The sequence below is a fragment of the Salvelinus alpinus genome, chromosome 24 (assembly GCF_045679555.1).
Source record: "Salvelinus alpinus chromosome 24, SLU_Salpinus.1, whole genome shotgun sequence".
Lineage (NCBI taxonomy): Eukaryota > Metazoa > Chordata > Actinopteri > Salmoniformes > Salmonidae > Salvelinus > Salvelinus alpinus.
In genome coordinates, this window is record NC_092109.1 from 27,725,412 (window position 1) to 27,786,359 (window position 60,948).

Sequence of the window (60,948 nt, forward strand, 5' to 3'; positions counted from 1 at the left end):
ATTGTAACATGTGTCTCTGTGTGTGCGGTAGCCTCTTCCGGTAGCTGTAGGACCCCAGTCAGATCCATGTCCTGCAGCTCCACATCAAAGGGCCGGGGGGCGGAGGTAGCTGTAGGAGAACCGCACCCGGTACAAGTCTAAACACAAGCAGAGGGACAAGATATGAATAAACACATCCTTTACAAGTACATTATTTTTTGTATTACTCTCCACTGTCATCTATACTGATTCCTGTGAATCTTTGGGGTCAGAGAGGCAGGGTGTAGCTACTAGCTCCAGTGTGTGTCTGTGTGCTGACTTACAGGGTTGTTGATGGCCTGTGGCAGGCGTCCGGTGCCCATCCAGGGGTGGACCTGGATCAGCTCTCTCTTCTGCTCCTCAGTGAAGTGTGGCTGCTGTTTCTGTACCGCCCTCAGTACCATACGATCTTGCCTTAGAACAGTCTCCCTGTCCCTGTAAAATCATACACATGTCCATAGATAAGCCATAGTCTAAAATGTTGTATTAGCAGCATAATGGTGTGTGGAGAGCTTCTATTTTTCAGTCTGCATTAATAAATAATATACAAATATACTACTTGCATTCCATGCACATCAATCATAAATACAATTAAATAGCTGTAGCATTTATTATTAATCATGACTGGTTACGGTAACTATGACTACAATTGCCATGACTACAATTGTGCAGTGACCATGACGATTTCTTACCTGGTGGGCATTTGGTAGGTCATCATAACCTTGTCATCTGTGTTGGCCATAAGGAGCCAGATAGGGTCCTGAAGGACATACTTCATGAGCTGGGCCTCTTCAGCCCCGCCTGCTGCCTGCTTATGGTCGTTCTCCGATGAGTCAATGCTGCCAAAGTACTTGCTGGTGTTGCTGCTTCCTGTGGTTGAAAAATAAACATGTTCAGTTATGTTCTGAAACTATCAGTCATTATATACAAATATCCATGACCATCACAGTGCTAAAAAAAAAAAAAAATCTGTCCGGTGTTAAACCCTCTTTAAGGATAAATTTTCGCCAAAAATTACATACAGGCAGTTAGATTTGGGTATCTCAGGCCCTTAAGTAAGGATATGCATATTCTTGATACCATTTGAAAGGAAACACTTAAAAGTTTGTGGAAATGTTCAAATAATGTAGGAGAATATAACGCATTAGATCTGGTAAAAGATAAAACATGTTTTTTTTATTCGTACCATCACCTTTAAAATGCAAGAGAAAGGCCATGATGTATTATGCCAGCCCAGGCGCAATTTAAATTTTGGCCACTAGATAGCAGCAGTGTATGTGCAAAGTGTTAGACTGATCCAATGAACCTTTGCATTTCTGTTAAAAATGTTGTATCAAGACTGCCCAAATGTGCCTAATTGGTTTATAAGTACATTTTCAAATTCATAACTGTGCACTCTCCTCAAACAATAGCATGGTATTCTTTCACTGTAATAGCTACTGTAAATTGGACAGTGCAGTTAGATTAACAAGAATTTAAGCTTTCTAACAATATCAGATGTCTATGTCCTGGGAAATGTTCTTGTTACTTACAACCTCATGCTAATCACATTAGCCTACGTTAGCTCAACCGTCCCGCGGTGGACCGACCGATCCTGTAGAGGCTAAACTCACTTGTGTCACTCCCTGAGGTGCTGCATCCATTAGAGCCAGAGGACCCGGAGCCAGAGGCAGCCGAGCCGGTGCCTGAGCAGGCGTCCTCTTGCAGCAGCAGGTCCAGCAGGTCACTGGAGGTGGACATGGCGTCCTGGTTATCAACATCAGCCTGGAGGAACGGAACACAGGAGATACAGTGGTTAATGACAAGAACTCACTAGACTCAAAACCTTTTCGGAATTACATTTTGTTTAAATAGTTTAAAACCCACATTATCGTACTCTTTGGCATCACCCTTCATGTTGCTGTTGCGGTTAACAGAGCCTTGACCTCCGACCTGAGACGACGAGCCAGGTGGGGGTGGGGTCTGCTGCGCCCCTGTTGACATGCCCTCCTGCCTGTTGCCTGGCAACTCCTCCAGCTGCAGCAGGTTGAGGGGGGAGGAGCATCGTGACTGGAAGAGGGGCGAGTTGGTCCCTTCCAGGGGGGATTGGCATGTGGACTGAGGGGTGCTGGAGCGGGAGTTGCCACGTGGGACAAAAGTGGGATCAAGCCTGGGTAAGGCAAAGCAAGGAAGCCCGGGCACCGGAATGGGATTTGGGAAAGGTAATGTTGGGTTGGGATTGTGAAAATGTTGTGGGATCATCGACAAAGCAGGATTGACCTGTAATGCAGGATTGACGTGTGACGGGTTGTGTTGAGCTAGAGGCATGCCATTCATCTGCGTCACAGCAGGGTTGAATTGAGCCAAGACATGATTGAGTTGTGGTAGTGGGATAGCCTGGTTGAACTGCGGTAGTGCCTGGTTAAGTTGTGCCATACCAGGGATACTGGGGTTAAGGTGAGGCATGGCTGTATTGAGCTGGTTGAGCTGTGGTACACCTCCATTGAGTTGAGGGAACATGTAGTTGGGCAGAACAACCATCATCGGGGGAGCCATTGGCATGGGGATCTGATTGGCATGCAGGGGGTACTGGAAGCCTGGCTGGGGGCTGGGGTAACCCAACTGCATGGCGTTGGGGTTCACCCCGGTGTGGGCCAGGAGTTGTTGTTGCACGTTGGGGTAGAGGGGGAAGAAGGGTAGGACTCCTGGAGGGTACTGGGCCACGGCAGGAGGGAGGCTGGCCACAGAGGTGGGCCAGGAAGAGGACGAGGTCAGGGGTCCCTGCATCATTAGGGGTTGACCCATGGGGAACATGGGGCCTTGGTTCCCCTGCCCTTCCTTTCTGGAACTTCTGTTCATCCCTGAGCCTGTCTTGGGGCAGCCCCCGTGCTGGGAGCCCTCCTGCTGGTGCTTCAGCCTCTTGGCCCCCCGGCCCCTCCTCCGTCCGTTACCACCTGCTGGGTAGTCCTTCGAGGTGTGCACTCCTGACACACACACACACACATACACACACCCACACACACACACACACACACACACACACACACACACACACACACACACACACACACACACACACACACACACACACACACACACACACACACACACACACAACGGTTGAGCTGCATGGAAAAACAATGGATTCTCATCCACAATCTTTCACAGACATAATAGAAACTAAATCTCCATTTGAAGTGTCCATCTTACCTTTGTGTGTGGTGGTGTGTCCTCTCAGAGGAGGACCGGGGTCCAGCATGCGGAGCTGTCCCAGGTCCCTGAACCGGCTCAGGAACACCTGTTCCTCCTGCAGGGTGTGGGCAGACAGCACCTCCTTGGTCAGACCCAGGCTGCCTGAGCATCCAGCCGACCTGCGGCTATCCCTCTCAGGCTGGGCAGGGCTGGGTGTTGCTGGGCTGGGAAAGGTCGAGGGACGGGGGGTCACTGCCGTGGTGATGGCGTTGTTAATGGCTGGGGCGGTGGTGGTGGGAGGTGTCTCCTCCATCATGATAATATCTGCAGGGAATAAGGTTGACAATATATTTGAGACTAGAGAGAAGAGACAGAGGGAGGTAAAGAACAGCCAGTCAGATAACAGAGGGATGTGTCCTACCTGACTCTGGGGGTTTCTTGTCCCCTACATGGACGATGGTGCTGCTGAAGCTGCATTGGGACGTGAGAGAGACCACACTCTCAGCCTTGCAGTGCAGCGCCAGAGGGCTCATCTGTGGCCCCCCTTTAGACCCTTCCTTACCCTGTGACCCTTCGAGATCTGTAGGGAAACAGACATTTGGTCCAAAATACCTGCAGACCTTAAGAGGCATAAAAAATACATAACAGGATTTCAATAGGATCTGTATTGTATACCTTTAGCTGTTCCAGACAACTCCCTCTGCTTGTCATCGTCTGACGTTGATGATGTGGTGCAGGAAGAGGAGCCACATTTCCTCTTCACTGTGTTGGGGACGTTACAGCTCTCCAAGTAGCGTACGATGCTGTCCAGACAGTTGATCTGCTGGTAGGAGTAGTTGGCTGACGGATCTTTCCTTGACTGCACGGAGGCCAGGGTTTTAGTTGGCCCCAGAGCTCCAACAGGTCCCAAGTCTTTGTTTAAATTCTCTGGCATCACCAGGTCTCCTGAGAAGAGGAAAAGGAAATACTGTTAGAATTTCATTTTCATCTCGACCCTTGTGGTTATACTTTTGTAATGAAAACGTTCCAGACATTTTAGAGCACACCATAAGACATTTTACTACAAATATGACTACAAAGTCAAGTGTTTACCAGCGCTGGCGTGTTTGCGGAGCGGTGGGCGGTTGCGGGACTCGATGAAGACCTGCTGACCATTGGTCTTCACCATGTGGACGTCCTTACACATCTGCTGGAATGTCATCTGCTGCTGTAGGACAGATAAGAGGGTAAAGAGTTAGACGATGACACCTCAACTTTCTTCTGATTAATTAAAATAATGTGGTTACAAAATAGTAACAAACTACAAGTTATAAAGTACCTTGTTAAAATCTGCATAAAACATCTGTGATTGTATTAGTACTCACTGGTCTCTGGATGGTCATCTGGATGATCCCCTTGGTGGAGGGGCTGCTGCTGCCTGAGGAGCCCGGGCTGGGCCTGTGTGACTGGGATCCGTGGGAGCTGCAGTAGCCCTGGGAGGCACCACTGTGGACGGGCTGCACCAGCACACGGTGGATCTGCTCACTGAGCCTGGGGATCTCTGGAGACATAGCCCGCACCTCCACCTCCATACTAGGGGTGAACACATCTTCGTTCAGGGGACTCCTGCAGATGAGGCGAGAAGGACAAGGGAATGGGGTTTAGAACAATGCAATATGTACTGCTTGATAGCTACACAAATAGGTTACAGTTCAGTTAAAATGTGGCTATTGCAAGCTTGTGAAGGTCATTGACGTAGCAGAGGGTGACTACTCACGTTCTGACTTTGTGTCGACCCACGATGAAGGCAACTTTGCGGCTCCAGGGGTTGACGAAGGAGGACCAGCTGGTATCTATGGTGAGATACTCCCCATTCCGAGCACACATACGCAGGGGCGAGTGTTCAAAGGGCTGCCCTGCTGACTGGAGAACTGAGGGGAGAACCAAATATGTTAAAACTATGATAGAGTATAACTACATAACCATTCATCTATTTGCTGGTTTCTAAATCCTTACAGAATGTATAAGGCATGACTGTTGGACAGGGGTACTCACTCTTCTTGTGTATGGCCACCATGACAGGCCTGTCATCAGGGTGGAGGTACATGAGGACAGGAGTCCCAACCAGGTCCTGGGGCAGGTAGCCTAGCAACGGCACAGCTCTTTCATCTACTTCCTGAAAGAGACAGCCGGGGGTGTGGCTAGTGTTAAAAATCCTCTTGTCCGCTGGGATGCGGGGAGCTTCGTATCCTGAGTGCACCTTCTCAGCGATGAGCAGGCAGCAGGGCTGTGGTTGGGACATGTCGGAGTCCCGTAGGGTTAGCTGGTAGGGGGTCATACGGAAGGGGTAGTACCGCACTTCCCCCTCACTGTCCCTCCCACTACTGATACGGCAGAACATGGATTTCTCCTGGGTGCAGTCCACAGGGGAGGTCACTGTGCGAGATCGGGGGGGGGTACATTAACATCACATACACATGCAAAAATGTGATCATCCATTTCCATTTGAATTCAGAGCTAAATTAAAGGACTTCTGTAGGAGACTTACTGGAGCCAGTACAGGAGGCCCAGGGGGGCAGGCGGCAGGGAGCAGTGCTGCTGTAGAAAGTGCTAACGTCCTGGGGGGCCAACAGCTCAGAGAAGAGTGTCCCCTGGAGTCGATTGGGCTTAGTGCGCAGCATGGGAGAGGCCTGGGGGGAGATGTACACCAACTTCCCAGAGAGGAAGGACACTCCCACTGAGAACGTGTCCTGTAAAGGAGAGAGAATAAACAAGGGAGGTTAGAACAATGCTTTGTTGGGTTTAAAAGCTTTTAGTCTGTTTGAGAGCTGTTGGTCTGGTTCTAGTAGATGAAGATTGTTCTCTAGTTCCTACCGTGTTCTGGAGTGTGTATTCAGAGGTGATGTTGTCCAGTTCCTCTGTGGTGAAGGCAGAGAGGTCCAGACTGCAACCGTGGCTCTCCTCCACACTCCACTGGTGATAATACTCCTGATTCGCTAAACACACACGTATAAATAGTATATAGATAGTAAGCTTGCTATTTCATGCTAAAGCCACACAGTATACAGTACATCTAGCAAAAGGCAGTCTCAAAAAGCAGCATCTTACCTCGGACTTGTTTGACACAGTTGAGTGCATACTGCAGGGAGGCCAGGGTGCTGGAGCGGCCTTTCGCCCGGTGGTCTGCAGGCATGCGGATCTTTAGCTCCTTCAGAGCCTTGAGCAGCTCTCTCTGGGTCTGCAGCCAGGCTGGCTGGTCACTGCTGCATCCGCTGGTGGACGGGTGGTCCTGCTCCGAGCTGCCACTCAGCAGGCTGTAGACCATAGAGCTGTTGGGAGGGGAAGGGCTGTGGGAGTTGGCACTGACAGGGGCAAAATAACATGACGTTATTACCACTGCTGAGCAGACACGTTCATAGTTATATAAGCGGTGTCTATCGCCTACCATCTGAAATTGGTTGTGGTGTTTCAGATATGAATTGTTAAATGTGTTACCTTTTGCTCTCTGTTGTCTCCATGGCAGAGTCCTTCCCGTTATGGGAGCTGCTGCAGGTTGATGTCTCACGTCCCATGTGACCTTCCACCTCTCTCTCGGCTGAGTCGTTCCCACTCGAGTGGGCATCTGTGTCATCGGAGTTTGAGGACTTGGGGGAGGACTTGCCCCCAGACCGAGTTCTCTTTCCATTGGAGCTACCAGAGCTGCCAGTCTGACTTAGTCCAGACTCAGGGGACTGGCAGCCCACCTTCAGTCCCACCACATTTTCTTCTACACCTACTCCACTAGTGTCATTTCCAGAAGTGGTGTATGCATTCTCATCACTCATAATAACCAGTATGAGTGATTTACTATTGCTGTTTGACAAAAATGATATGTCAAAACAAAGAACTGTGACACTAATACTGCTACTAGGTGGGTCTACTAGACTTAGATAGAGTCATGGTTTGGTCAAGTAAAAATGAGCCAGAAGATAAACTACCATGTCTCATTGATCTTGAGATTGTATTTTTTTTGTAAATACTAAGCTTATGAATCTGATAAGCCAATTGAAGAGAAGATGGGTGAAACCTTTATCAGTTTGCTCTTCCTCATGGGCACAGTCAGTGTGTGAAATGGTTTTGACAGAATACCTGATGGAAGAAACAATTCCCAATTTATGAGTGGTGAGTAACATGACATCATGAGTCATACATCTGTGTAAAGACAGTGTTACATCTCATCTGCAATTAAACATCAATAAAATGACACTGCTGTAAAAGTTGGTGTTCACCTAAACTACAAATGTACATAACTAATTGGCTTGATTTTAAATAATCTAAGGTCATATGAGCATCCAAGTAAGGACTTTCTAAGTAAGGATTTAACTAATTGCAAAAATATTCATGTTAGGCTCCAAACATACTCAAAAGGTTGTACATAGCCCAATGTCAATCTATTAAGACATTCAAATAATATAGCTAGCTAGGGGAACTATCCTTTTCCCAACAACCTCACATTCATTTCTGGTGGGCTCAAAACTTGCTCTCCATATATTCCATTGACCATAATAAATAATTTCATCACTTCGAAGAACAGTTAACCGATGTCAGGTGACATAGGGTAAATAAACTAACTTTACAGCCCATTTCATTATCTGGCATGTCTTGAGGGTTTACTGTAAGTAGCAGGAAGACACCGTTGGGAGATATTATTGTTGACGACAGAAGACAACGTGGGCAGGATGACCCCGGTGGGGGATGTTTGTGTTGACGACAGCGAAGGCAACGTGCCTCAACTAGACTGTCTATGGCACAACCCGCATGCGCTCATGCATTTATTCTACCTGACACAAGTCTGGCAAAAGATGGGTCTCACTTGTAGGGAACACGAAATGACCAAAACAACATTAAATTGTACCTCGATATCTGACCGTATATTGAAATGTGTATTGATATACAACATACATCCTTTAACGTGTCAATACTCTTGCCAGCATGCCACAACAATGCTAGCTACACTAGCCAATGTCAATGCTGTTGCAGATAGCTTGATCATAAAAAATAAAAAAAATTGCTAGCTAAGTTAGCTATGTAGCAACTATTTATTGTACTAATAATAATCTAGCTAGCAAAGTAGCGTTACTTTTACCATTTAGCTAGCTAGGTAGCAAGGTTTTGATCAAAGTTGACATTCTCACCTTTTTCCATGAAGAAAAAGTACGCTCCGTGGTATTTTTTGTTTTAATGTCTTCAACAATGTATTCTGTAAAGTTAGGCTTAAAATGATTGAAATTGCAGAAACCTAGAATGACATCTTTAGCGAAACAACTCAATGTGAATCGCCTATAACTACACAGAATGTGTAGAGTACTGCACATTCGCTTTATATGACTGGGAGGGAACACGGAAAAGAACACGTGTTTGCTCCCACGTGTTGCAGTGATTGGCCCTCAACTAACACTGACTCCGCCCTAGTGCAGTGTCCCAGGCCTGGCGAATGCATTCATTGGTTGAGTAGGGCGGTGTCCTGACTGCACGGGGCTCTGCTATGCTTTTCTATCACGTTGTCCCAGCGGTGCCCTGTCGGTTCCAAAAGCATGCTCGAACGTTTGTTGGCAACGTGCCTCCGTCAATACTCTGAATTGGCGACATCTCCTCACCCCATCCTTTCCTTGTGTACTTTACTTAACACATGCATGTTAACCATTGTAGGGGTTTCTTTATATCAAATTGTTTCCCCATACTAACCAGGTAATAATAAAGGAAACAATGCATGGAAATTGGTAGGACACATTTTAACTCAATTCCAGACGTTATCCATAGGCCGACTAAATGAGCATACACATTCTACTGCAGCAGTATGACAAGCCTTTGCACAGACATAAATAATTTCCTCACCAAAAGTTTACACTACTGCCAGAGGAGGAACCCCCACCCCACTGATAACACTAGCCTACTATTAAAGTGATGTCCTTAATTGAACCGTTAACACAGAGGTATTAAACCCTGCCTCTGTTTTGGTAAAAAGCTGTGGGATGGGCCTGGAGAAATATAACCCCTCTCAAATTCATAGACAGAGCCATGGAGGCAAGGACTGACCATCCATTAAATCCAAAAAATAGTTTTAACCATGTTTTGAGGTTATACAGTGTTTGTTTACATGTACATTGTTTATAAACATTGGAGTAAAACAAGCTCATATATTTGGTTCTGATGGGGTATGACAGTTGAACTAAGCTCATGACGCATTTATACTTTATATTCTTCAAGAATCAATGGGTATCATTCATTTATAAGTCCAAAAATTGATGTAGCAAATAAAGATTCTAGCTTTAAAAGACATAATTCATTCAGTCCCATCCCCTTTAATTGTTTTCAGATTCTAATTGTTTCTAGATCCTTATGATATTTTAATTATTTATATTGTTTACATTTCCCTTTGGGCATTAAAATGAAATATCATTTAATCTCAGGCAGTAACACCAACAACATGTGTCATGTGGTGCAGCTATGGGGGGGTGACACATGGGGTGACATGCATTCACAATTCAATGAAGTAATTGTTATGGTAAACATCCACTGGGTGGTGCTACTGACTGTTTGGACCTGCCTACCTGGGGTGTATTCATTCAGCCGATTCTGTTGCAAAAATAAATCTTAAAGCTGCAATATGTAACTTTTGGGGCATTGAGTTATAGATCTGTCATTCTCATTGAAACAACATCTAGGAAACAGTTGATCTGTTCTTTTAATTTTTTACCTTCATTTAACTAGTCAGTTACTAACAAATTCTTATTTACAATGACAGCCTACCCCAGCCAAACCCAGATGACACTGGGCCAATTGTGTGCTGCCCTATGGGGCTCCCTATCATGGCTGGATGTGATACAGCCTGGATTTGAACCAGCAACTGTAGTGATGCCTCTTAGCACTGAGATGCAGTGCCTTAGACCGCTGCGACACTTGTGAGCCCACTATGTACTATGTGTGCTATTTCTATGCTTCCCATTCTTAAGTTTAATTTTTGCATCTTTTCCTTTGGGTTTTGTACACCAGCTTCAAACAGCTGAATACAATATTTATGGTTATTGGACATATATTTCAAATCAAAACAAATCAAATCAAACTTTATTTGCCACATGCGCTGAATACGTGTAGACTTTACCGTGAAATGCTTCCTTACAAGCCCTTATTAACCAACAGTGCAGTTCAAGAAGACGAAAATATTTACCAAGTAGGCTCAAATAAAAAGTAACAATAAAAAGTAACACAATAAGAATAACACTAACGAGGCTATATACAGGGGGCACCGGTACCGAGTCAGTGTTCAGGGGTACAGGCTAGTTGAGGTAATCTGTACATGTAGGACAGCAGTCTAATGGCTTGGAGAAGCTGTAGAAGCTGTTGAGGAGCCTTTTGGTCCTAGAATTAGCACTCCGGTACCGCTTGCCGTGTGGTAGCAGGGAAACAGTCTAAGACTTGGGTTACTGGAGTCTCTGACAATTTTATGGGCTTTCCTCTGACTCTGCCTATTATATATGTCCTGGATGGCAGGAAGCTTGGCCCCAGTGATGTACTGAGCCATTCACACTACCCTCTGTAGCGCATTACGATCAGATGCCGAGTAGTTGCCATACCAGGCGGTGATGCAACCGGTCAGGATGCTCTCGATGGTGCAGCTGTAGAACCTTTTGAGGATCTGGAGACCCATGCCAAATCTTTTCAGTCTCCTGAGGGGGAAAAGGTTTTGTTGTGCCCTCTTCACGACTGTCTTGGTATGTATGGACCATGATAGTTCATTGGTGATGTGGATACCAAGGAACTTGAAACTCTCGACCCGTTCCACTACAGCCCAGTCAATGTTAATAGGGGCCTGTTCGGCCCGCCTTTTCCTGTAGTCCACGATCAGCTCCTTTGTCTTGCTCACATTGAGGGAGAGGTTGTTGTCCTGGCACCACACTGCCAGTTCTCCAACCTCCTCCCTATAGGCCATCTCATTGTTGTCGGTGATTAGGCCTACCACTGTTGTGTCGTCAGCAAACTTAATGATGGTGTTGGAGTCGTGTTTGGTCACATAGTCGTGGGTGAACAGGGAATACAGGAGGGGACTAAGTGCACACCCCTGAGGGGCCCCAGTGTTAAGGATCAGCATGGCAGACGTATTGTTGCCGTCTCTTACCACCTGGGGGTGGCCCGTCAGGAAGTCCAGGATCCAGTTGCAGAGAGAGGTGTTTAGTCCCAGAGTCCTTAGCTTAGTGATGAGCTTCGTGGGCACTCTGGTGTTGAACGCTGAGCTGTAGTCAATGAACAGCATTCTCACATAGGTGTTCCTTTTGTCCAGGCGAGAAAGTGCAGTGTGGAGTGCGATTGAGATTGCGTCATCTGTGGATTTGTTGGGGCGGTATGCGAATTGGAGTGGGTCTAGGGTGTCCGGGAGGATGCTGTTGATGTGATCCATGACCATCCATGACCAGCCTTTCAAAGCACTTCATGGCTACCGACGTGAGTGCCACGGGTCGGTAATCATTTCGGCAGGTTACCTTCGCTTCCTTGGGCACAGGGACTATGGTGTTCTGCTTGAAACATGTAGGTATTACAGAGGTTGAAAATGTCAGTGAAGACACTTGACAGTTGGTCTGCACATGCTTTGAGTACACGTCCTGGTAATCCGTCTGGCCCAGCGGGTTTGTGAATGTTGACCTGTTTAAAGGTTTTGTTCACATTGGCTACCGAGAGCGTTATCACACAGTCATCCGGAACAGCTGGTGCTCTCACGCATGCTTCAGTGTTGCTTGCCTCGAAGCGAGCATAAAAGGCATTTAGCTCGTCTGGTAGGCTCGCGTCTGGGTTTCCCTTTGTAGTCCGTAATAGTTTTCAAACCCTGCCACATCCGACGAGCGTCAGAGCCAGTGTAGTAGGATTCAATCTTAATCCTGTATTGACGCTTTGCTTGTTTGATGGTTCGTCTGAGGGCATAGCAGGATTTCTTATAAGATTCCGGATTAGTCTCCCTCTCCTTGAAAGCAGCAGATCTAGCCTTTAGCTCGATGCGGATGTTGCCTGTAATCCATGGCATCTGGTTGGGCTATGTACGTACAGTCACTGTGGGGACGACGTCATCGATGCACTAATTGATGAAACCGATGACTGAGGTGGTGTATTCCTCAATGCCATTGGATGAATCCCAGAACATATTCCAGTCTGTGCTAGCAAAACAGTCCTGTAGTGTAGCATCCTCGTCATCTGACCACTTCCGTATTGAGCGAGTCACTGGTACTTCCTGCTTTAGTTTTTGCTTGTAAGCAGGAATCAGGAGGATTTCAGATTTGCCAAATGGAGGGCGGGGGAGAGCTTTGTACGCATCTCTGTGTGTGGAGTAAAGGTGGTCTAGGATTCCCCCCCGCCTGGTGTTTCCTTGGTTGCACAAAATTTGGTAAAACTGATTTAAGTTTGCCTGCATTAAAGTCCCCTGCCACTAGGAGCACCGCTTCTGCATATTCTTCTTTGCTTATGACCTTATAGAGTTGGTTGAGAATGGTCTTAGTGCCAACTTCGCTCTGTGGTGGTAAATAGACGGCTACGAGTAATGCAGAGGAGAACTCTCTTGGTAGATAGTGTGGTCTACAGCTTATCATTAGGTACTCTACCTCAGGCGAGCAATACCTCGAGACTTCTTTAATATTAGACATTGCACACCAGCTGTTATTGACAAAAAGACACACACACCCACCCCTCGTCTTACCAGAGGTAGTGTCTCTGTTCTGCCAGTGCATGGGACAATCCCGCCAGCTCTATATTGTCCGTTTCTTCGTTCAGCCACGTCTCGGTGAAACATATGATGATGTTACAGATGTTACAGTTTTTAATGTCCCGTTGGTAGGATAATCTTAATAATAGGTCATCAATTTTATTTTCTAAAGATTGCACGTTAGCACGAAGAATGGAAGGCATTGGGAGTTTGCTCGCTTGCCTCCGGATTCTCAGAAGGATCCCCGATTGGCGTCCCCTTTTCTGGCATCTTTTTTACGCAAAAGGCGTGGATCTGGGCCTGTTGCAGTGAAAGCAGGATATCCTTCTCATCGAACTCGTTAAAGGAAAAAGTTTCTTCCAGTTCGCGGTGAGTAATCGCTTTTCTGATGTCCAGAAGTTCTTTCGGTCATAAGAGACAGTAGCAGCAGCATTATGTACACAATAAGTAAAAAAATAAGTTACACAAAATGTAGAAAAATAACGGGTTTAGATGGTACATTGATTCTCTACATTTGCTTGTTTTGTCACATAAACTGAAATTAAGCGAACTTTAAGAATTTTAGCAAACAGGAAATGGTGTACTGATTTCTGCATATTGCACCTTTGAACAGAAGCAAACGGAAATGAAACAGGGATAGACCTACCTGAATTTGTCCAATAGAAACTGTTGTTTGCTCTGCTAGCTTCCATTTGGTTCTTGAACAGTAAACTGTTTCCGTAATGAATACACCCCTGCTGAGGCCTTCTCCTGACAAGACTGCATTTGCAATCTCTATATACCTATATACCTATAAACACTAATGTCAAACCAATGAAATGTTGACTCAAACCTATATTTCCTATGGCAAAAGTGTAGAAATCTGTGTTATAATAATTCTATGAATGTGCTGTGCCCATTTCAATTACAGTTGAAGTCGGAAGTTTACATACTCTTAGGTTGGAGTCATTAAAACTTGTTTTTCAACCACTCCACAAATTTCTTGTTAACAAAATATAGTTTTGGCAAGTCGGCTAAGACATCTACTTTGTGCATGACAATAGTTTACAGACTGTCACGTTCCTGACCTTATTTCCTTTGTTTAGTCTTTGTTTAGTTGGTCAGGACGTGAGCTGGGTGGGTGTAGTCTATGTTATGTGTTTCTTTGTTTAGGTTTGTCTTATTGGCCTGATATGGTTCTCAATCAGATGCAGGTGTTTTACGTTGTCTCTGATTGGGAACCATATTAAGGTAGCCTGTTTTCACTGTTGGTTTGTGGGTGATTGTTCCTGTTCTTGCGTTCATCTGTTTTTGTGGTCTCTAGTTAGGGACTGTAGCTTCGTTGGGTTTTCGTCTGTTATTCTTTTGTTCATTATTGAAAAAGTATTCTAATAAATATGGATACATACCACGCTGCGCTTTGGTCCTCCTCTCCTTCTACCGACGGAAGCCATTACAGAATCACCCACCAAAAAAGGACCAAGCAGCGTGGTAACGGACAGCGGCAGCAGCAGCAGCAGCGATGTCAGGAGGAATGGATTTGGGAAGACGTGTTGGACGGAAAGGGTTGCTACACATGGGAGGAGATCCTGGCTGGAAGGGATCGCCTTCCATGGGAACAGGTGGAGGCAGCTAGGAGAGCGGAGGCAGCTGCAAAAGGGAACCGGTGTTACGAAGGAACACGGCTGGCAAGGAAGCCCGAGAGGAAACCCCAAAAATTTATTGGGGGGGGGGGTGAAAGGGGAGTGTGGCGAAGTCAGGTAGGAGACCTGCGCCAACTTCCCGGGCTTACCGTGGAGAGCTAGAGTACGTGTGCATAGCCCGGTGCGGTACATCCCAGCTCCTCGTATCGGCCGGGCTAGAGTGGGCATCGAGCCAGGTGCCATGAAGCCGGCTCAACGCATCTGGTCTCCAGTGCGTCTCCTCGGGCCGGTGTACATGGCACCAGCCTTACGCATGGTGTCCCCAGTTCGCCAGCACAGCCCAGTGCGGGTTATTCCACCTCCCCGCACTGGCCTGGCTACGGGGAGCATTCAACCAGGTAAGGTTGGGCAGGCTCGGTGCTCAAGAGCTCCAGTACGCCTCACGGTCCGGTATATCCGGTGCCACCTCCTCGCCCCAGTCCAGTACCACCAGTGCCAACACCATGCACCACGCTTCCTGTGCGTCTCCAGAGCCCTGTTCCTCCTCCACGCACTCGCCCTGTGGTGCGTGTCTCCAGCCCGGTACCACCAGTTCCGGCACCACGCACCAAGCCTCCTGTGCGTCTCCAGAGCCCTGTTCCTCCTCCACGCACTCGCCCTGTGGTGCGTGTCTCCAGCCCGGTACCACCAGTTCCGGCACCACGCACCAAGCCTCCTGTGCGTCTCCAGAGCCCTGTACGCCCTGTTGCTGCTCCCCGCACTAGCCTTGAGGTGCGTGTCCTTAGCCCGGTACCACCAGTTCCGGCATCACGCACCAGGCCTACTGTGCGCCTCAGCAGGCCAGAGTCTGCCGTCTGCCCAGCGCCGCCTGCGCTGCCTGTCTGCCCAGCGCCGCCTGCGCTGCCCGTCTGCTCAGCGCCGCCTGCGCTGTCCGTCTGCCCAGCGCCATCTGAGCTGTCCGTCTGCCTAGCGCCGTCTGAGCCGCCCGTCTGTCCTAAGCCTTCAAAGCCGCCCGTCTGTCCTGAGCCTTCAAAGCCGCCCGTCTGTCCTGAGCCTTCAGAGTCGTCCGTCAGTCAGGAGCCGCTAAAGCCGTCCGTCAGTCAGGAGCCGCCAGAGCCGTCCGTCAGTCAGGAGCCGCCAGAGCCGCCCACCAGTCAGGAGCCGCCAGAGCCGCCCGCCAGTCAGGAGCCGCCAGAGCCGCCCGCCAGTCAGGAGCCGCCAGAGCCGCCCGCCAGTCAGGAGCCGCCTGAGCCGCCCGCCAGTCAGGAGCCGCCCGCCAGTCAGGAGCCGCCTGAGCCGCCCGCCAGTCAGGAGCCGCCCGCCAGTCAGGAGCCGCCTGAGCCGCCCGCCAGTCAGGAGCTGCCTGAGCTGCCATTCAGCCATGAGCTACCCCTCAGTCATGAGCTGCCCTTCAATCATGAGCTACCCCTCAGTCATGAGCTACCCCTCAGTCATGAGCTGCCCCTCAGTCATGAGCTGCCCCTCAGTCATGAGCTGCCCCTCAGTCCGGAGCTGCCCCTCAGTCCGGAGCTGCCCCTCAGTCCGGAGCTTCCCCTCTGTCCAGAGGTGCCCATCAGTACAGTGGGGTCCTTTTGGAGGGTCGCCATTCCGAGGAGGCCAGGGAAGCGGGGATTAACTATGGTGGGGTGGGGGCCACGTCCAGCGCCAGAGCCGCCACCTTGGACAGATGCCCACCCAGACCCTCCCCTATAGGTTCAGGTTTTGCGGCCGGAGTCTGCACCTTGGGGGGGGGGGGGGGGGGGGGGTACTGTCACGTTCCTGACCTTATATCCTTTGTTTAGTCTTTGTTTAGTTGGTCAGGACGTGAGCTGGGTGGGTGTAGTCTATGTTATGTGTTTCTTTGTTTAGGTTTGTCTTATTGGCCTGATATGGTTCTCAATCAGAGGCAGGAGTTTTACGTTGTCTCTGATTGGGAACCATATTAAGGTAGCCTGTTTTCACTGTTGGTTTGTGGGTGATTGTATTCTAATAAATATGGATACATACCACGCTGCGCTTTGGTCCTCCTCTCCTTCTACCGACGGAAGCCATTACACAGACAGATTATTTCACTTATCACTGTATCACAATTCCAGTGGGTCAGAAGTTTACATACACAAAGTTGACTGTGCCTTTAAACAGCTTGGAAAATTCCAGAAAATTATGTCATGGCTTTAGAAGCTTCTGATAGGCTCATTGACATCATTTGAGTAAATTGGAGGTGTACCTGTGGATGTATTTCAAGGCTTACATTCAAACTCAGTGCCTCTTTGCTTGACATCATGGGAAAATCAAAAGAAATCAGCCAAGACCTGAGAAAAAATATAGTAGACCTCCACAAGCCTGGTTCATCCTTGGGAGCAATTTCCAAACGCCTGAAGGTACCGCGTTCATCTGTACAAAGAATAGTACGCAAGTATAAACACCATGGGACCACGCAGCCGTCATACCGCTCAGGAAGGAGACGCTTTCTATCTCCTAGAGATGAACGTACTTTGGTGCGAAAAGTGCAAATCAATCCCAGAACAACAGCAAAGGACCTTGTGAAGATACTGGAGGAAACAGGTACAAAAGTATCTATATCCACAGTAAAATGAGTCCTATATCGACATAACCTGAAAGGCCGCTCAGCAAGGAAGAAGCCACTGCTCCAAAACTGCCATAAAAAAGCCAGACTACGGGTTGCAACTGCACATGGGGACAAAGATCGTACTTTTTGGAGAAATGTTCTCTGGTCTTATGAAACAAAAATATAACTGTTTGGCCATAATGACCATCATTATGTTCAGAGGAAAAAGGGGGAGGCTGGCAAGCCGAAGAACACCATTCCATCCATGAAGCACGGGGGTGGCAGCATCATGTTGTGGGGGTGCTTTGCTGCAGGAGGGACTGGTGCCCTTCACAAAATAGATGGCATCATGAGGTAGGAAAATGATGTGGATATATTGAAGCAACATCTCAAGACATCAGTCAGGAAGTTAAAGCTTGGTCGCAAATGGGTCTTCCAAAAGGACAATGACCCCAAGCATACTTCCAAAGTTGTGGCAAAATGGCTTAAGGACAACAAAGTCAAGGTATTGGAGTGGCCATCACAAAGCCCTGACCTCAAGCCTAGTGGGCAGAACTGAAAAAGCATACACCAGCTCTGTCAGGAGGAATGGGCCAAAATTCACCCAACTTATTGTGGGAAGCTTGTGGAAGGCCACCCGAAGCGTTTGACCCAAGTTAAACAATTTAAAGGCAATGCTACCAAATACTAATTGAGATGTGATGAAAGAAATAAAAGCTGAAATAAATCATTCTCTCTACTATTATTCTGACATTTCACATTCTTAAAATAAAGTGGGGATCCTAACTGACCTAAGACAGGGAATTTTTACTAGGATTAAATGTCAGGAATTGTGTAAAGCTGAGTTTAAATGTATTTGGTTAAGGTGTATGTAAACCTCCGACTTCAACTGTACGTACAACTTCATCTGAGTGTACAGTTCACACACAGTGTTCTTCTTTCTGACTTGGCCTTCTCTCCAGGATGAGGAAACCCTAAATAGGTGAGAGATTATGTGTATGATTCATACATTCCATGAAAGCTATGCACGCGATCGCTGTCTGCTAAAATATTTTGTGAAGACAATTTAGTTATTTTAGGTTCATATTTTTGGTGTGTGATTAATCTCTTTCTTCCTCAAATTCAAGTGAGATATGCCATCCTGTCTTGGTCACATATGACAAATATATCTGGTTTGCAACACAGTTGTACATAAATCAATTCTATTTGGACCCATTTTATCATAGATTTAATTTAATTTCATCATTAGTTTCAAACACACGCACACCCACGCTGGGAATTTCTAACTCGGAACAATAAACACACGTCATCAGAATGATTGGTTTTCCAATATATATATATATATATATATATATATATATATATATATATTTCCATGATGTTCATCAATATAATAAGAGATTTACACTACAATTGTTTTTTTATGTACTTCTGGTTTTAAATTGGTTTCCTCTGGTACATTGTAATCCACTTTGTTGAATATCCAATCCCATTCAAAACAAAAACACAATAAATAAAATAAAAAGACTGAACAGAACACATTACCCATGATCCCCCAGTCTATTCCCTCCTGAAAGGCAAGGCAAAAAGAGGCAATGTTGACTGTCACTCCCCCAACCGCAGTCCTCAAAGAACAAAATAATATTCCCTCCCCAAAATGAACAGCTCAAACAAAAATAAACATATTAACAACAGAGGAATCTGTTTCGAATCGTGACACCATTCTAAGAATTCTGGAAATTTGACTAGAGGGTAAAAATAAAATGTATTTTTCCAGTAACATCCCATTTCCTTGACTTGTCTGACATGGTTAACATAGAGAGCAAGTCTTTATTTAATCTTTCCTCCTCTTCCAACGTACACACAACCCAAGCCATTGACATCATACCAAAGTTATTACTAACTTTATGCAAATTACAAAGAAAACATAGGGTCTGACATTTTATTTGATAAATTTCATGTGTTTTAGTTAGAGCATTGTGATTTTATTGTCAACCTGTGAAGGTCCAGTGCCTCAAAAGGTTGCCTCCTATGTTGAATCCACTGAACACCTCTTAGGGTTGGCAATAACACAATATTCTCATCCACATCATATTCTAGCCCCACAAAATGCACCCAGAATACAACAGAAAAAAGTGCCTGGACATTAAAAGTTGCGCAGACCCATCCTCGCAGAGAAAAAAGGCAACAGAAAATGAGCACTCACAGAACATAAAGTTGTCTATTTTTGTATCTCAATTTACTGAGTACTCTTAGGACAACCGTTGGATTTGTGAACAACACAGCAGTCCTACCCCGACCCGTAGTGTCATGTCACTCCAATCCACTGAGACAATAATAACTCGAAGGCAGCCCTCTATTTTTTGTCACCTTCAAAATTGTAATTATTTGCTATTCAAATGTTTATATAGCTTCATGTAGTTTTTTGTTTTCACATTGTAGATTTTGATGAACTGTTATAATCCCTGACCTGAGGAAATAGGAACCCCTTCCCCCAAATATACCCCCACACTACAACACCAGACAATACAGACTTGTTTTTCTACATGTTTTGTTTGTTTTGTTAAACAGCTATAGATAACGTTCATATTTTTTTAATCTTTAAATTGTTGTCAGCACGACAGAGACACACAAAAGATAAATTGTGCTATTATTAGTTATAGGAGCATATGTCTAAAGACTTGGTACAGATTAAAGTAGTTTTATGGTGGGGGAGGGGGATGAAGCACATTTTACTTAGGTTTGGATTCTCTTGCATATCTTCAAATAGCACATAATGTCACCATCTATTTGCCGGTATGACATGTTGACTAAGATCTGAAAGGGTTAAAAGGTCATGTGACTAGGTATTTTGGGTTAAGGGTATGCTTTCAAAAACAGGTTCCAGTACTATTGCTGTTAAAGTGACTCGGGTAAAATATGTTGTGTTCCTCTACTTGTTTTTGATGGCAGTTGGCAGCATAAGCAAGAAAACCTGGTCTTTGGTAATTTCCCTCTGAATTAGTTTGCTCTACTTAAGTGGAATAAAGGGGGAGGGTAGGGGATTTGCTTTACAGGGAGATAATGGTTAAGGCCATTTCCGTTAACATGTGTGTGATAGAGAGAGAGAGAGAGAGAGAGAGAGAGAGAGAGAGAGAGAGAGAGAGAGAGAGAGAGAGAGAGAGAGAGAGAGAGAGAGAGAGAGAGAGAGAGAGAGAGAGAGAGAGAGAGAGAGAGAGAGAGAGAGAGAGAGAGAGAGAGAGAGAGAGAGAGAGAGAGAGAGAAAGAGAGAGAGAGAGAGAGAGAGAGAGAGAGAAAGAGAGAGAGAAAGAGAGAAGGAGAGAGAGAGAGATGCTAAGAGGGTAGAAGGAACTAGAAGGAGTCATGATGGGGGAGACAACGCAAGGGGGAGGGAGAGAGAGTGAGGGGGGAGAGAGGGGGGTGAGAGAAAGAGCAAGGGAATATCTGTGTCGTTTATTCGTAAAGTGATGGGTGGTTGGGGGGGCCTCTGCCAGTGAATATTCCTTGAGCATACCTGGAAAAATGGCAAACTTGACCCGTCTGAAAGAGTCAGTGGGCTAATCTGTTACCTCACCACTCTGCTCATCGAATTCAGTTGTCATGGAAACAGCTTGCCCACATCGGTGAGGTCTAAGTGGCCTAATCTGTCAAGATAAACTAGGGATATTCCCAGGGCGGCAGTGTTTCACCAACACACACTCACACACACATTCACAGTGTAGGATCCTGAATCAGTGAGGGGGGAGCTGGGGACGGAGGTGAAACAGGAGGATGTAGGAAGTATGCAGATCCGGTGGAACATAGGGGAAGAGGTCATGTTGAAGTGACATAACCTCTGGGAACAACTATATATCCCACAGTTCCAGGGGTCTTTCTGTTACTACTCATAACGTAGACTAATAGAGCTGGCAGATCGATAGCACTAGCAACAGGTAGGCCTTTACAGGGGCATGGGACAAGAGGTGACCATGCAAGAGCAATCCATTAAGACCAAATGACTTAAATGTAAATGTAAATGTAAGGGCACCAATGAGAAAATAACAGAAAATAAAAGCCTCTCCCTAGTTTCTTGGCAGTGTTTATCTTACAGAGCTGAACCGCAAAAAGACACGTACACGCAAAAAGGTAGAGAGGAGCACTGCTTTGAGTTCAGTCTCCTCTTTACATGTCTGCTTCACACAAACACAAAAATATGCTATATAAAATATACTCTATTACTATGTTTAAAAAAGAAAAAGGCAGTAACTAGGGAGAAATGAAAGAAAGAGAGAGAACAGCAGCACTAGCTAAACGCTCACTCTATCTTGTGTGCTGGAATGCTAAGACGTTTTTCATGACATTTCTAGGAATGTTCACTTAAGTTTTACAGCAACTCTGAATCTGTCGATGAAGCTGGTACCCATGACCCAAGTTAGTCCCTTTCTCTAGATCATCTTGTTCATCTATGCCAGTTGCTTCATCTATCTTAATACTTGTACCTTCACTTTCAAATAAGGCTGAGTTGTCTGTGTATGTGCTCATGAATAGGTGAGGTTTTGCTGCATGAGGTTCTCTCTCTGCCGGTCATTCTGTTGACCAGTCAGACAGCGGTCATTCTGTTGACCAGTCAGACAGCGGTCATTCTGTTGACCAGTCAGACAGCACCATCAATATCAAAGTTCTTTGTGCATTTCACACCACCTAAACGTTTTCAGTCAGCCATTGCCCCTACACAAAATAAAACGTGGATGGGAACATTTTGACCATTAAGGTGATACGTTTTGATCAGAGACTAAGGCTTTACTGTGTCATTGTGATTATTTAGTTAGTAATGACATCTCTGTAGGATTGGTGCATTGTCACAGCAACTTTATGCAATTTTATGTTGCTGAAATGAACAAATTAATCAGGTTCAAATTATGATCCACCAAACAAAAACTAGTAAGCCCTCCTTTCTATCAATATTGTTATTTTCCCCACTCTGGCTTGTTATATTGATCTCTACAATAATATTTACGGTAACTTTATACAGGCTATCTATTTTCTGTTTTCAAAGATACTTACACATACATGTGCTACAGTGACAGCATTTGTACTAGACTGCCATGAAGGAATGTTCTCGAAATAAGACACTAAGTAAAATAAAGAACATCTACAGACATTGGTCCAATTCTAATGGCAGTTTAAAAAGAGAAGGTATATGACTAGGAAACGACAGACAGGGAAACAGAAACAGAAACAAAGAGAAAGGGTGAAAGGATTCTGAAGAGACAGTATGGCTAAATGGTATAGGAGAGAGAAAGCGAGAGAAGCAAAAGATGGGAGAAGAGGATGGGAATATTGATGAAGTACCTTGGTTAAAGGAGACTATGTCACTGTGCAAAGATGCACATATACTCTATGTGAGACAGAGCAAGAGAGAGAAATCCAGAGACAGGCAGAGACAGTGAGAGAGAATGTGCAAGATATACACACTCTGATTAATAGGCAGTAGTTCAAATCTGAAGCATAAGTAAAATTAATACAAAAATTAAAAAATACAAAACGCACACCCACACACAACCTACAAAAACATTATATCAGAATAAAACTCTACAAAGAACTATATATATGTCTGGTATATAACTATTATCACCAGGGTCATCATTTTCCTTTTCTGTTGTTGTCATCGGTAACAATCACAACAAGTATTGGGGTCTGAGTATGAACGACAGATTAGAAAAGCAGGAAGTATTTACAAAGGAGGCAGGTCCACAGATTTACAGGACAAAGATTGACAGGAGTCCAGAGGTGAGGCGGTGGAAGCAGGGGCTGAGGGGGTCAGGGGGTTCGGGGCAGGGTCATATTGAGAATATTTAGGAGCAATTTAATGAATTCAACGTTAGTGGATCATTTTCTCGTCAATTTAAAGCATGTTCTGTTGCAAGGAAGCGGGCAGTCTTGACTGCAGACTGGGGTAGGAGCCACTCATCTTAGGTGCTGAAGTAGACTGGAGAGAGATAATTAGAGAGAGAGCGAAAGAGAGAGCGAGAGAGAGAGAGAGAGAGAGAGAGAGAGAGAGAGAGAGAGAGAGAGAGAGAGAGAGAGAGAGAGAGAGAGAGAGAGAGAAAATATATATATATATATAATTTTGAAGCAGAGAGTATATCTTCATTCAAACTGCCATGGCAGGAAGAGTGTGGGTGTGAACCTTACCGATGAGGACGATGAGGACAATCGCACATATCAGCCCCAGGATAATCATCATCTAGAGGAAGCAGAGTTGGACATGGAGAGGCAGTAAATCAGGGGGGATGGAACATGAGGTCAATCACAAGGTATACTTTTAATCCATTTAATTATGTTTTAACATGAGTCTTAAAAGCCTCAAAGGAAATGACTATTATCATGAATGAATGTACTATCTATCCCAGTCTATACCCTTACCTTGGCATTCTTCCACCAGTACTTGTTCTTGAGTTTTGCAGCGCTGGTCTCGAACTGTGAGGCTCCAGCCTGCAGGGCATCGGCCCGATCATCCAGCTCTGACAGCTTCTGATCACGCTCCAGAACCTTATCCACGTTTACACGCATGATATCCACCACCTGGGGAGGGCAGAAACAAGGGCCGAAAACGGACGGGGTGAATCACTCAATCATCTCAGACTGAGTGGCTGTGTGTGTTCTCCACAGTGTCACATAGAGTAATGTATTGTTTACATTAGTGTGTTGGACACGCATTCATCCAGTTCATGTCAGCTTGTGACTATTCACAGCATGTGAGCAATGTAAATATATTTCTGTGGGTCAGTATGTGTGTAATACAAGGTGAGTCTGTCTGCATGTTCCTCACCTCATCCACCTGAGCCTGTGTCTGTTGCAGGCGGCGGTTGCTGGTGAGGTTGGGAGGTGGCGCCGCTCCGTCTGCGGGGGCACCGGCAGCAGCTGGGGCAGACCTGTCGATCAAACACAACTCGTCAGTCAGTCTATTCACCTTCAATGATGTAAGAATGAACATTTATTAATGCATTCATCTACTAAATAGGCAAACCAATCCCTTTGGTACATAGAAGTCAAATAAGTTACTATCAAATCATGGCTGCTTGGAATGATCTTCTTTTTAAAGTGTTCTACTCCGCTAGCCAACACCTCGCCTAAACAGGTGTTCTACTCCACTAGCCAGCACCTCGCCTAAACAGGTGTTCTACTCCACTAGCCAGCACCTCGCCTAAACAGGTGTTCTACTCCGCTAGCCAGCACCTCTCCTAAACAGGTGTTCTACTCCGCTAGCCAGCACCTCGCCTAAACAGGTGTTCTACTCCGCTAGCCAGCACCTCGCCTAAACAGGTGTTCTACTCCGCTAGCCAGCACCTCGCCTAAACAGGTGTTCTATTCCGCTAGCCAGCACCTCGCCTAAACAGGTGTTCTACTCCGCTAGCCAGCACCTCGCCTAAACAGGTGTTCTACTCCGCTAGCCAGCACCTCGCCTAAACAGGTGTTCTACTCCGCTAGCCAGCACCTCGCCTAAACAGGTGTTCTACTCCGTTAGCCAGCACCTCGCCTAAACAGGTGTTCTACTCCGCTAGCCAGCACCTCGCCTAAACAGGTTTTCTACTCCGCTAGCCAGCACCTCGCCTAAACAGGTGTTCTACTCCGCTAGCCAGCACCTCGCCTAAACAGGTGTTCTACTCCGCTAGCCAGCACCTCGCCTAAACAGGTGTGCGTTTCTTTCGCCTCCAGATTGCTTGGAATTATCCATCATCACAGTACTCACTGAGGCTGAATCTCAACCTTATAGGTTTGGATCAAGTCAACAGCTTGAATGGATGATGGGAAAAGTAGGCAGATTATCTCTCTTTAATGAGCCTCAACAACAGGCTGAATGGTTTACAAATACTGAACAGTAACATCCAACACCAGGATCCAAGGGCCTAGATAAAAGGATCCACCAAGCATGAAATAGAATGATAAGAATCAGCTGTGCTTACGACCCTTTTCCACAGTATTCATAACTCCCACTACTGAAGCACATTCAGTGAGATTCTGAATGAATCCAAACCATCACATTCTCTGTCCAAAGAAGGCACCTACATCTGAAAGCTGAATAAAAAGCTGAATAAATTGATAAATTATGCTCTCTCTCTCTAATTACAGACAGGAATCAAATGTTTTTACAATCAAGATGATAGAAAAATTGAAAGAAAGCTAATCATAATGTCTGGCTGGCATACTATCTGTCCTAACAGAATCCTCATAAAGGAAACATGAAGATGACCCATAAATTCTGCCTGTCATGTCTGGCAGACATACCATCCTGACCTACATCCTTTATCTAGGCATTTTTAGGGCTGTTCTAAGGGGAAACGAATGGACGACAATCATACATCCTGAAGCAATTACCACATGTCTGGTCCTATCAATGTATTCTGTCCATGTATTCTAACCATCTACAACTGGGTACAATAACTCATTACTTCTCACCAAACTACATGAATGTGGCGTCTTTGTTATCCTTATGAGCTCACTGCAGTTTTTTCAAAACCTTGACTATTTGACCATTTAATTCAAAATAACACTGGCAAGGCCCAAAACATAATGATGCAAGGGAGAATGCCAGGTAGTCCTTCCACTATGTGTTAGTAACTCACTATGTGACCATGTAGTTGAGCTGTGTTGGTAACTCACTATGTGTACCATGGAGCTGAACTGTGTTAGTAACTCACTATGTGACCATGGAGCTGAGCTGTGTTAGTAACTCACTATGTGACCATGGAGCTGAACTGTGTTGGTAACTCACTATGTGACCATGGAGTTGAGCTGTGTTAGTAACTCACTATGTGACCATGGAGCTGAGCTGTGTTAGTAACTCACTATGTGACCATGGAGCTGAGCTGTGTTAGTAACTCACTATGTGACCATGGAGCTGAGCTGTGTTAGTAACTCACTATGTGACCATGGAGCTGAGCTGTGTTGGTAACTCACTATATGACCATGGAGCTGAGCTGTGTTGGTAACTCACTATGTGACCATGGAGTTGAGCTGTGTTAGTAACTCACTATGTGACCATGGAGCTGAGCTGTGTTAGTAACTCACTATGTGACCATGGAGCTGAGCTGTGTTAGTAACTCACTATGTGACCATGGAGCTGAGCTGTGTTGGTAACTCACTATGTGTACCATGGAGCTGAGCTGTGTTAGTAACTCACTATGTGACCAGGGAGCTGAGCTGTGTTGGTAACTCACTATGTGACCATGGAGTTGAGCTGTGTTAGTAACTCACTATGTGACCATGGAGCTGACCTGTGTTGGTAACTCACTATGTGACCATGGAGCTGAGCTGTGTTGGTAACTCACTATGTGACCATGGAGTTGAGCTGTGTTAGTAACTCACTATGTGACCATGGAGCTGACCTGTGTTGGTAACTCACTATGTGACCATGGAGCTGAGCTGTGTTAGTAACTCACTATGTGACCATGGAGTTGAGCTGTGTTAGTAACTCACTATGTGACCATGGAGCTGAACTGTGTTAGTAACTCACTATGTGACCATGGAGCTGAGCTGTGTTGGTAACTCACTATATGACCATGGAGCTGAGCTGTGTTGGTAACTCACTATGTGACCATGGAGCTGAGCTGTGTTAGTAACTCACTATGTGACCATGGAGCTGAGCTGTGTTAGTAACTCACTATGTGACCATGGAGCTGAGCTGTGTTAGTAACTCACTATATGACCATGGAGCTGAGCTGTATTAGTAACTCTCTATGTGACCATGGAGCTGAGCTGTGTTAGTAACTCACTCAGTGACCATGGAGCTGAGCTGTGTTAGTAACTCACTATGTGACCATGGAGCTGACCTGTGTTGGTAACTCACTATGTGACCATGGAGCTGAGCTGTGTTGGTAACTCACTATGTGTACCATGGAGCTGAGCTGTGTTAGTAACTCACTATGTGACCATGGAGCTGAGCTGTGTTAGTAACTCACTATGTGACCATGGAGCTGAGCTGTGTTAGTAACTCACTATGTGACCATGGAGTTGAGCTGTGTTAGTAACTCACTATGTGACCATGGAGCTGAGCTGTGTTGGTAACTCACTATGTGACCATGGAGCTGAGTAATATAAGCATATTACAAAGGAGGAAGTTTACATACACCTTAGCAAAATACATTTAAACTCCGTTTTTCACAATTCCTGACATTTGATCCGAGTAAAAATTCCCTGTCTTAGGTCAGTTAGGATCACCACTTTATTTTAAGAATGTGAAATGTCAGGTATAATACTAGAGAGAATGATTTATTTCAGCTTTTATTTCTTTCATCACATTCCCAGTGGGTCAGAAGTTTACATACTCTCAATTAGTATTTGATAGCATTGCCTTTTAAATTGCTTAACTTGAGTCAAACGTTTCGGGTAGCCTTCCACAAGCTTCCCACAATACGTTGGGTGAATTTTGGCCCATTCCTCCTTACAGAGCTGGTGTAACTGAGTCAGGTTTGTAGGCCTCCTTGCTCGCACATGCTTTTTCTGTTCTGCCCAAAAATGTTCCATAGGATTGAGGTCAGGGATTTGTGATGGCCACTCCAATACCTTGACTTTGTGACCAGGGCTTTGTGATGACCAATCCATTTTGCCACAACTTTGGAAGTATGCTTGGGGTCATTGTCCATTTGGAAGACCCATTTGTGACCAAGCTTTAACTTCCTGACTGATGTCTTGAGATGTTGCTTCAATATATCCACAGAATTTTCCTTCCTCATGAAGCCATCTATTTTGTGAAGTGCACCAGTCCCTCCTGCAGCAAAGCACCCCCACAACATGATGCTGCCACCCCGTGCTTCACGGTTGGGATGGTGTTCTTCGGCTTGCAAGCCTCCCCCTTTTTCCTCCAAACATAACGATGGTCATTATGACAAAACAGTTCTATTTTTGTTTCATCAGACCAGAGGACATTTCTCCAAAAATGCTTTTTTATAGCGGTTTTGGAGCAGTGGCGTCTTCCTTGCGGAGCGGCCTTTCAGGTTATGTCGATATAGGACTCGTTTTTTCTGTGGATATAGATAATTTTGTACCTGTTTCCTCCAGCATCTTCACAAGGTCCTTTGCTGTTGTTCTTGGATTGATTTGCACTTTTAGCACCAAAGTACGTTCATCTCTAGGAGACAGAACACGTCTCCTTCCTGAACGGTATGATGGCTGCGTGGTCCCATGGTGTTTATACTTGCATACTATTCTTTGTACAGATGAATGTGGTACCTTCAGGCGTTTGGAAATTGCTCCCAAGGATGAACCAGACTTGTGGAGGTCTACAATTTTTTTTCTGAGTTCTTGGCTGATTTCTTTTGATTTTCCCATGATGTCAAGCAAAGAGGCACTGAGTTTGAAAATAGGCCCTGAAATAGATCCACAGGTACACCTCCAATTGACTCAAATTATGTCAATTAGCCTATCAGAAGCTTCTAAAGCCATGACATTATTTTCTGGAATTTCCCAAGCTGTTTAAAGGCACAGTCAACTTAGTGTATGTAAACTTCTGGCCAACTGAAATTGTGATACAGTAAATTGTAAGTGAAATAATCTGTCTAAACAATTGTTGTAAAAATTACTTGTGTCATGCACAAAGTAGATGTCCTAATTGACTTGCCAAAACTATATTTTGTTAACAAGAAATTAGTGGAGTGGTTGAAAACCTAGTTTTAATAACTCCAACCTAAGTGTATGTAAACTTCCGTCTTCAACTGTATCTTTTTTTTGTTTCGGTGTGGTGATGGCGTGTATTGTGTCTCGCCAGTATTTCCAGCACCCAAGTAGAGCAATAGTTGTGTAACTGTAACTGCGCCCCCAAGCAGGGGTCATACACTGTACACTAAATGGCTTTAGGGAAGTAGTAATTTTCATAATAGCTCTAACTGTATGTGAGAGTGAGTATCAAACTCAATGTTATTTAATTTGAAGTCTCTGTAGCCTTTTTATTATTGTATAATCATATGGGTATCATAGGGATAAGTGGGAAATAATTAATACACAGCATTGAGTATGAACCGCTTTCAATCTTGTTTCTCAACTACATCTTGAGGCTGCCTCCTGCCTGTAGTGACCCCCTTCTTCCAGCAGAGTGAGACAAAACTCAGTATAAAGGTCACCTTTAAGTCCGTCACACACAGCTAATCTCCATGTGGCTACAAATCCTTCTGTAAACTCCTGATGTTTTCGTTTGCCTGGCTTTATCAGTCCAAAGCAAGCCCGGTCTGGAAACACTCATTTTCTGGCTTGTGTCATTTTGTCAAATGAATCATTATGCTACCCAAATCTTATATATTTTACTGGGAGCCTCCATTATGTTAGTGAGGTCTAGGTTGGTCGTGTTTTTTCTCATCTTGTTTACAGGCCAAATCCTGCCCAGTCTCTTTCACCTTCATTGCAGAAGGGGCCATCATCATTGCGCCGCGAGGAAAAGCGAGATGAACGATGGAGGAGGACGGTTATTGGCAACTCACCCTGTGTGTTTTGTAGATCCTTCCCCACATTGCCTACAACAACCATTGTTTTCTCAGGGACTCGAGATAAAAGCAGAGGGTGGATTGTGTGCACAGTGACGGGGAAAATATTCAAAGTGAACGACAAAATGGATTGTGTAAACTAACCTCGGAAATGAGACTAATGGAGTGTCGACAGCAGCCTTGGGGGAAATCCAGGGCAAGACCACGCTGTAAAGGGGTTACCATGAATTTGACAGTAGCTTACAGGCAGCTTGGTGGCAATTAAAAGTCTGTATATCATATTAAAGTACACCTACTGTAATATACATGTGGTATCAAATCAAGTATTGTGTAATGACACACAGTACAATACCGTACATTTTACTGTATTATGCTGTAGAAAAGTAAATGCTACCGTGATTGGAATGAATTCATTGATTAATTAATTGAGGGGAGGGGTTTGTATTTCACAGAATTTTTCTGTTATTACAACGGATTGGTGCAAGCAGGTTTACTGCTAGGTAAAGTGTTCACACATTACATCATATTAATGAATATTTGGTGTTTTATATCACTTGCACTTCTAAATGCCTTAACAAAGGCTTCTAAATTGGCAGCGACTACAGGGCAAAACAGACCAAAAGGACTTGGCAAAACACTCAACCATTTAAGGTTTAAGACTTGCTGCCACTACAATCTGTCCACTTTAAATTGATGGGGCTCTAAAACCAAATATAAGTTAAATTGGTACAACATTCTCACTCGCAGGTGCAGAAAATATGCCTCAAAATATGTTAATGAGCCAGAAACAACAATACCATGCATCAAACTAGTGGTCAAAGGTTTTTGTCAGTCTAAAGATACAGTATGGTACTGTATTCTGTGGGATGGATTTACAGTAAGAATAGAAATAGAGCCATTTCCCCACAAGACACCCTAATTTACAATATGCTGCAGTAAAAGGTTTCAGAGTTGTTTTACTGATAATACCTAAAATGACTATATTAATTACAGTTGTATTTTACAGTGCAGGCCTAACTCACATTGGCAACGTCCTCAACCAATATGATGGAAAAAAACGTCCCTTGTCAAGCAAATCAGCCTATCAGCCAGTTAACAGTTCATATTCCCTTTGAAAAACAGCTGTCACGCTCAGCTTGATCATTCTACACACACGCACACGACAATTAGCCTTTTGTTATTAATAGGCAACTACATTAACTAGTAGGCCTAACTACACGTCTTTCTTCAATGCTTTATGGGCTGTATATGACCGATTGACATAAACATTCAAATTAAGCATTTACAAATAGTCTTTCATCCATTACGAGACAGCGCTCACACACCATAGTCACAAAGTGGACTAGCCTGTAAATCGGTTTCAGCACTGTGGGAAAACAACGAAAGGCAGCGCTGTCCAGTGTTGAGAAGTAGGATTGGCACGGGCGTTGCATGGTTCCCCAACATTTCTTCCATTTCAGTTAGCATAAAGACAGGGGGTTTCATGTTTGTTGAAAAGGTGAGGGTGGTCCTGAGTTTCGTCTGAAAGCAATGTCACCACCAATTTATCGGGGGCGTTACAGTGAGAAAATAGGATACATGCATAACCAATGGTATGGCTACATGTGTTTATCAACAGCATGTTGAAGATGTAACACTGACATTTGTTGCCTGGCCTCAACGAGATGTACCGGTAGTCTGTTTCAACACCTTGTTTGTATGCACGAATCAGCAGAGAAAAGACCAACACGGCCATCTTCCCTGGCAGTGAAACACCTGCGTCCCGTAACCTAGCAGTCGCAAAAAAAACAAAAAATACAGACGAGTGAACATAGTAGGGCTATAGCTTGTCAAGGAAAGGATCGGAAAACGGTCACATCCCCAGTGTACTCTTGAACCCTCAAATAAAATACTTAAATCGCGCGACAATCGACAGATATGAGCGTCAGTTGCCCCCACCCCCACCCCCACCGTTGGTTAGCAATATCAAGTAGGCTAAATTCATAAAATTGCTAATAATAGTCTACTCTACATCCATTACATCCAAGATAATATGTATGTGTTGCTTCTCTAATAAGATGTTCAACATGTTGAATTAAATAAAATATGTTATTAGGTCGAAGTTGCTCATAATAAGTGTCTTTTGAGCAGTATCCATTCATTTGTCTAGAAAGGAATAGCAGAAACCAATCCAAATAACCAAATTAGAAATGTGTAGGTGTTCTACTTTCAATTCCAATTTCATTTTACAAATGGATATTCAGATAGCCTACAGACAAATAAACGGACGTCAACCCATTCAAATCAAACCAGTTCAACCCGGAGAAAACGCGTGCATGTCCAATTCCAATGAGAAGAAAATACATATTTTAAATGTGAATAAATATACCTAATTATAAATAGCCAACGTGACTGAAATATGTTGTAATGAAATATGGCTGACAACAGGGGCCAATGAGTAACCGTTATTCGACGCCTATGGAATAGCCTATAGGCTAATGTTGGATATATCCTATTTAACCTATGTGTGTTATAATGTGTTGTCAGTAAATGTTGATAAATAAACATCAAATAGTAAATATAGTAAATCAACACAATGATAATGCAATTATAGTGTTCTTTAACCCTGACGCACGATTCAAATGCCATATATGCCTTGGAGACAATTGTTAATTTAATTGGCTTTCTAAAACCATTTATGAACAACAAATAGGCTTGCACCCTGCTACCCTACCGACCATGGAATGATACATTCACATTAGACAACAAGCAAACAAAGAAAATACATGTCACCAGTAGGTTAGGCAACAGGGTGATACTCACATTTCTTATGATGGTTTATTAATGTACGCAAATCCGACTGGAATGTAGGCTATTCGCCTAATAAGTGGCTATTGAGTGGGTTGCCTTCAGCGCTCTTTTTCCTCTCGCTCCCTCTCAATTGATTCCCTCTTCTGGCGTTTTATATAGGAGGGAGTGATAATGTTTACCACCAATATGTGTTTATTTCCCCCTTGTAAATGTTCCCCTTTGCTCCGTTCGTGTGCTTCTTTTATGCCGCACCTCGCCAATATCGTTGTATTATAACTGAGCTACCGCTAGACTCCTCTGTGTCAGTACTGTAATGGACATGTAATAAACAGACACTTGGATTAGGGGAACGAAGATGGTTTGATGACGTCATTCGTCATCCAGGGAGCCGCAGGTTTAAAGGGGTGGTCAGCCAAAGGAATGGTAGACATATGGCAATGTGTCCATATACGGTCAAGGTTTACCAGGGGTTGATCAGTTTTAAAATCCATAAAAATCATAATGGTTAGGAAACTATGTCATTGAAAACCATAATGTATTAGTTGAAAAGGCAGAGTAGGCTATTGTCATTTTGAGGGTGGACCTCATTAAAGGTGGATGGAACGTCAACAAAATGGCGTTCCTTGTAAGGGGGTGGGGTGAAACTCCAGCCTCATTGAAACCAGCAGGTTAATCACGAGAATTGAGATTTAACTACCGTGGTGTATAAAGGTTGGATATTTTTTAAATATTTTTATTTATTTAACCTTTATTTAACTAGGCAAGTCAGATATTAACCTGATATTAATGCCTGGCAACACTTCCATAGCCTACAGTGGTGGAAAAAGTACCCAATTGTCATACTTGAGTAAAGATACCTTAATAGAAAATGACTCAAGTAAAAGTGAAAGTCTCCCAGTAAAATACTACTTGAGTAAAAGTCAAAAAGTAATTTGTTTTAAATATACTTAAGTATCAAAAGGACCGAAGACAGCCTTTTAACAAAGTTACTTAAAACTGTTTTACTTTTGTTAATTAATTTTTACACATTTTAAAGGCTTTTACAGAATTGGATGTTTTTTGCAAGAAAAATTACTTTTATTCATGGTTGTTTCTATTGTTTTTAACAACATGTACTTACATTTTTTTTTAATGTAATACTCGAATGCTGTTTTATGCTTTTATGATGTTTTTATGTGTATAAACGATGTAAACGAAAATGAGCTGTTTTTAAAGGAAATTGATAAATAAAAACTTTCCAAAAGAAAAAAAAAGTATCAAAAGTAAATGTACTTCCTAAAATATACTTAAGTATCAAAGGTAAAAGTACAATTATAAATAATTTCAAATGCCTTATATTTAGCAAACAGCACCATTTTTTATTTATTTTTTATTTGCAGATAGCCAGGTGCACACTCCAACACTCAGACATAATTTACATGAAGCTGATTGAGAGAATGCCAAGAGTGTGCAAAGCTGTCCTCAAGGCAAAGGGGGCTACTTTGAAGAATCTAAAATATATTTTGATTTGTTTAACACTTTTTTGGTAACTACATGATTCCATATGTGTTATTTGATAGTTTTGATGTCTTTACTATTATTCTACAATTTAGAAAATAGCAAAAAATAAAGAAAAACCCTGGAATGAGTTGGTGTGTCCAAACTTTTGACTGATATTGTATATTTAAGCAATAAAGCCCAAGCGGGTGGCAGGGAGCCTAGTGGTTAGAGTGTTGGGTCAGTAACTGAAAGATTGCTAGATCAAATCCCAGAGCTGACAAGTTAAAAATCTGTCATTCTGCCCCTGAACAAGGCAGTTAACCCACTGTTCCTAGGGCCGTCATTGTAAATAAGAATTTGTTCTTAACTGACTTGCCTAGATAAATAAAATATAGGGCCAATATACCACGGCTAAGGGCTGTTCTTACGCACGACGCACGATAGTGGTACACTATATTGAGTACCACATACCCCCGAGGTGCCTTATTGCTATTATAAACTGGTTACCAATATAATTAGAACAGTAAAATAACTGTTTTGTCATACCCGTGCTATACAGTCTGATATCCCACGGCTGTCGGCCAATCAGCATTTTAGGTTCGAAACACCCAGTTTATTAAAATAAAACAATACATTCCACTAGCTAGCTACATCCGTTATGTTACATTGTATTTAGTATCATTAGCCCATTTAATGTAATGTCATGCAACAAATATGTACTCTGGACAACAAGTGACATAAAAAAATGTGAAACCACATTACTTTATACAGCTAACATTATCCTCAATAATTCTAATATTATAGATTAATATATAAGTTTATGATCATATCCTACCTTGGAAATGGTATACATAGAACATTATTTATATTGTCATGTTTATTTACCCATGGTTGTGATTGAAGAGTGGTTGTTGCCTGGACTGGTTGCCTTTGTAAGCATACAGGTATGGGCTACATAGATTCAACCCCAGTTCTGAGTTGGCTGTTGTTTGCAGATGGCTTCATGATGCTCTGAAGAAATTTCTGCTGTACTATTTGTCAGATATTCACAATTTTATGTCAAGTATTTTATTTTTTCATCAAAGAAGTCAGCTTCCAAATGTGGAAGGACATGCGCACCACTCTTTTTTTGTTGTTGTTGTCATTTTAGCAGACCAGAGTTGTAACGCCAGGGTTGTGGGTTCGATTCCCATGGGGGACAAGTATGAAAAATGTATGCACTCACGACTGTCCTCCTTATCCAGAGCCACACTTCCTTTGAGCACAAGGGTGCCCTTGACATTAACGATGAGCTTTTGACTCATTTCTAAAATGTATTTTATTATGTTTAACTAGGCAAGTCAGTTAAGAACAAATACTTATTTACAATGACAGCCTACATACAGCCTCAATTTTAACCAGGGTGTCTTTAGTGACACCTCTAGCACTGAGATACTGTGTCTTAGACCACTGCGCCACTCTGGAGCCCTGAAGTTAACAATAAAAAAAAAATGATGAGCCAAGTTAGCTAGCTGGAAAAAAGTATGGCCAGATCACACAAACATTTATTGTGAGACGCTAATACTAACTACATCGTAATATATTGGCAATACATTTTACATACACTGCTATATTGTGTTTGAGTGACTAATGAAGACTCCAGATTGAAGGATGCAAATGTAGATTGATCCAGGCAGATGAGACCTGCTGCTGACAGTCAAGAATTTTGACAGGTTACCAGTATGGGAGCGAAATAGCTGCCAAAAGGTTGAACATGTGCATCGTTAAGATCGTAATAAAATCCATAAGTAAATTGTTAAGATTGTAAGAAAAGCCATGCATGAAACATGAAACGTAAACGTTAAATTACATCTGTAAACGTACTATGTTACAACTATGAATGAACATTTACACATTAAATTCTTACTTTACGCCTCCCTTTACTTGGTTACAGACCTTTTTTATACGTACAAACTTTTGTCAGTAATGTGGCATCTGCAAAGGACATTAAACAAACGTAGCTAGTCAAAGCTAGCTAGTCATATATGCTTTTTTTGTTGATGAGATGAAACTGCCAAAACTCTGAAAGGTATTATTGTACGTCAGAATTGCAACACAAGATTTGTTCTAGCCTAAAATGTTAGCCCGTAATCGTAACATGGTGTTTGTATGTTCACAGGTGAAATTTTCACAAGTGGATTTTTCTTATGATCCTAACAATTTACGTATGGATTTTCTTACGATCCTAACGATACGTACGTTCAACCTTTTGGCGGCTATCTGGCTCCATATACCAGCCAGTGGCCTTTATAGCACCATATCCTACATTACCATCCTACACTATATATACAAAAGTATGTGGACACCCCTTCAAATTAGTGGATTCGACTATTTCAGCCATACCCGTTGCTGACAGGTGTATAAAATCGAGCAAACAGTCATGTAATCTCCATAGACAAACAATGGCTGTATAATGGCCTTACTGAAGAGCTCAGTGACTTTCAACGTGGCACAGTCATAGGATGCCACCTTTCCAACAAGTCTGTTTGTCAAATTTTTGCCCTGCTGTAGCTGCCATGTCAACTGTAAGTGCTGTTATTGTGAAGTGGAAACCTTTAGAAGCAACAACGGCTCAGCCGCGAGTGCTGAAGCACGTATCACATAATAATCATCTGTCCTCGGTTGCAACACTCACTACCAAACGGCCTCTGGAAGCAATGTCAGCACAAGCACTGTTCGTTGGAAGCTTCATTAAATGAGTTTCCATGGCCGAGCAGCCGCACACAAGCCTCACCATGCACAATGCCAAGTGTCGGCTGGCGTGGTGTAAAGCTTGCAGCTATTGGACTCTGGAGCAGTGGAAATGCGTTCTCTGTTAGTGATGAGTCACGCTTCACCACCACTGGCAGTCCAATGGACATATCTGGGTTTAGCGGATGCCAGGAGAACGCTACCTGGCCGAAAGCATAGTGCCAACCGTATAGTTTGGTGGAGGAGAAATAATGGTCTGTGGCTGTTTTTCATGGTTCGGGCTAGGCCCCTTAGTTCCAGTGAAGGGAAATCTTAACGCTACAGCATACAACGACATTCTAGACAATTCTGTGCTTTCAACTTTGTTGGAACAGTTTGGGGAAGGTCCTTTCCTGTTCCAGTACGACGATGCCCCCGTGCACAAAGCGAGGTCTATACAGAAATGGTTTGACACGATTGGTGTGGAAGAACTTAACTGGCCTGCACACAGAGCCCTGAACTCAACCCCATCAAACACCTTTGTGATTAATTTGAACGCCGCCTGCGAGCCAGGCCTAATTGCCCAACATCAGTGCCCAACCTCACTAATGCTCTTGTGGCTGAATGGAAGCAAGTCTGCGTAGCAATGTTCCAATATCTAGACGAAAGCCTTCTCAGAAGAGTAGAGGCTGTTATAGCAGCAAATTAATGACATGCTCGACGAGCAGGTGTCCACCTACTTTTGGTCATGTAGTGTATCACCACTAGCTTACACAGCTTATCGATATCTTGCCTACTGGAACCTATGAACCTTGTCAGTGAGGTGTTAGTTTGCTAATATAGATGGCACAAACATGGCTAGCGTACTGTTAGGCTAACTAACTAGCTCGCTAGCTAGCTACAATTATTTATATATACATAATTGGTTAGCTATGTCTTGTTAAAAATGGTAACTAGCCGTGCATGTCCAACTGGGTGTCCAGGTGGGTGTCACCATCACTCGACTTCAGCTGTATATAAGGCTGGGTACCATGAGATATTGCTCTAAATCTGGTTTTCATCAGACAGCAACTTAGTTGAAAAGGTAAATGCAATGACTTAACTCTGGCTAGATACAGTACATTAAACACAGTGATGGGGTTGACTGATGACTCACCCTGAACTTATTTCCACTGCTCTATCGATCGCTCCATACATTCATCATTGAGAAGAAACTCTGGAGGGCTAGGAATCTCCTGGTATCTTCTTGCTTTGTAAAGTGTTGTAGCCTGTATGGAAATAGTTTTGCCGACATTGTTGGGGAGTAGTGAACTGCAGTACATATAGTTCAACAAGTAATTGAACTACATTTTGCAGTAGCTTGGTGGTAATAAACTAAATTGAAATCTTGGTAGTATTTTCAGTTGATAATTACTTTTTTGCCATGTAGCAGTGTAGCTAATTACTGGAACTACACAATCCTGTTTTTTACAAAAAGACAAAGAATATGGGTGAAGTAGGCACTGATTTCCTTTCTTTTTTGGGGCATCAGACCAGCCTAATTCGCGTTTGAAACATCGTTTTTGTGTTTAATAGGCAAAATTACACATTCTGTTAACATATAACCCATATGACCCAACATACAAAGTTATATGTTCTTACCATTTGTAGTCTATGACATTTGAGATTTACATATGACCATTTTTCACAAAGCAGTTTGGATGTAGTGAACTACTTTTACAAATTAACTTTAGTTAAGTAAACTATATTTTTCTTAATAGTAGCTTTGGTTTAGTTTTACTTCTTCCAGTGTTAAGTAATTGGTAACTTGGTAAACTATATTTTCAGAGTAGCTTCCCCAACAATGTTTGCCAAACAGTAAATTAATTAACAGTTTCAAAATGTCTACATGCGTGTCACATTACTGAAGTGTGTTATCAAATTATGTGCAGCATGAGTGAGGAGCTAGCAGTTGCAACACAGAAGTTCCTCATGACAGGCTTGTTAGAAATGAGTGGCGCTGTGTCACGTTCCTGACCTGTTTTATGTTATTTTTGTATGTGTTTAGTTGGTCAGGGCGTGAGTTGGGGTGGGCATTCTATGTTTTGTGTTTCTATGTTTAGGTCACTTGTAATTAGCCTTATATGGTTCTCAATCAGAGACAGGTGTTTGACGTTTTCCTCTGATTGAGAACCATATATAGGTTGGCTGTTTCACACTGTTTGTTTGTGGGTGATTGTCTCCTGTGTTTGTGTCTGCGCACCACACGGGATTGTTTCGGTTGTTTTCGTTTTGATGTAGTCTGTTTCCTGCTCGTGTGTTCTTCGTGTTGTTATGTAAGTTCCATGTTCAGGTTTCGTCTACGTTGTCCGTTTGTTATTTTGTAATCATTTCAAGTATAGTTCGTTTTTGTTCTTGTTTAAATAAATTCATTATGTCTACATACCTCGCTGCGTATTGGTCCACCGATCCTTCTCTCCTCTCCTCTTCCGAGGAAGAGGAGGACGACACCCGTGACAGAATCACCCACCAACCGAGGACCAAGCGGCGGGGGAGAGCTCAACAGAGCAACCAGGACTCGTGGACTTGGGACGAAGTATTGGAGGGAAAAGGACACTGGGCGCACATTGGGGAATATCGCCGCGCTCGTGAGGAGATGGAGGCAGCGAGAGCCCAACAGCGGTGGTATGAGGAGGCAGCAAGGAGACGTGGCTGGAAGCCTGAAAAGCCCGTGAGTACTACCCAAAAATTTCTTGGGGGGGGGCTAAGAGGTAGTGGGCCAAGGGCAGGTAGGAGACCTGCGCCCACTTCCCAGGCTAACCGTGGAGAGCGGAAGTACGGGCAGACACCGTGTTACGCAGTAGAGCGCACGGTGTCTCCTGTACGTGTGCATAGCCCGGTGCGGGTTATTCCACCTCCCCGCACTGGTAGGGCTAGATTGGGCATTGAGCCAGGTGTCATGAGGCCGGCTCAACGCGTCTGGTCTCCAGTGCGTCTCCTCGGGCCGGCATACATGGCACCTGCCTTACGCATGGTTTCCCCGGTTCGCCTACATAGCCCGGTGCGGGTTATTCCACCTCCCCGCACTGGTCGGGCGACCGGGAGCATTCAACCAGGTAAGGTTGGGCAGGCTCAATGCTCAAGAGAGCCAGTACGCCTGCACGGTCCGGTATTTCCGGTGCCACCTCCCCGCCCCAGCCTAGTACCAACAGTGCCTACACCACGCACCAGGCTTCCAGTGCGTTTTCAGAGCCCTGTTCCTCCTCCACGCACTCTGCCTATGGTGCGTGTCTCCAGCCCAGTGCCTCCAGTTCCGGCACCACGCACTAAGCCACCTGTGCGTCTCCAGAGCCCTGTACACACTGTTTCTTCTCCCCGTACTAATCCTGATGTGCGTGCCCTCAGCCCGGTGCCACCAGTGCCGGTACCACGCACCAGGCCTAGAGTGCGCCACGAGAGTCCAGTGTGCCCTGTTGTTGTTCCCCGCACTAGCCTGAAGGTGCGTGTCCTTAGCCCGGTACCTCCAGTTCCGGTACCACGCACCAGGCCTATAGTGCGTCTCAGCCGGCCAGAGTCTGCCGTCTGCCCAGCGGCGCCTGAACTGCCCGTCTGCCCAGCGGCGCCTGAACTGCCCGTCTGCCCAGCGGCGCCTGAACTGCCCGTCTGCCCAGCGGCGCCTGAACTGCCCGTCTGCCCAGCGGCGCCTGAACTGCCCGTCTGCCCAGCGGCGCCTGAACTGCCCGTCTGCCCAGCGGCGCCTGAACTGCCCGTCTGCCATACGCCGTCTGAACTGTCCGTCTGCCATGAGCCTGCAAAGCCGCCCGTCTGCCATGAGCCTGCAAAGCCGCCCGTCTGCCATGAGCCTACAGAGCCGTCCGCCAGACAGGAGCCGCTAGAGCCGTCCGCCAGACAGGAGCCGCTAGAGCCGTCCGCCAGACAGGAGCCGCTAGAGCCTTCCGCCAGACCGGATCAGCCAGAGCCTTCAGCGAGCCATGACCGTCCAGAGCCGTCAGCGAGCCATGACCGTCCAGAGCCGTCAGCGAGCCATGACCGTCCAGAGCCGTCAGCGAGCCATGACCGTCCAGAGCCTTCCGCCAGCCAAGAGCGTCCAGAGCCAGCCAGCCAGGATCCGCCAGTCATTCTGGTGTTGCCCCTCATTCTGGTGTTGCCCCTCATTCTGGTGTTGCCCCTCATTCTGGTGTTGCCCCTCATTCCGGTGTTGCCCCTCATTCCGGTGCTGCTCCTTATCCTGATGATGCCCCTTAATTAGGTGGGGTTATTTGGAGGGTGGGCATTGTGAGGGGGATAAAAAAGTGGGGATGTATTATGGTGGGATGGGAACCACGCCCAGAGCCTGAGCCACCACCGTGGACAGATGCCCACCCAGACCCTCCCCTAGACTTTTGGTGGTGCGTCCGGAGTTCGCACCTTGAGGGGGGGGTTCTGTCACGTTCCTGACCTGTTTTATGTTATTTTTGTATGTGTTTAGTTGGTCAGGGCGTGAGTTGGGGTGGGCATTCTATGTTTTGTGTTTCTATGTTTAGGTCACTTGTAATTAGCCTTATATGGTTCTCAATCAGAGACAGGTGTTTGACGTTTTCCTCTGATTGAGAACCATATATAGGTTGGCTGTTTCACACTGTTTGTTTGTGGGTGATTGTCTCCTGTGTTTGTGTCTGCGCACCACACGGGATTGTTTCGGTTGTTTTCGTTTTGATGTAGTCTGTTTCCTGCTCGTGTGTTCTTCGTGTTGTTATGTAAGTTCCATGTTCAGGTTTCGTCTACGTTGTCCGTTTGTTATTTTGTAATCATTTCAAGTATAGTTCGTTTTTGTTCTTGTTTAAATAAATTCATTATGTCTACATACCTCGCTGCGTATTGGTCCACCGATCCTTCTCTCCTCTCCTCTTCCGAGGAAGAGGAGGACGACACCCGTGACAGAATCACCCACCAACCGAGGACCAAGCGGCGGGGGAGAGCTCAACAGAGCAACCAGGACTCGTGGACTTGGGACGAAGTATTGGAGGGAAAAGGACACTGGGCGCACATTGGGGAATATCGCCGCGCTCGTGAGGAGATGGAGGCAGCGAGAGCCCAACAGCGGTGGTATGAGGAGGCAGCAAGGAGACGTGGCTGGAAGCCTGAAAAGCCCGTGAGTACTACCCAAAAATTTCTTGGGGGGGGGCTAAGAGGTAGTGGGCCAAGGGCAGGTAGGAGACCTGCGCCCACTTCCCAGGCTAACCGTGGAGAGCGGAAGTACGGGCAGACACCGTGTTACGCAGTAGAGCGCACGGTGTCTCCTGTACGTGTGCATAGCCCGGTGCGGGTTATTCCACCTCCCCGCACTGGTAGGGCTAGATTGGGCATTGAGCCAGGTGTCATGAGGCCGGCTCAACGCGTCTGGTCTCCAGTGCGTCTCCTCGGGCCGGCATACATGGCACCTGCCTTACGCATGGTTTCCCCGGTTCGCCTACATAGCCCGGTGCGGGTTATTCCACCTCCCCGCACTGGTCGGGCGACCGGGAGCATTCAACCAGGTAAGGTTGGGCAGGCTCAATGCTCAAGAGAGCCAGTACGCCTGCACGGTCCGGTATTTCCGGTGCCACCTCCCCGCCCCAGCCTAGTACCAACAGTGCCTACACCACGCACCAGGCTTCCAGTGCGTTTTCAGAGCCCTGTTCCTCCTCCACGCACTCTGCCTATGGTGCGTGTCTCCAGCCCAGTGCCTCCAGTTCCGGCACCACGCACTAAGCCACCTGTGCGTCTCCAGAGCCCTGTACACACTGTTTCTTCTCCCCGTACTAATCCTGATGTGCGTGCCCTCAGCCCGGTGCCACCAGTGCCGGTACCACGCACCAGGCCTAGAGTGCGCCACGAGAGTCCAGTGTGCCCTGTTGTTGTTCCCCGCACTAGCCTGAAGGTGCGTGTCCTTAGCCCGGTACCTCCAGTTCCGGTACCACGCACCAGGCCTATAGTGCGTCTCAGCCGGCCAGAGTCTGCCGTCTGCCCAGCGGCGCCTGAACTGCCCGTCTGCCCAGCGGCGCCTGAACTGCCCGTCTGCCCAGCGGCGCCTGAACTGCCCGTCTGCCCAGCGGCGCCTGAACTGCCCGTCTGCCCAGCGGCGCCTGAACTGCCCGTCTGCCCAGCGGCGCCTGAACTGCCCGTCTGCCCAGCGGCGCCTGAACTGCCCGTCTGCCATACGCCGTCTGAACTGTCCGTCTGCCATGAGCCTGCAAAGCCGCCCGTCTGCCATGAGCCTGCAAAGCCGCCCGTCTGCCATGAGCCTACAGAGCCGTCCGCCAGACAGGAGCCGCTAGAGCCGTCCGCCAGACAGGAGCCGCTAGAGCCGTCCGCCAGACCGGATCAGCCAGAGCCTTCCGCCAGACCGGATCAGCCAGAGCCTTCCGCCAGACCGGATCAGCCAGAGCCTTCCGCCAGACCGGATCAGCCAGAGCCTTCCGCCAGACCGGATCAGCCAGAGCCTTCCGCCAGACCGGATCAGCCAGAGCCTTCCGCCAGACCGGATCAGCCAGAGCCTTCAGCGAGCCATGACCGTCCAGAGCCGTCAGCGAGCCATGACCGTCCAGAGCCGTCAGCGAGCCATGACCGTCCAGAGCCGTCAGCGAGCCATGACCGTCCAGAGCCTTCCAGCCGAGCCATAGAGCCGTCCAGAGCCGTCAGCCGAGCCAGGACCGTCCAGAGCCAGTCAGCTGAGTCATGGTGTTGCCCCTCATTCTGGTGTTGCCCCTCATTCTGGTGTTGCCCCTCATTCTGGTGTTGCCCCTCATTCCGGTGTTGCCCCTCATTCCGGTGCTGCTCCTTATCCTGATGATGCCCCTTAATTAGGTGGGGTTATTTGGAGGGTGGGCATTGTGAGGGGGATAAAAACGCCAGACCGGATCAGCCAGAGCCTTCCGCCAGACCGGATCAGCCAGAGCCTTCAGCGAGCCATGACCGTCCAGAGCCGTCAGCGAGCCATGACCGTCCAGAGCCGTCAGCGAGCCATGACCGTCCAGAGCCGTCAGCGAGCCATGACCGTCCAGAGCCGTCAGCGAGCCATGACCGTCCAGAGCCGTCAGCGAGCCATGACCGTCCAGAGCCGTCAGCGAGCCATGACCGTCCAGAGCCGTCAGCCAGCCATGACCGTCCAGAGCCTTCCGCCAGCCAAGAGCGTCCAGAGCCAGCCAGCCAGGATCCGCCAGTCATTCTGGTGTTGCCCCTCATTCTGGTGTTGCCCCTCATTCTGGTGTTGCCCCTCATTCCGGTGTTGCCCCTCATTCCGGTGCTGCTCCTTATCCTGATGATGCCCCTTAATTTAGGTGGGGTTATTTGGAGGGTGGGCATTGTGAGGGGGATAAAAAAAGTGGGGATGTATTATGGTGGGATGGGAACCACGCCCAGAGCCTGAGCCACCACCGTGGACAGATGCCCACCCAGACCCTCCCCTAGACTTTTGGTGGTGCGTCCGGAGTTCGCACCTTGAGGGGGGGGTTCTGTCACGTTCCTGACCTGTTTTATGTTATTTTTGTATGTGTTTAGTTGGTCAGGGCGTGAGTTGGGGTGGGCATTCTATGTTTTGTGTTTCTATGTTTAGGTCACTTGTAATTAGCCTTATATGGTTCTCAATCAGAGACAGGTGTTTGACGTTTTCCTCTGATTGAGAACCATATATAGGTTGGCTGTTTCACACTGTTTGTTTGTGGGGGATTGTCTCCTGTGTTTGTGTCTGCGCACCACACGGGATTGTTTCGGTTGTTTTCGTTTTGATGTAGTCTGTTTCCTGCTCGTGTGTTCTTCGTGTTGTTATGTAAGTTCCATGTTCAGGTTTCGTCTACGTTGTCCGTTTGTTATTTTGTAATCATTTCAAGTATAGTTCGTTTTTGTTCTTGTTTAAATAAATTCATTATGTCTACATACCTCGCTGCGTATTGGTCCACCGATCCTTCTCTCCTCTCCTCTTCCGAGGAAGAGGAGGACGACACCCGTGACACGCTGGCTGTACCTTCCAGCAGTTTTACACAAGAGGCACCGTGCTCTCGCGCTGTAAAGGGGACATCGGCTGCACTGATAGTCTAGATAGTTGATAGACTAGCAAAGGGCTACCAAAAAGATCAAACCGACAGATTATCGGTCGTTCTCTAGTTGGCTCCCATTCAAATTAGCCCCAATGTTGTATTTTTAAATCTTGTTCACTCTCTTAAACTAAATACCATGCCTGTTTTCTCATTCGCTGGGAATGTTGTTTGGAAAGTCTGATACAATATGATTTGGTTGATATCGTTATCAACCTGCATAACCCTTAAAAATATAAATGTTAATGTGCAGGGTGTGCTATTAGTGGTTTCTTTTTTTGCAAAAAAGCATTTATTTTGCTAAAATTGTAGTGGGTAGTTCCAGTAGCAGTATTAATTTTGTCAACAATAACTGTGATGAAAGATATTAGTCAACAACCTATTTTTCCTGACGAAAACTAATGACAATAACGAGACCAGATGCCCTGAAAGAAACGAGCTTCTACACCTGCATTACTAGCTGTTTGGGGTTTTAGGCTGGGTGTCTGTACAGCACTTCGAGATATTAGCTGATGTACGAAGGGCTATATAAAATAAAATTGAATTGAATTGAATTGAATTGAATTGATAACTATAACAATTTATTTTCATTTTTGTTTGACGAAAATGTAACAAGATGAGAAATCTACATGAGACTAATGGGCATTCAATTTGACATGAAGCTCCTTTTAATCTGTTTTGTCCAATCATAAATGCATGCCTTTGCAGAATATTTTGTGCAATCTTCTCATTGGTGGGTAATGTCCTTCAGTTGTGCAAGCAGTCACACCAGTCAATCCTCTCTTTCTTTTGAACTGATTCGCTGGCAGGAAACTTCAATTGTAATTTACAAAAATAAGAAACAATAATGTCTTTGATCATCTTTGTTTTCATATAGGCCAATTTTGCTCTAATCACGTCAGAAGCTCTATTTGCCATGTGCGCTGTTATTCATCTATCTGTGTTGCTGCTCTCGTGATCCACAAATGTGAGTTGCGGTTGTTTTTCTTTGTTCAATTGGAAAAACGAATGCTATTTGCTGAATACTAGGAGTGAAAGCACTGTTATTTACCATACTTCGAGGGATATGATGGGGAGAAAATCAGAGTTGTAAATTGTTTAACCTGCAGCCAAGACTATATAGCCTATACATGGTTAATTATGGCTGGCATTGGTTCAAATCTGCCATAATAATAATGTTGCCAGCTAAGGTATACGAGGGGATGGTAGGCCTAGTTTGACAAGGCTATCTGTGCACAAGATGGAAGATAAAGGTAAATATTATTTAATGGAAAGAAAATGCACTGACTATTATTTGACTATAATGACTGTGACTAAAACTAGACAAAAAATGACCAGACTTTTAGTCGACTGATAATAAAAAATGTTACGAAGGATGAAATTACTAAAACGTGACTAAGACTTAAAGGTATTTTAAGACTAAATCTAAGACTAAAACTAAATCTAAAATACTCAAACTAATACTAAAACTAAATCTAAAATGGCTGCCAGAATTAACAATGTCCAGTAGTTAGCTACACCGCTACATGGCAAAAAAGTACACTGAACAAAAATATAAATGCAACACATAAAATGTTGGTCCCATGTTTCATGAGCTGAAATAAAAGATCCCAGAAATGTTCCATATGCACAAAAAGCTTATTTCACGCAAATTTTGTGCACAAATTTGTTTACATCCCTGTTAGTGAGCATTTCTCCTTTGATAATCCATCCACCTGACAGGCGTGGCATATCAAGAATCTGATTAAACAGCATGATCATTACACAAGTGCACCTTGTGCTGGTGAGAATAAAAAGCCACTCTAAAATGTGTAGTTTTGTCACACAACACAATGCCACAGATGGCTCAAGTTTTGAGGGAGCATGCAATTGGCAGGCTGACTGCAGGAATGTCCACCAGAGCTGATGTCAGATAATTTAATGTTAATTTCTCTACCATAAGCCGCCTCAAATGCTGCACAACCGCAGACCACATGTGCCCATGCCAGCAAGGGCCTCGCCTTCTTCACCAGCGGGATCGTCTGAGACCAGCCACCCAGACAGCTGATGAAACTGTGGGTTTGCACAACCGGATAATTTCTGCCAAAACTGTCAGCAAAAGTCTCAGGGAAGCTCATCTGCGTGCTCGTCATCCTCACCAGGGTTTTGACCTGACTGCAGTTCTGCATCGTAACCGACTTCAGTGGGCAAATGCTCACCTTTCGATGGCCACTGGCGTGCTGGAGAAGTGTGCTCTTCACGGATTAATCCCGGTTTCAACTGTACCGTGCAGATGGCAGACGTGTGGGGACGAGAGGTAAGCTGATGTCAACGTTGTGAACAGAGTGCCCCATGGTGGTGCTGGGGTTATGGTATGGGCAGGCATAAACTAGGGATAACAAACACAATTGCATTTTATCTATGGCAATTTCAATGCACAGAGATACGGTAATAGATCCTGAGGCCCATTGTTGTGCCATTCATCCGCCGCCTTCACCTCATGTTTCAGCATGATAATGCACGGCCCCATGTCGCAAGGATGTGTACACAATTCCTGGAAGCTGAAAATGTCCCAGTTCTTCCATGGCCTGCATACTCACCAGACATGTCACCAATTGAGCATGTTTGGGATGTTCTGGATCGACGTGCATGACAGCGTGTTCCAGTTCCCGCCAATATCCAGCAACTTTGCACAGCCATTGAACATCTATGCGAAGGAGATGTGTCGCGCTGCATAAGGCAAATGGTGGTCACACCAGATACTAACTGGTTTTCTGATCCACGCCCCTACCTTTTTTATTTTTTAAAGGTATCTGTGACCAACATACGCATATCTGTATTCCCAGTCATGTGAAAGCCATAGATTAGGGCCTAATTTATTTATTTCAATTGACTGATTTCCTTATATGAACTGTAACTCTGTAAAATCTTTGAAATTGTTGCGTTGCGTGTGTATTTTTGTTCACTGTAATTAACTACTGAAAACACTACAAAAATTTGAATTTAGTTAATCTACCATCAAGCCACTGCAAAATGTAGCTGAATTATTAGTTGAATTACATGTAGTGGCGCTACTCCCCAAGTATGTGTAGTGTAATGTAATAACTAATGTGGCATGGTGACAGGGAGTGATATAGGCTAGGACCAGATAGGAATTAAAACATGATGGAAAACATTATCTGTAACTTTAATTAATCAGTAAATTCATATTGAAATACACTGGGTCAGCTGTACCCTGCTGCTAAAACTGTTTTCTGAGTCCTACTGTTGAATCTGTTTACGAAGTGTGTTTCTTTCTGTCACTGTCACGATAAGCAAGTGCAAAATACATTGCCATGGGGGCACAGTCTTGCGAGTTTGATGTTGTGTTTGTACATTTCTGCTGCGTGGAGCATCAGAGCACCTTTGCCATCACCAGTAAACGGGATCAGTACTGGAGTAGCAGTCTCGCGAGAGCTAGTTTATTTCGTTTGTTATCTTTTGTATTTATTCAGCGAAATAGCACAGTAATTAGGACGAAGTTCACCGCATGAGGTTTGCTTGTAGAAATAAGTTGTTGTAGTTTAGATGATAGAACAAATGTTACATTTAAAAAACAAATAAACGAACTGGAGTAAGCACCAATAGGAAGGCTGGTGGTGCTGAGATTATGCTAATATTCGCCGCAAAGCATTCTCATCAAATAAGCAGAGGATCTTGATGTTTCATGACATGTGCGTAAATATAACGATAGGCATACAAAATATCAACTTTTTCATGGTGCTGACATGGACTTAAAATTAGAAATATATCAGTATAGTCTAAAAATGTAATCTTGTAACCGTGATGAAAAATGACTTGCCACGCATACTTGAGCATCGCTGCCATGTTATTGCTTTATCGTCAGTGAGGTATATCCTTACCTGTTACTTCAGAAATGAAGTATCAGAACATGATGAATGGAATAAGATGAGATATGATTATTCTCACCTGGTCCTCGGAGAAACGCAACACTCCGGGGATCCTATTCTGATTAACTGGCGACGTAAGAGGTTTTGTTAAAAAAAGGTAATACGGTCTAAAACGTTTGTTAATTTTGTCAATAGATTGTAATAAAGAAATACAAACGCAGTACATCTATCCAATTCTAGCGAACTGGTTTGAAAACAAAGGTGAAATAAATAAAAACTTGATGACTTCCGTCCATGCACACAGAGAAGATTCCCTAAAAACACGCCACTTCGAAACGGCTAATGACTTTTTTTGTAGCAGGTTATAATTTACGCAGCAGGTTTGGAGAATTAAGTTATGGGAAATAGTATTGAGATCTCAAATTTGTTAGGAGGCAAAATATATTGTCGTTTATGAGATATTCATAAACATTATGCAATAAGTTTATGTGATGACGAGGTGGCCGAGTGGTTAAGGCGATGGACTGCTAATCCATTGTGCTCTGCACGCGTGGGTTCGAATCCCATCCTCGTCGGTGGAAGAGATTTTGTCCTCGATGGGAGATTTGTTATTGTAGATACATTTTCGTTTCACATTGCATTGTTAATATTACGTATAGCTCGATTTCTAAACGAGTATTTAGGGAAATTGAATTCTTGGAGATTTTGCAAACAGTGCGGTGATTACCTCTATCGACATGCAATGGAATTCAATGTAGGCCTCTCAAATCCTTTATAAATCAGGTACATTTTCTATATTTCACTACGGCAGTTACAGGACTGGGTCATAGCGATACATTTGAAATGCAGACGGCTACTTTTTTTCGTGACCATTAAATAACATTATATTAATAAATATAGTCTGAATCACGCTACAATTTGCAGATATTTTAATATATGGATAGCGTACAAAAAACATTTCGCTCGTTGTAATACCAGTGGTGCCGTGGCTTAGTTGGTTAAAGCGCCTGTCTAGTAAACAGGAGATCCTGAGTTCGAATCTCAGCGGTGCCTTTTACATTCAACCGCTCAGCTATCACTTAATTTGAACAGAAATGCAAATGTCGCTAAATTACTCATTTTTAAGTGTTTTGAAGGATACTCTAGCTATATTCTTATGTTACCATATATACCACCATGTTTACATGTTACTGAACAAGCTATCACAGAATTAGATGTTCATCTATGTTTCTCAAACGTCAAATTTCGAAGTGTTTAAGGTTACATTTAGGCACTAACTCCGAATTTTTAAGGTTAGGGTTAAGTTTAGACATTAACTCCGAATGGTTAAGGTAAGTAAAGGTTAAGGCTTGGGATAGTATTTTTTTTATATTTTTGTGTTAAACCTTTCTATTGCTGGATTCGAACATACAACCGGAGACAGCTGCTTACCTAGCAAAAACAAAACCTACTTCAAAATAATACCCTGCTAACCCAAATGTCCTCGGACATGTATAGCGGTCGAATACTGACTTGAATCATTGGTGACCTGGCCTCAAAACTCAAATGGCAGCGGTGGGATTCGAACCCACGCCTCCTGAGAGACTGGAGCCTAAATCCAGCGCCTTAGACCGCTCGGCCACGCTACCTTTCAGAAACTCTCGAGAAATGCTTTCCAAAACACAAGTCATAGCCAGCTACATGATAATGTACTCATTATTGTGTTGCTTCAGTGTCCCTTATTACATACTCACTGGCACACAAATACTGTATCTCGTCCTGCTAATTACTCTAGTTAGCATTAGTTTGTAGTAACAGCATCCAAATCATACAAAATGCACACAAAAAAAGTTGTATTAGTCCTACACATTTTAAATCTATAAAACAGACTGTCCTGATAGATCGTTTAATTTACAGTTTCAGTTCTCACCGCTGGAGGTCGACCTTGTACCACAAACAATTTCAAATGGGACGTGACACTTATTTAAAAAAAAATATTAATTGATAACAGACACACACACGTTGAATACAATATATTATAAATCCGTTGTCTCTACAACTCAAAACAATATTCTCTGATGGAACTGAGAAATGTCATACATGGGGGGAAATTGTTGTGTTTGTGTACAATTGTGTTTGTTATGGTTTTGCTCACAGTCCTACCTGTATTTGGTAAATTACCTTCTGTTGTATTGCAGTACTAATGTGTTATGTTTGTACTTAGATAAACAAAACAAAAAACTGTCTACTGGGGGTCAGGTGCTGGGTCAGAATAGCGGTAAGGGTCAAAGAGGTCACGTCCCCAATCATAAGGGTCAGAAGGCGCTACTGTCTCCTCGGTGGCCATTTCTTCTTCTTCTTCTTCCTCCTCCTCCTCTTCCTCTTCAACAGGGGCCACCACAACAGGTGGGAGAGTAGGGGGTGGTGGTGGCTCAGTCACCTGGACAGAGCGAGGTGGGTGATCGATCAGGCAGTCAGGGTCCCAGTAAGGGTCGCAGTCATACTCCATCCCTTTAATGACAACGGGAGAAGGAGGTGGGAGAGACTTCTTAGGAGGGGGTGGGGTGGGGGAGGTGATTCAACAGCTGGCTCTACAGGTGCTGCAGGAGCTAGCTCCGCAGGTCCGGCAGCGGCTATGACCACCTTGCCGGTTTGGGGTTTGCAGGTAGGGTTGTAGCGTGGGTCACAGAGGACCGGGATGGCCCCTGCAGGCAGGTAAACGATGTGAGCTTTACAGAGAGGGTCTTTGGGGTTACACAGATACAGGACATCAGCCTCAGTTAGAGAAAGTGGTGCTGGTGTAGTAGGAGGGGGCTGAGTGGTAGGAGGCACTGTGGTAGTGGTAGGAGCTGCGGTGGTAGGTGGAGGGGTTATCACACCCAGGGCATTCTGGTAGCTGGATGCGTCTGGGCCATAGACCTGCTCTAGGTGACGCATCTGCTGATACAGTATCCTGATCTTGTCAATCTCATACAGCTGGGAGAAATGGAGAGAGATCCACACAGGATTTGAGAATGAGAGGTAAGTGATCAGATTGGTTGAGGGATGGGCAGATGACAAGAACCTGAATGAAATCTTGTTTAAGATTCATTATAATGCTGCAATAAAATTAAATAAATCTCTCTCATGATGTGATCCCTTTACTCACTCCTTCAATATGGCCTATGCTGTTGTAGAATTTGTAGTAGGACTGGAAATCAGGCGTGCCGCGGTGCCACTTGGGGTCCGGGTCGACGTTCCGTTTGGAGCGTGACTGAGACAGGAAGCCATGAGCCTGGGCAGAGTCGATGCTGACCTCCCCTACAGCTGCATTTAATGACAGGAATCATGGTGGGAGAGAGGGGTTGGAGACAAAACATTTAAGCAAAATAATTAGAAAACCTCTTTCTTTCTCACACGCGTGAACAATCTCTCTCTATCTCTCTCTCTCTCACACACACACACACACACACACACACACACACACACACATGTCAAACATAAATCAAAGAGTAGGCTACGCAGTAAAACAAGCACGTGCTGATGTTTTATTTTCTAATATTAGGCTCATTCCACAAAATGAGTGCCTTTTGCATCCCTTTGATATTTTAAGTAGAAAAATATATAGAATTTTAAAAGCCTGTTATATTAAATGAAGTGCCCTTTAATATAGACCACATGGAGAATTCAATAAATCTGATTTTGAATACGAAAAAGCATTTAGCATTTTGACATGTCCCTCCATCAACCCTGTGTTACTTCTAGGAAGATTTTAACCCATTTAATCCCAAAAGTTTCACCATCATTGTAAAGCCCTAGTTATTTTTTTGCTTTGACAAAGTTCTTTCTGAAGATGATTATTTATTTCATGTGATTAGTGATCATTTACATTTCTCCCTCATTTTAAGGTCAACCCTGTTACGTGAACTGAACTCTCGTTTTAATATGGTGAAACAGTTTTTTATTTTTTCAAAAGAAACATTGAACATCTAATAGTCAAATCAGTGTAAATGCAGGTGAGCTGTTTTGGCCATTTTCTAGTGTTTTGTGGTGGAAAACTGAGGGTGTCGAGCGTAACATCAACCCTGTTACCCATAGATAGACAGGCTAGAAATGTTTTAACAAGTACATTTTTTGTGTGAAGCTTGCAGTCAATGGTTACTTTATTTAACACTTAAAAGGCACTTACAAGTCTTTTAACCTTTTGAGATGGGAAAAAAAATTTTTTTATTAAGTTGAACATGTGCTCTTTATGACAGAACGTTCAAATCAAAAGTTTTTTGACCAAGTTACACTTCTCAAAATGCACACAATTGGTGGAACGACTCATTACCTCTAGCCTTCAGAGGTGTAGCATCCAGCAAACCTGCAGAGAGGGATCAGGGGTAGAGAATACAAACAGGGTCAGAGGTGGAGAGGAGGCTTTTGCTGCAGAAATATCTGCACTCAGAAGTTTATGAAAACAATATAACATTTTCTATTTCATAAAATCTCTTTGCATTATCACTTGCATCTACTGAAATAATCTTACTTTTGCAATAGAAAGATAAGATCCCATTCTATAGGCTATATTTAGTTGCCATCTAGGCATAAATGTTGGTTTAATGTGAAAACAGACCTGGCAGTAGGCAGCATAGTGTCCCCGTCAGGAGAACCTGAACAATCATCCTTGCGCCCTGAAGAACACACAGGAAGAAGCATGACTGGCGTAAAATACAGCTTGAATTCTGTTTTGATCATAGAACACACTAACATGCTCACCCAGTAGAGTTATACTGGCATGCAGACCAGCTACATGTGCCAGGACGATCAGAGATAAACTGACAATTCACAATGCTCCAGTTTCTCTCATATTTGAAACTATGTCAACATTAGCCTGTACTACCTGCATAAAATAATAGCTAATCTAGATGACTTCACAAGATTTTAATTTACCCAATGAATCACTTCAATCATCATTGTTGTTCTTATAACAGATTAATTACATTACACAGGACCCTAAACTGGAATATAAAAGATTTTCCCACTTCACTCCAGAAAAGGCTGTTATAGGTACACAATCAACCTTTCCCAATAATGATAAATATATGAATTGAATTAACCTAGCCAGGCCTCTTGACCACCTTAATAATCAAAGTATATATTATATTAAGTACATCATCTGCAAATCATATTATTACTTACCTGTACTTGTATCTCTTCACTGTCCAGTGTCAGCAAGACAACTTTACAGTTCATAAATACTGTACTCAACACCACTCATAATTTGGGTGCTTTCCATTGGCTATTGACCCCAAGTAACTCCACCCCTTGCACCTCTACCATTCTTTTCTTCTTGATATGTGGAAATGGTTAAAGCGCTCATTAAGCGCTATTATAAGTGCGTACACGAGGGAATAAAGTCAAACTTAAAATGAAATCCAACTCGCTGTAAAATGGTGATATTCAGGCACCCGCTGAGGGCTGAAAAGGTGCATGGGGAGGCAGGGTTCCTTGATGTTATGGCCCCACTCCAGCAGCGTATGGTCCTGTTAGAAATACTCAGAAGATCTCAACTCACAAATATATTGTAGGCCATCTCTTTATGTCATATCACTACCAGTATGGTATGGCATGAACCTCATTACCTGACGCATGCATGTAGGCCAAATTAGTTCATACATTTCCCAATACAGAATACTTTCCCAACTTTTTCAAAAAGGTCAAATGCAGCAATTTTTATCTAAATATCAAATCAATTCTGGGTAAGAATTAAGTATCTTACTGTGATTCTTTTTGACCATTTTAATTTAAAACAAACAAAAACAGCTTCTTAGCAAGCAATTTCTCAAGCAAGAATTTTGCTAGGACTGTCAGGGAGTGTTCTGAGTGGGGAGGGGGAAACTGAAAATTAGCTGTTATTAGCAGAGAGGGTTGGAACCATCTTTCTTATTGGTCTATTAACTAATTTGCCGCATGGTGATGTCACCATGGAAGGCCAAAAGTCCATTCCACCATGACATTTCAGGCAGTCTTTTCAAACAGCTCTTACACTAAAAGGGATTTATCATTATATTCACAATTTCACATATTATTGCAACCTCATAGTATGAAAATATATATAACACACAGAAAAATCGTGTGTTTGACTGCACTGGGCCTTTAAGCTCTGTTCAGACGTGTGTTGGACTCGAAGGGGGTAATACAAAACAGCTATTTTCCTGACGAAACCTGGTTGAACGGCAAAAGTAACCCCTTCTCACAAAACAGATGGAGTTTTCCGTTTGAACTTCTGTTACTGGCAAATTAAACATTTGGTTGGGGGTGTACGGTTGACTTCTGTTTCAGTAAATACTGCTTAAAAATGATATCAAAACCGCTCTTTACCACCTTGTTGTCACAGGTTACTAGAAATGACAACACCTACGTTTCTTTGATGGTCAAGTAAATATTTAAGACAGGCTAAAAGTACACCGAACATAACCACATAGCACCCATACAGTGGGGCAAAAAAAGTATTTAGTCAGCCACCAATTGTGCAAGTTCTCCCACTTAAAAAGATGAGGCCTGTAATTTTCATCATAGGTACACTTCAACTATGACAGACAAAATGGGCCATGTATCGTGAGATTTTGAGTGAAAACCTCCTTCCATCAGCAAGGGCATTGAAGATCAAACGTGGCTGGGTCTTTCAGCATGACAGTGATCCCAAACACACCGCCCGGGCAACGAAGGAGTGGCTTCGTAAGAAGCATTTCAAGGTCCTGGAGTGGCCTAGCCAGTCTCCAGATCTCAACCCCATAGAAAATCTTTGGAGGGAGTTGAAAGTCCGTGTTGCCCAGCAACAGCCCCAAAACATCACTGCTCTAGAGGAGATCTGCATGGAGGAATGGGCCAAAATACCAGCAACAGTATGTGAAAACCTTGTGAAGACTTACAGAAAACGTTTGACCTCTGTCATTGCCAACAAAGGGTATATAACAAAGTATTGACCAAATACTTATTTTCCACCATAATTTGCAAATAAATTCATTAAAAATCCTACAATGTGATTTTCTGGATTTTCTTTTCTCATTTTGTCTGTCATAGTTGAAGTGTACCTATGATGAAAATTACAGGCCTCTCTCATCTTTTTAAGTGGGAGAACTTGCACAATTGGTGGCTGACTAAATACTTTTTTGCCCCACTGTATATGCCATCAGTAACAGTTTGCACTGTCAGACATTCAAATTCTATGGCTCTAGGTCACGTTTGTTTTTTAGCCAGAACCCCCGGAGTTAACACCCTTACTCTTACGATAAGTGCCATGGGCTCTTTAGTGACCACAGAGAGTCAGGACATCCGTTTAACCTCCCATCCAAAAGACGGCACCCTACACATGGCAATGTCCTCAATCACTGCCCTGGGGCATTGGTAGAAAGGAGTCTACATTAGAGAAATGAGCATAGAAGGTAACACACACACAGGAAGCTTCTGTCAAATTGCTTTCAGAAATTACATTGCGCTACTTTACGATCACCCTGAGGGAGACAAATATCACAGAAAAACATTGTACCGCTGTGATCTTTAAGGAAAATACAGGTACCTTGTCATCATGTTCTCCACAGGGAATTGAGAAAGCACAGTGAATCACTACCCTTCATAAACCAGACAGGTGCTGTGGCAAGGGGCATCCTTGTTTAGTTCTTTACTTTGATAACACATCACTACAATCTAAAACACATCACATGAGTATTAGGCCTATTTGTAAACCTATAGAAATCATTATTTAAATGTTTTTTTTGACATGAATGGAAAAGCGGGACTGAGGGGTGGCAATATGTCAGTAAGGGACTTAATCTGGGTTGTAGTCGTGGCAGAGGCCCCCTGAACGGGCAAGAGACGCACTTTAAGGAGGCGGAAGCGTCTCAGAGAGGTGCTTAAAACAGGTGTGAGGGGGGTGGGGTAGGAATCTGAGATATGCACTGAAACAGTGGGGAGACCCTGACAAGAAACATTCTCACCATAATAATCATATATAATATCCTGTAATGATACAGCAGAGGATTATAAACCACTTTCCTGGCCAACCTGTCCTAACCAGTATATCCCCAACCCCCTTCAAAAACAAACATTCCAAGGAAATGTTTGGGGCGTACATTAAGACAACATACTACCATTATATGGCAGACAGTGGAGATGACTAATATATACTTTTGTGATAATACTGTTAAAAGGTAGTCTTTCACAGTTGTTTGTCTTTGATACCTCTACAATGCTTCACATTAGGGATAAAACACTGTGGTCAATAGTATTTGGGGTTTTAGGCTGGGTATCTGTAAAGCACTTTGTGACTGCTGATGTAAAAAGGGCTTTATAAAATACATTTGATTGATTGATATAAACACCAATATGGAATGAAGTTCAAAATATGTTATTCGTCACTGGCCTTACAAGTTGGGATGTTGTAGCTAGGAGACTGCTATCCTCCTCAAGACCAAGGGAATAGATTGGTATTGCCAAAACTTTGGTTAGTTGTCAACGTAATAATAAGTGCTACTTTGATTTACGAGTCGACATTCAAAGCTGTATTATTACAAAATACCTTCAAGTTACAGTAGAGTTCACTTCATACTTCGACAACACCTGGGGTGGTAAACTACGACTAGACAGAGTCTCAATGCAAGATGGATAGGGTTTATTTCTTACTTGTTCATCCAAACATACACTTCACATTTCAAATAGCTTGTGTAGTGTTTGTCATGTGATCTTACGATCTTCCACTAAACTCCTATCTGTATGAGTTAACGGGCCTGTTTGTTCTGTCCCATCCCATGTTTGTCACATGCTTCGTAAACAACAGCTGAAGTTCCGCTCCAGTGGTCGCTCTCGGCCAGTGCTGTCAGACCGAGACAAGTGCAATGCCCCTTAAGATTGCTGGCAATTGCTCAAGACTCCGCCTCTCAACACAAGCTAGTCTTATTTGCCCCATTTAGAATGTAAAACCACATAGAAGCATAGCACATGATCCGCAACTAGTTGCACTAAATTCCAACAAATTAGACAAAACAGAAATGACTGCTGGGATGTTCAGGGAGAGAGTCAGTTGTCAGACTTGAGTCACACATAGCCTATCTGAGCAGCTAGAGGTCCCAGGTTCTATATGGGTCACAGAGACAGCAAAGGTGCAAGATAATAGGTTCATTTGTGTTGACAAGGGGTAGTGAGTCAAGAGGGCGATCAGTTCCAGTCATAGCCAGTTTTGCATGGGTTTGCGCAGCAACTCAGATGCACACAGGCTGACTGTTCACCTAGCAAAGCTGACCAGAACTAGCAGCAACATAGTTGGATGTTTTCATGGGATCTAAACATTTGTGAATTCACATCACATTTGCACAGCAGCTGGACTCGGCTTTGCTTATAGCTTAAAGGTAGACTCAGTTAAATGACGTTGCCACGGGCAACCCTGCAGAGATTGAGATGTGCGAGATGCAAAACTTGCTCTCACACAGCCACACACAGATATCTGCACATACGCACAGGTTTGCTTCACGCTGTTAGAGGGTGGTTGCCATGGGACCAAAACAGTGGAGAAGTTGAGCCTCGCGCTTCAACGATCTTAGTTGTTGCGGAAATGTACCCACTATGCTGTTTACGTTCTGCATCTACATCATATCGCTGAGTCTACCTTTAAAACCCACACTAGAGATCCCTGGCAATGTTATTTGCAGCAACTGTGACCAAGGAATTCTTACCCCCTGGTGGAACTGGCTGAGTGGTGCACCTTATGAGTCAGGAAGTGCTGGTTTTGCAGTAGGTCTGATGAGTTTATCTACTTGCACAAACAGCACTTTGGACACCAAGGGGCATAATGAACTAGTTCAATGGATGCCATCAATTCCAGAAAATATGTAATTGTGCAAATAGAATGAAGTAGACTTCTTGTTGGATGAGCACGTCAGAGTTTAGCAGATAGGACGTCTGCTTTGTGACAGAAGTGCTCACATTGCGGTAGGTATAGGGAATAACCATTACCTGCACTGTAAGCACTTTATTACATAGTAGACAAAGTAAACCTTGTGAAGCATCAGGGGTCTCTATACATTTCATTTAATGTAATTAGGGGGTGAAGTGTTAAAAAGATGAAAGGAAATGTTTTATGTATAGACTCTTCCAAGTTCCCACAGTCCACAACATTTACGGATGGTCAATTTGAACCAATCCTAGGGATCTGAAACCAGGAATCGAGTTGGCAGATACAGTGTCTTCAGAAAGTATTCACTCACACCCCTTGACTTTTTCCACGTATTGTTGTGTTACAGCCTGAATTTAATATGGATTAAATTTAGATTTTCTTGTCACTGGCCTACACACAATACCCAATAATGTCAAAGTGGAATTATGTTTTTTGAAATGTCTTGAGTGAATAACTATTCAACCCCTTTGTTATGGCAAGCCTACATACATTCAGGAGTAGAAATGTGCTTACTTCTTAGGAATAGGGGGCACTATTTTCACGTCCGGATGAAAAGCGTGCCCAAAGTAAACTGCCTGTTACTCAGGCCCAGAAGCTAGGATATGCATATAGATTTGGATAGAAACGACCCTGAAGTTTCTAAAACTGTTAGAATAATGTATGTGAGTATAACAGAACTGATTTGGCAGGCGAAACCCCAAGCACAATCCACCCAGGGAAATTTTGGGGGGTAATTTTGTTTTCCAATGCTGTTCTATGGGAAACCTGATTTGTCAGAATGTTTTTTGTTTTGTTTTAAGGTGTCATATTCTTCCTGGGGTGTATATGAACAGATTTCAATAAGATTTCATGTTGCTAAAATGCTGTCAGTTCCCCTTTAAAACAGTTAGAGTTTAAGGGCTGTGATAGGAGAAAACTGAGGATGGATCAACAACATTATAGTTATTCCACAATACTAACTTAATTGACAGAGTGAAAAGAAGAAGGCCTGTACAGAATAGAAATATTCCAAAACATGAATCCTGTTTGCAACAAGGCAGAATGTGGCAAAGCAATTTACTTTTTGTCCTGAATACAAAGTGTTCTGTTTGGGGAAAATCCAATACAACACATTACTGAGTACCACTTTCCATATTTTCAAGCATACTGGTGGCTGCATCATATTATGGGTATGTTTGTAATCATTAAGGACTGGAGAATTTTTCAGGATAAAAAATAAATGGTATAGAGCTAAGCACAGGTAAACTCCTAGAGGAAAACCTGGTTCAGTCTGTTTTCTACCAAACACTGGGAAGTGAATTCACCTTTCAGCAGGACAATAACATAAAACATAAGGCCAAATCTACACTGGAGTTCCTTATCAAGAAGACACTGGAATGTTCCTGAGTGGCTGAGTTACAATTTTGACTTAAATCTGCTTGAAAATCTATGGCAAGACCTGAACATGGTTGTCTAGCAATGACCAACAACCAATGTGACAGAGCTTGAAGAATTTTTCAAAGAATAAACAGCCAAATGTTGCACAATCCAGGTGTGCAAAGCTTTTAGACTCACCCAGAAAGACTCACAGCTGTAATTGCTGTCAATGGTAACATGTATTAACTCAGGGGGTTGAAAACCTATCTAGTCAAGATATATTTGTGTTTTATTTTTCATATATTTTTTGACAAATGTTCCGATTTTTCTTACATTTTGACATTGGGGTATTTTGTGTAGATCGTTGATGAAAAATTACAATTAAATCAATTTTTATCTCACCATGTAACAACAAAATGTGGGGAAAAATCAAGGGGTGTGAATACTTTCTGAAGGCACTGTATGTCCCACAGTTTGAAATAGACTGCTCCAGGCCAGGTGCAGGTACTGGGGAAATAAAATTGTATCCACAACATTGGGCATGTTTAGGTCTGAATAGCATTTAATGAGATCACAATCTCAAAGAACCTTAATAATATAACATTCATTGTAAAAAAATAAATAAATTGTAACCATGACCCTGGCTTGAACTAATTGGGGTGGGGGGGGGGTTGGTTAGAGGTTGATTGTAAACAAGCGTTTCACACACGTGACCATCCCCTCCCCGCATATATCTACCTGACAGTACATGTATGCGCTATGCAACCTTATTAGAGCGCCAGTATATATATTTCAGAAAAGCTAGCTGGTTTCGAATAAATAGGTTTCAGTAAGCAGTCAATTATTTGCCAACACACTGATTGTGAAAGTAAACTTCTAAAATTAGGTAATAAATTACACATGACAGATCAAACAATATAGTTTAGGTAATCTTTGCTAGATAAAATCAATCTGGTGATGCACTTTCAGACCTAAACAAACGTTGGGCTCATTGAGATTTTCGTCCTTACAAATTCAGCTAACATTTGTGCCACTTTCTTCAGGGGTAGCTATTTAACGTTACCCTCCTACTTCAGAAATCCCTTTGTTGTGTAGCTAGCTAGCTAACGTTAGCAAGATGGATAGTGGCGCGTTTAGGTTTACACGCCTGATACAACCAAGTTGTGGACAAGCTCCATGGCGCAAATTGCCTAAAGACTTGAGCATGCAAACAATTTAGTTTGATGATCAAAGCAACATCGAGGCAACAAAAACAATCTAAAAT

The 60,948-nt window shown here is 44.1% G+C and overlaps 2 protein-coding genes, 4 non-coding genes and 1 pseudogene across 6 annotated transcripts in view; 3 read left to right on the forward strand and 4 right to left on the reverse strand.

The window, feature by feature from the left end:
* LOC139552468 (period circadian protein homolog 1-like) overlaps positions 1 to 8,506 on the reverse strand; it is a 9,731-nt gene extending 1,225 nt beyond the window's left edge. The window contains exons 1-17 of the mRNA XM_071364235.1: positions 8,343 to 8,506; positions 6,664 to 7,296; positions 6,277 to 6,530; positions 6,043 to 6,164; positions 5,717 to 5,918; positions 5,224 to 5,604; positions 4,946 to 5,099; positions 4,554 to 4,794; positions 4,282 to 4,396; positions 3,865 to 4,134; positions 3,611 to 3,769; positions 3,208 to 3,513; positions 1,885 to 2,981; positions 1,632 to 1,782; positions 711 to 888; positions 303 to 453; positions 1 to 137 (exon numbers count right to left, since the gene is read on the reverse strand). The exon at positions 1 to 137 is cut by the window's left edge and continues 1,225 nt beyond it. Of these exons, the coding sequence (XP_071220336.1) occupies positions 1 to 137; positions 303 to 453; positions 711 to 888; positions 1,632 to 1,782; positions 1,885 to 2,981; positions 3,208 to 3,513; positions 3,611 to 3,769; positions 3,865 to 4,134; positions 4,282 to 4,396; positions 4,554 to 4,794; positions 4,946 to 5,099; positions 5,224 to 5,604; positions 5,717 to 5,918; positions 6,043 to 6,164; positions 6,277 to 6,530; positions 6,664 to 6,992 (4,247 nt within the window). The 5' untranslated portion in view covers positions 6,993 to 7,296; positions 8,343 to 8,506. The remainder of the gene's footprint in view (positions 138 to 302; positions 454 to 710; positions 889 to 1,631; positions 1,783 to 1,884; positions 2,982 to 3,207; positions 3,514 to 3,610; positions 3,770 to 3,864; positions 4,135 to 4,281; positions 4,397 to 4,553; positions 4,795 to 4,945; positions 5,100 to 5,223; positions 5,605 to 5,716; positions 5,919 to 6,042; positions 6,165 to 6,276; positions 6,531 to 6,663; positions 7,297 to 8,342) is intronic.
* A 13,399-nt stretch (positions 8,507 to 21,905) lies between these two features.
* On the reverse strand, positions 21,906 to 32,643 carry LOC139552469 (vesicle-associated membrane protein 2-like). The gene is made up of 5 exons (XM_071364236.1): positions 32,341 to 32,643; positions 23,895 to 23,997; positions 23,489 to 23,647; positions 23,258 to 23,309; positions 21,906 to 23,051 (listed from the first exon to the last, which is right to left on the reverse strand). Coding segments are annotated over exons 1-5 (333 nt in total). The 5' UTR covers positions 32,343 to 32,643; the 3' UTR covers positions 21,906 to 23,034.
* A 15,782-nt stretch (positions 32,644 to 48,425) lies between these two features.
* On the forward strand, positions 48,426 to 48,559 carry LOC139552900 (U8 small nucleolar RNA). The gene has a single exon (XR_011670561.1). It is a non-coding gene; the product is annotated as a U8 small nucleolar RNA (small nucleolar RNA).
* Positions 48,560 to 48,929: 370 nt separating this feature from the next.
* Positions 48,930 to 49,011, forward strand: trnas-gcu (transfer RNA serine (anticodon GCU)). The gene has a single exon. It is a non-coding gene; the product is annotated as a tRNA-Ser (tRNA).
* Positions 49,012 to 49,415: 404 nt separating this feature from the next.
* trnat-agu (transfer RNA threonine (anticodon AGU)) lies at positions 49,416 to 49,489 on the forward strand. Its single transcript has one exon. It is a non-coding gene; the product is annotated as a tRNA-Thr (tRNA).
* Positions 49,490 to 49,982: 493 nt separating this feature from the next.
* Positions 49,983 to 50,064, reverse strand: trnal-uag (transfer RNA leucine (anticodon UAG)). Its single transcript has one exon. It is a non-coding gene; the product is annotated as a tRNA-Leu (tRNA).
* Positions 50,065 to 50,113: 49 nt separating this feature from the next.
* Positions 50,114 to 55,426, reverse strand: LOC139552472 (uncharacterized; annotated as a pseudogene).
* Between the last annotated feature and the right edge of the window lie 5,522 nt (positions 55,427 to 60,948).

What these genes read in the sequence shown, in the direction of transcription:
- LOC139552469 (XM_071364236.1), bottom strand. An exon ending in CACAGGCTCAGGTGGATGAG is followed by an intron (nt 23,648 to 23,894) that starts GTGAGGAACATG and finishes TGCCCTCCCCAG; the next exon opens with GTGGTGGATATCATGCGTGT. An exon ending in ACTGGTGGAAGAATGCCAAG is followed by an intron (nt 23,310 to 23,488) that starts GTAAGGGTATAG and finishes TGCTTCCTCTAG; the next exon opens with ATGATGATTATCCTGGGGCT.